Source organism: Salvelinus namaycush, chromosome 19, assembly GCF_016432855.1.
Source record: "Salvelinus namaycush isolate Seneca chromosome 19, SaNama_1.0, whole genome shotgun sequence".
Taxonomy (NCBI): Eukaryota; Metazoa; Chordata; class Actinopteri; order Salmoniformes; family Salmonidae; genus Salvelinus; species Salvelinus namaycush.
In genome coordinates this window covers 25688766-25760854 of record NC_052325.1, presented here as the reverse complement: position 1 = coordinate 25760854, position 72089 = coordinate 25688766, and the positions used below count along the sequence as shown (strand labels likewise).

Below are 72089 nucleotides of genomic sequence, written 5' to 3'. Positions count from 1 at the left end.
TATTTTTGTTTCACCAGACCAGAGGACATTTCTCCAAAAAGTACGATATTTGTCCCCATGTGCAGTTGCAAACCGTAGTCTGGCTTTTTTATGGCCGTTTTGGAGCAGTGGCTTCTTCCTTGCTGAGCGGCCATTCAGGTTATGTCGATATAGGACTCGTTTTACTGTGGATATAGATACTTTTGTACCTGTTTCCTCCAGCATCTTCACAAGGTCCTTTGCTGTTGTTCTGGGATTGATTTGCACTTTTCGCACCAAAGTACGTTCATCTCTAGGATACCGCTCCTTCCTGAGCGGTATGACGGCTGCGTGGTCCCATGGTATTTATACTTGCGTACTATTTGTACAGATGAACGTGGTACCTTCAGGTGTTTGGAAATTGCTCCAAAGGATGAACCTGATTTCTCCCAAGGATGAACCAAAGATGAACCTGAGGTCTTGGCTGATTTCTTTTGATTTTCCCATGATGTCAAGCAAAGAGGCACTGAGTTTGAAGGTAGGCCTTGAAATACATCCACAGGTACACCTCCAATTGACTCAAATTATGTCAATTAGCCTATCAGAAGCTTCTAAAGCCATGACATTTTCTGGAATTTTCCACGCTCTTTAAAGGCACGGTCATCTTAATGTATGTAAACTTCTGACCCTTTGGAATTGTGATATAGTGAATTATAAGTGAAATAATCTGTCTGTAAACAATTGTTGTAAAAATTACTTGTGTCATGCACAAAGTAGATGTCCTATCCGACTTGCCAAAACTATAGTTTGTTCACTAGAAATGTGTGGAGTGGTTGAAAAATGAGTTTTAATGACTCCAACCTAAGTGTATGTAAACTTATGACTTCAACTGTATATAACCTCATTATTCTTATTGTGTTACTTTTTTATTATTACTTTTTATTTTAGTCTACTTGGTAAATATTTTCTGAACTGTTCTTGAACTGCACTGTTGGTTAAGGGCTTGTAAGTAAGCATTTCACGGTAAAGTCTACACTTGTTGTATTCAGCGTATGTGACAAATAACGTTTTGATTTGATGTCAGAGCAAAAACCAAGCCATGGGGTCGAAGGAGTTGTCCGTACAGCTCCGAGACAGGATTGCGTAGAGGCGCAGATCTGGGGAAGAGAAGCAACAAATGTTTGCAGCATTGAAGGTCCACAAGAACACCGTGGCCTCCACCATTTTTAAATGGAAGAACTTTGGAACCACCAAAACTCTTCCTAGAGCTGGCCACCCGGCCAAACTGAGCAATTGGGGAGAAGGGCATTGTTCAGGGAGGTGACCAAGAACCCGATGGTCACTCTAACAGAGTTCCAGAAATCCTCTGTGGATATGGGAGAACCTTCCAGAAGGACAACCATCTCTGCAGCACTCCACCAATCAGGCCTTTGTGGTAGATTGGCCAGACTGAACCCACTCCTCAGTAAAAGGCACATGACAGCCCATTTTGGAGTTTGCCAAAAGGCACCTAAAGGACTCTCAGACCTTGAGAAACAATGTCTCTGGTCGGATGAAATCAAGATTGAACTCTTTGGCCTGAATGCCCAGAGTCACGTCTGGAGGAAACCAATGCTCCGCTCACACCTGGCCAATACCATCCCTATGGTGAAGCATGGTGGTGCATCATGCTGGGGGATGTTTTTCAGCTGCAGGGACTGGGAGACTAGTCAGGATCGAGGGAAAGATGAACGGAGCAAAGTAAAGAGAGAACCTTGATGAAACCCTGCACCAGAGCGTTCAGAACCTCAGGTTGGTGCTAATGTTCACCTTACAACAGTACAATGGCCCTAAGCACACAGCCAAGACAACATAGGAGTGACTTCGGGACAAGTCTCTGAATGTCCTTGAGCGGCCCAGACAGAGCCCGGACTTGAACCCGATCAAACGTCTCTGGAGAGATCTGAAAATAGCTGTGCAACGATGCTCCCCATCCAACCTGACAGAGCATGAGAGGATCTACAGAGAGGAATGGGAGAAACTCCCCAAATACAGGGATACCAACCTTGTAGCATCATACCCAAGAAGATAAGGCTGTAATCGCTGGCAAAGGTGCTTCAACAAAGTACTGAGTAAAGTACTGAGTAAAGGGTCTGAATACTTATGTAAATGTGATATTTCGTTTTTTATTTTCGTTTTTTATTTTGAATAATGTGGCAAACCTGTTTTTGCTTTGTCATTATGTGGTATTGCGTGTAGATTGATGAGGAGAAATAACAAAATTTAGAATAAGGGTGTAACGTGACAAAGTGGAAAAAGTGAAGGGGTCTGAATGCTTTCCGAATGTGTTGTATTGCATTGTAAATGTACTTTTAAATTGTCTGTCTGTATATTTCAAGACATGACATATGAGGGTGGAGTGAGATACCCGATGGGTTGGACAATACTCTTCTTATCAATTATCTTTAAAAAAAAGTATACTCAAACTGGAAATCATCCAATCCTCTGTCATTCACACAATGGGAAGGTCAAATGCTTTATTGTCTAAAAATTGAAAGAGCATAGGCGACAGAGACCAGTTTGAGTCCATGTGGCAGAAAATGATAAGGGCGCTGGAGATACGGGTGGGGGCTAGTGGGTCAGGGCAGGCATGATGTTTGTATGATGTAGTCGTTTGTATGTGTATGTTTGTATTGTTTATAAAATATTAAATAAAATCTTATTAACAAAAATAAATGGGATGACATTTCCAAAAATACTTAGAAATTTGACATTTTGGAGCAACTTAGAAATGTGAAGTTTGGAGGAAGTGGATGAGTGTATAATTCTGAAGTGATACTGTGAGAACTCTCTGCCTTGGGGGGATGTAGGGCTTTAGAATGATGCCTCATAAATGCATTATGGTTATGGATATGGACAGTTGGACAGAGAATGTGAAGAGTTTCAGAATCATATTCAGTGGCTGATGATTGCATTATTTGAATTTAATTAGTATGACAATCCAATTAATTAAAAGTTTTATTTTTTTCTGTTATTTATCAACTTGGACAAACAATAACCGTTTTCTGTGAAAATAGTTAAGATGGTTAAGATAGTTATGAATTTACAAGTTCTTAATTCACTAATTATTAATTAATCATTCATTCATTATCTTGTTTTCTTCATTTACAGCGTCTGCCTCTAACAGTTCGATCGCAGTAGCTCGCAGCACACCTATGAGTAACTTGCCAAACAACTCAGAAAAGACATGCAATTTTCACGTGTTCCACCGCAAACTATCATAAACAAATCTCACAAGTATCACAAGCTCCCAGCTACTATCTAATCAACGCAACATTATCCCACCCATAGTTAGGTTTGGCTTTTTAAGCCAATAGTGGCTAACACAATATCTGCCAATTAATTTCCATCAATATTGCCCGTCTGTCTGTGGGGTGCGCGCGTTTGTCGATCAATCAGTGTGTAGCCAATTTATGTTATAACCATCTTGTGGGTTGACAGAAATACTTTCCACAAAACCTTCTCAATTAAATGTAAACTGCAAAGTAGGCTAACCTGGCAGAAGTATAACATGAGTAAGTATATAATTCCTATCTATTATTTGTTATTTGCAGCAGCAGTACAGAACCATTGTTATACCAGCACATTAGACAGTACAATCCTCACTCGCTAGATACACAATTAAAGGGCCAGATGCGCTCTTCCAGACCTAAAACTAAAAAAAAAAATAATGATGTGATTTAATCATTGACATGGATCCAGAACATCCAATTTCGTTTGTATCTAAAACTAGTAAAAATAAAACTGATATATTTTGGGGGAGAAAATGCAGATTTTAAAGGGCACCCTTTAGAGTAGTATATTAACCATTATTTTACCAGGTTTATTGGCAGAACATAGCACAACTTTGTATTTTACACTAAGGACTGGGGAGGAGATGCAGGGGAGAAGATAAGAATATGCCTATTTGAAAGCTAGAAAATAATTAGGTCATCATGGCATGTTGAATTTTTTAAAAGTAGCACTCATGCTAGAAAAGGTTGGAGACCCCTGATTTACAGAATGTATGCATCCCATGCTACTTATTTGCATATGTGAAGTACACATGGAAAATGGGTGTAAAGGAAAGTGGGAAATACAAAAATAAAATGACAAAAGAAGCCCTAGATAATGTAAATAATAGAAATAGGATTGTACTCCGATAAGGGAGGGATTTGTGGTGGTTCAGAATTATAATAACAAAATTAACAAATTGAGATTATAAAAAATGGTGGAGTTGAGAAAAGGTCCCATCCTTTAAGAGTCTGTAGAGAGCTGCTGTAGTAGGAGGAAATTAAGTGTGACTGTAGCAGGGCAAGCTAACTGGGATCCATGCATCTCCTCTGCTTTATAGAGAGATAACACTTTGTGTGTGTGTGTGTGTGCGTGCGTGCGTGCGTGCGTGCGTGCATGTGTGATCCAGAACACTCTGCCAAGCCATTCTGATCTGTAGATAGTACAGGAACAAGCCTAGATCAGCACAACTGATAGCAAGAATAAGACTTTATACCTCATTAAAACACTAACTGGTTTCAGAGGTTACACAAAGGCCATGGTCTTCATAATGTGCAGAAATATGTATCTACGCCTGGAGTTAAGCAATCGATGAAACAATGTTTACTGTATGAGACAGCAAAGGCACTTATATGAATTATAAATATACCCAGCGTGCATGGCAAGCCAAATCAGGAGTGCATTATGTGAAAAGGGTCAGATGAGAAGTCCTCTACTCTAATGTATATCTGAGACACTCACAGTGTATGTTATCTTACTGTAAAGCTTTCTGATCAGGTGTAACCAGAGTGTACAGTGTGCTAGAGACACTCAAGGCTAGAGCCATATTGAACAATGTCAGACTTTATTACACAAAGAAGAAACAAATCAGTGAAAAATATTTCACCACTTCAAATTTGCACATTTCTGTCTACAGTGTATTGCAATGTGTTGGCAAAGTCAATTTTAGCCGTTGATTTAAATGACGTTCTTTTATGTTGCTGTTTATTTCAGACTACAGTCCCTCCAGGTGGAAACAGTGGAAGAGCACTACAGATCGTGTGTGTGTGTGTGTGTGTGTGTGTGTGTGTTCATACGCCGTGCAGGTTGTGTGTTTCTCCACATATGAAAGGCAGCTAAATCTATGAGGCTGATAATGTGTGTACAGCCGACCCTTTAAACACTGCCAGCATCGTCTCTGACTCAACATAAAGTACTGCATTCACTTTCTACCTTTTTCAAAAACGGCATCTCTCTCGTGTTAAGAATGTTTTGGTTATGACTGTACTGTTGGTTAGAGAAAAACTGAAAGACGACAATTCCATTTTTTGAGGGGCATGTTCACACACATACCCTCCTCTTCTTCTTCAGGTTCACCTTTGATTGCACACACCTAACAGAAACTCACACAACCTTCCCATCTGCGAGACCACCTCCCATTGTTACCTAATGGTCCATAGATCTAACATGCAGCGTTGCGATACAGAGGAGATTGAACAGAACAAATAGACAGCTCATCACCAGGCCTGAGAGGCTGGGTGGCTGGAACCCTGGTAGCTAAACCTTCGCCCAGAGAGGAAGGTAGGGCTAGAGATAGAGGGGTAGAGAGAGAGCAGAGCCATCCGTCGAGCAGATAAGAGACCCTTATTGAGGTGAGGGAATAGAGGGTCATTCAGCCATTAGGATCGTTCCCTCCTTTCTTGGTCTTGTTTTCTCTCTCTTTCCCACCACCCAATAGTTTCAAGCCTCTATTCATTTGAAATCATAAATACCTTCCATACAACCTGAATTTAATAAGTATGTAGTTGTCTTAGATTGAATGCATTATGTAGTTCAAACTTGTGTGATGATTTTGTCTGGTCCTGTAACGTTCTTCGTCGGGCGAAAGAGAGGAGGACCAAGATGCAGCGTGGTGAGTATTCATTTTAACCAGAATACTTAAACAACGAACAAAACAATAAACCGACAAACAAACGAACAACGTAACAGTCCCGTATAGTGAACACAAGCACACAGGAAACAGGAACAATCACCCACAACACACAATGACAAACAGGCTACCTAAATATGGCTCCCAATCAGAGACAACGACTGACACCTGCCTCTGATTGAGAACCATATTAGGCCAAACACATAGAAACAGAATAACATAGAAAAAGGAACATAGACTACCCACCCAACTCACGCCCTGACCATACTAAAACAAAGACATAACAACAAAACTAAGGTCAGAACGTGACATGTCCTATATTCATACAAGAGGAGAGGAAAGCATATGATAAATACCATGCTGTTGTACATGCTGTATGCTATTTTGTTCCTGTTTGGCCATGAAGTGCTTTGGACAAAGAGTCTGGGACAACGTAATAAACCCTTGACTGTAACAATACACACTTGATTACGGAGTCTGTCTGAATCCATGTATCTTTTCAATTAGTGTTACAAAGAATTGTTGAGCAGTGTCTGGGGACGGGTCTTCTCACAAAGCTCTCCAGATCTAATTCTATTGTCTTCTCAAAGAGAAGGGAATCATTTGTTACATCAGCTGAATGGCTTACAGTCAGTGCTTGTTAAACACAGAAATACATGATTCTGTAAATAAAGAAATTGTATGTGTGCAATTAAATAAATTTACTTTTTTTCAAATTAAAATCCACACAAAGTGAAAACCTTGATCATGCTCAGTGATAAACATGTTGAAGAACAGTATGAGGTAAAAAAGTGACAGGTATAAAATAGATTCCTGGCTAAATGTCTGTTTCATTTTGAAGATGGATCCTTTAAGGTAACCCCATCCAATGTGGCTTTCAGCCACTTGACAGCCCCCCACCCAAATTTCCATTAGTAATTGGCTGATTGCTGTATTAAATGGTGTATTAAACGAGCCATTCATCATGGTCCTAAACAGCGTGACATAGAGCTGGAGGGAGCACTGTCCACTGTGCTGCCAGACATGTCTGTTCCACAAACAAGCCATGTTCAGCAGTGGCCTCTATATGGCCATTATGGAAAGGACTTTCCAACCATAAAGGGAAGTAAAGCTCTGGAGGTGTTAATAGAGTAGCTGATCATCATTCAGAAAAATAAATAAGAGTTGGCTTCACTTTAATTTAACTTCATTTAATTTAGCTGTTACCTAAATTCATGTCCACTTGTTATTCAGGGTAATTGCTGAAAAAAATCTATTCCTTTCTGGTAGGTACTTCCTATGTATGTTATTTATCCCACAGTGTCTACAGGGCTGGCTGGTATAGGAGAGCAGGCTGAGATTACACTACCCAGAGGGTCAACACTATTAAATCAATGGCATCAGTGTCAGGGCCACAAACAATGACTGGGCACAATCTGTCAGAGGGTCTGGACGGATGGTGTGTGTGTGTGTGTGTGTGTCAAATCAAATCACGTTTATTCATCACATACACAGTTTACAGCAGGCATAAAAGGTGCAGCAAAATGCTTATGTGCTAGCTCCCTCGACAATGCAGTACATGAATCATTAATCAACAATATCAATGAAAAGAGTCAAGTAAAAAATAATAAGTCAAGTCAGATGTGTGTGTGTGTGTGTGTGTGTAGAGTGAGCCTCGCTAATAGCTGGTGGAGTGCTGCAGCCTGATGAATAATTTATTGAGAAGTGTTTGTGCTGCCTGCTCTCCTCTGCTCCCATCCCCTCTCTCCTCCCCCATCTTCCCCCCTCATCTCCTCCCCTCTCCGCCCCCCTCATCTACTCCCCACCTCTCTGCTCTCCTCACCCATCCTCCCCCCTCATCTCCTCCCCACCCCTCCCCTCTCTGCCCCCATCCTCCCCCCTCATCTACTCCCCACCTCTGCTCTCCTCACCCATCCTCTCCCCCCTACCCCTCTCCTTTCCTTTCCTCCCCTCCACTCCCCTCGTCACTGAAAAGCAGGACACAGGGAGCTAACATTTATGGAAGTGTTATATTGATAAGTGTCTTCATCCCACATGTTCCTTATTATTGCAGAATCAGATATGTACTGGAATTGCATAATGAGAGGGTACACATTGCATAGGCTGAGATAAATCAATATAGAAACCATTAGACCACTTCTCTTAATAGCAACAGAAATGTATTTAGTGGCTCATTATAATGAGCGCTAGTACAACCAGGGCTTACAGCTTTCTCTCCCATATTATAACTGCCAAAGAAAAGTTATTCAAAGTGTGTTTTTAATCTGGATTTGGATACTCAGATTAAGTGTCTCATATAGAGAGGATTAGGATTACATTCATTACATAAATCTGTAGAGAATCATACTTAAGGTTTCCTTTGATCAGAAACCAGAAAACTATTCTACATTTCAGCGAGACATCACCAAGGTTTAAATGCAGCGTCAGACATCAGAATGTTTTAGAAAATGTCAGCTGTTCTAAAGTTGTCTCCGACATGTCTCTTGTCAATCAGATGTTTTCTTTCTGGCCACAGGGTCATAGCTGTTTTACATGCTGCTGTCTTCTGTCACCCTTTAGGGAGAAACAGGGTTTAAGCACAAACAACCTTTAAAGAAGTTCTGCTACGATAGGAAGATACTAGTACACACAGAAGGGGCAACTGTGTCTCCATAGAAAAACACCGGAACTTATTATTAAAGGCCAGTGACATTTTGGTCATAATGACCATCATCAATGTCTCTATGAAGAGTGTGTCATCACCCTATCCATCTTCCCTCTTCTGCCTCCCTCTTAGAACCCTCACACAGTTTAGAGAGATCATGAGGATGATATCTTAGAGGTCAGGTGTTAAATAATAGTTTCACAGCTGACAGATTGTTACCCTCTTCTTTTGAGTTTGTATTCCTCTGTGTAGGCTCTCTGTATCTCTCTTCCTGCTCCCCAACACTCCCTGTATGAACAAACAAGTTTATAAATATTGAAAGCTATTTTCTCCCAAGTTACCATTCTCTCAGCAGACATGATAATTTGTGCTTTTCATCGGACAGAGCAGGGAAAGTAGGGTGTTCAGAGTGCTGATGCTTTGAGACCTCTTCTGTGTCAGCTGTCTCACCTTCTACACACGCACACAAGCACATACACACACATGCACGCGCACATTCGCACACACACAAACACACGTACCTATATACACACACATGCGCACTCACATACCATCCCCTGTGCAATGACAAGAAGCTGCACAGCCTGCTTATTAAAATGTCATGATGAAAAATATCCTGTTGTGTAGTTGTGGTCTGGAACTAGGAAACATGGTTTGGAGTTTATTCTTCAGTTGGGAAAGAACTCACACCCACACAAACTCACTCACTCGTACATTCACTCATGTGTACACATACACACACCCTTTTCAACGCATGCACGCACTGACACACATACCTACAGCTGCAATACATTGAAGCAATTCAACGCACTTTTAAGTCCCAGAATTGATTATACATACATACCTTGGCTGGATAGCCAGTTGGTAAGCCTAAGGCATGTCTCTATAATACGTTTTAATAGAGAAGAGCCATCTGCATGTTTCATGGCCCTGAAGCTAGATAACTGATGAGACAACCTGGACTCAGGGGTAGACATAACATAGTAAATGTAAATCTGTCTCCCTCCATTTAGTGTGATATGTTACATTTCATATGGTATGTATTCATTTGTGGATGTCCATCATCCATTTCAATGATATGTTACAAATTACAATTGGTATGATATGTTACGATTTGCAATTCGTACGATAGACAGGGTTAACTGACAATGACAGACAGGGTTAACTGACAATGGCAGACAGGGTTAACTGACAATGACAGACATGGTTAACTGACAATGACATACAGGGTTACCTGACAATGACAGACATGGTTAACTGACGGTGACAGACATGGTTAACTGACGGTGACAGACAGGGTTAACTGACAATGACATACAGGGTTACCTGACAATGACAGACATGGTTAACTGACGGTGACAGACAGGGTTAGCTGACAATGACAGACAGGGTTAACTGACGGTGACAGACAGGGTTAGCTGGCAATGACAGACATGGTTAACTGACAATGACATACAGGGTTACCTGACAATGACAGACATGGTTAACTGACGGTGACAGACAGGGTTAGCTGACAATGACAGACAGGGTTAACTGACAATGACAGACAGGGTTACCTGACAATGACAGACATGGTTAACTGACGGTGACAGACAGGGTTAGCTGACAATGACAGACAGGGTTAACTGACAATGACAGACAAGGTTACCTGACAATGACAGACATGGTTAACTGACGGTGACAGACAGGGTTAGCTGACAATGACAGACAGGGTTAACTGACGGTGACAGACAGGGTTAGCTGGCAATGACAGACAGGGTTAACTGACAATGACAGACAGGGTTAACTGACAATGACACAAAAACGATGCACACGCTTCAATGGGGCGAGAGGCCGTGTGTTGTTATGGGTCTGGATGGCCAGTTAACTGCCATGTGGTGAACTGTAAGTGGCTGGATTCAGCTCGTTTGTAAGTTTAAATGTAATTGTATTCAACATTTGGGCTTGTAAGGAACATGTACACAATTTTACAGACATAAGTTTCAGGCTGTGTATACCAATTAATTGTGAACTCAGCAGCTTCTTTGCTTATGTAATCAATACAGTTTAAAGGTTATATGCAGCTTTCCAGAAATAATGTGGTATCTGGGGCCTATGGCTTCACTGCAGTAAAGAAACTTTATTTTCTCTGTTTTTTGTTTCCACCTGTGACACACACACACACACACACACGCATGCACGAGCGCACACAAACACACCACACGCACGCATGCAGACACACACATACACACTGACAGGAGCTTGGACAGAGAGCCGAGAGAAGCAATTAACATGCTCATTAAGCAGAGGAAGACATTACGGCACTTTCTGGAGCGTTCCCGCTTTCCCCTGTCCCTCTCTCACTGGGCCAACTCCTACCGCAAGCTCCCTCATCACCAGCAATGTGTGTCTGCTTGTTTTTATGTGTTTGTGTGTTTCTGCATTCGTTCCTGTGTGTATATCCATTCGATGGTGTGTGTGTGTGTGTACATTCTCCTGCAGCGATTGAGACACACACAAACACACACAACCAGTCATTTAGTGAGTGTTGACGGAGCTCTGGCCAATGGTGTCGTCTCCCGCTGGGCCACGCAGACGACCAGCAGGAGAACTATCAGAACCTCTGCTCCATACCTGCTTATGCTGCTCTCTCTCTAGGAACAGACAGGCAGACAGACAGAGCTGTGAATAGACCTATTGGATTGAGAAGACAATCATATGAAGCAGTAGACCAGAGACAAGTGGTTGCAGTGACCTTGACTGGTCTAAAGAAGAGGCAGGCCCAGTGGAACCTACCCAACTACTGTCACAGCAGGAACTGAAGCTTAGCTTTCTTCTGTCTTCGCTGCACTACTGAATGATGTATAGGGACAGATATAATGACTACAATAAATACAATAGACAAACACAAGGAATAATATTGTTCCTGTGTGTGTCCAATGTTTGGAAGTGACTGTGGTAAGGAGAAAAGGATTTTGACTTAACACTGACTCAATGAATCCTTGGCTGCTAGATATATGGATGGCACAGTAATACTTGTAGCTTGGAACTAGGCAGTGTCTGTATGGGTACGGTGAGACTGAGCAGTGTGATTAATTCCACCATCAGAGCTGTGACATGATGATGTCACGCGTCATAATAGCATGACTGTATCCAGACAAGTGCTCAGTAGAGCCATATAAATTGTGTATCATTGCTCACTGTGATTTATCACCAATTAGTTTGATCTTATATATATTTTTGTATCTTTCTACTTCTATTGAGTGAACCAGATCTCAACCCAGATTGTTATATTGACACAACCAGTCTTCAATTATATGGAAGGTAAAATTATCTCAACTCTTATAGGGGTCAGAACTAACAGATTATATCAAGGAAATGATCACAGTTGAAAGCGCATGGGGTATTTCTTTAGTCAGGAGTCTTTAAATACTACTGGGTGTGCAGGCTTTAGTTCCAACCCAGTAGTGCACAACTTATTTCAACTAATCCAGGAAGAAAAGCTTCCCTGACCGGAGCCCTGACCTCAGATATTATGCGTAGTCATGGAATGTTGCAAAGTTTGTGCTCTTCAATGCTTTTGTGTTTCTACAAAAAGGTGATTATCTCTGCAACTCCCAGTCTGTGTTCAGTGTGACTCAGCAGAAAGGGAGAGAAAGGAAGAAAGAGAGAAACAGAGAAAGGAAAAAAGAGAGTGAGAGAGATAGAGACAGAGGGTGAGAGAGAGAGGGAAGCCTCCCTCCTCGGGTTGGGGTAAGGGAGAGCGTGGATTCCGTGACTATCATTCGGAGTCCTGGCTGACTGTAATTCAACAGGACTGTCATTGCTCATGAAAGAATCATGGAGTATAATCAAATCTGAGTAAAAACCCGACGCTCTGCCCCCTGGGAGACTCCTGGCGCCTGAATATTTAATGTAATGGAGGCTCTCGCCACCATGGAAACTCTCAACAGCTCAGGATTGCGTGCAAATATTGACTGTAGCGCTGAGGGCTGAGGGCTGAGGGCAGGGCCGGGTGGGCCGGGGGGGTATGTGTATGTGTGTGTGTGTGTGTGTGTCATCCATGGAGCCTGAGTGAGTTTTATAAATAATGGTAATGAGATGTGACACAGCACACAGCAGGGGGGCTAGCAGCCACTCATAACCTGATACTAGAGAGATGTTACAGCCAGCACTAAAGCAGGCAGAGAGAACACGAGAAGATAGGGACAGAGAGAAGGAAGGGAGGAGAGGAAGGAAAAGAAGTGCCTTGATGCATATGAATCGACAAATGTGTGTTGTGCCTTCCATGAATGGAGCTCAATTGCAGGTCTGAGGAAACATCAAAACACAATCCAGGACTGACAAGCAGCGGGAGAGGAGAGGAGGAGGGGAGAGAGGAGGAGGAGGGGAGGGAGAGGCGGTAGAGGCTGGGGCTGGAGGCTGGCTCAGAGCTCTGCAGTGCGGCTACGCTACAGGCCCTGCTAACCCTCCTGGACGTGAGAACCTGGAGCTACACTGAACATACAGTTGAAGTCGGAAGTTTACATACACCTTAGCCAAATACATTTAAACTCCGTTTTTCAATTCCTGACATTTAATCCTAGTAAAAACTCCTTGTCTTAGGTCAGTTATGATCACCACTTTATTTTAAGTATGTGAAATGTCAGAATAATAGCAGAGAGAATTATTTATTTCAGCTTTTATTTCTTTATTCACATTACCAGTTGGTCAGAAGTTTACATACACTAAATTAGTATTTGGTAGCATTGCCTTTAAATTGTTTAACTTGGGTCAAACGTTTCGGGTAGCCTTCCACAAGCTTCACACAATAAGTTGGGTGAATTTTGGCCCATTCCTCCTGACAGAGCTAGTGTAACTGAGTCAGGTTAATAGGCCTCCTTGCTCGCACACGCTTTTTCAGTTCTGCCCACAAATGTTCCATAGGACTGAGGTCAGGGCTTTGTGATGGCCACTCCAATACCTTGACTTTGTTGTCCTTAAGCCATTTTGCCCCAACTTTGGAAGTATGCTTGGGGTCATTGTCCATTTGGAAGACCCATTTGCAACCAAGCTTTAACTTCCTGACTGATGTCTTGAGATGTTGCTTCAATATATGCACATCATTTTCCGGCCTCATGATGCCATCTATTTTGTGAAGTGCACCAGTCCCTCCTGCAGCAAAGCACCCCCACAACATGATGCTGCCACCCCCGTGCTTCACGGTTGGGATGGTGTTCTTCGGTTTGCAAGCCTCCCCCTTTTTGCTCCAAACATAACAATGGTCATTATGGCCAAACAGTTCTATTTTTGTTTCATCAGACCAGAGGACATTTCGCCAAAAAGTACGATCTTTGTCCTTGCTGAGCGGCCTTTCAGGTTATGTTGATATAGGACTCGTTTTACTGTGGATATAGATACTTTTGTACCTGTTTCCTCCAGCATCTTCACAAGGTCCTTTGCTGTTGTTCTGAGATTGATTTGCACTTTTCGCACCAAAGTACGTTCATCTCTAGGAGACAGAACGCGTCTCCTTCCTGAGCGGTATGCCGGCTGCATGGTCCCATGGTGTTTATACTTGCGTACTATTGTTTGTACAGATGAACGTGGTACCTTCAGGCGTTTGGAAATTGCTCCCAAGGTTGAACCAGACTTGTGGAGGTCTACCATTTTTTTCTGAGGTTTTGGCTGATTTCTTTTGATTTTTCATGTCGTCAAGCAAAGAGGCACTGAGTTTGAAGGTAGGCCTTGAAATACATCCACAGGTACACTCCCAATTGACTCAAAATATGTCAGTTAGCCTATCAGAAACTTCTAAAGCCATGACATCATTTTCTGGAATATTCCAAGCCTTTTAAAGGCACAGTCAACTTAATGTATGTAAACTTCTGACCCTTTTGGAATTGTGATATAGTGAATTATAAGTTAAATAATCTGTCTGTAAACAAGTGTTGAAAAAATTACTTGTGTCATGCACAAAGTAGATGTTCTAACCGACTTGCCAAAACTATAGTTTGTTAACAAGAAATTTGTGGAGTGGTTGAAAAATGAGTTTTAATGACTCCAACCTAAGTGTATGTAAACTTCTGACTTCAAATGTATAGAGCTCAACCACTAATACACTGGCTTCATGTGAACTATCATCACTAGAGACCACCACTTATTAACATGAATACATTAGTAATGCACAAGGAAAATAGGTAGTTAGGAAAGTTTACTTGAAGTAAGGGCTGTACTCAACAAATTGGGTTAGCTAAGTGTATTCTGAACAATAGGGTGTCTTCGGTAATAGGAATGAAAGAAAGAGCAATTATTATTTACTGTAACACATCAGTCATTTGAGCACTGTAGACAGACAGTGAGAATCTAACTCTATCTGTGTGTATCTGTCTGTGTGTAATGTGTTTGACTGGAGCTGTTTGCATTTGATCAGCCCTCTCAGACAGGGTAATTGAGGTTCAGACTGCTTTTGAGTCTGTCTGAGAGGAACATAACTGCATCTCCTCACTAATGTAGAAATCTGATCTGTCTACAGATCTACTGACTGACTGTGTGTGTGTGTGTGTGTGTGTGTGTGTGTGTGTGTGCGTGCGTGCGTGCGTGCGTGTGTGCGTGCGTGCGTGTGTGTGAGAGAGAGAGAGTTTGTGTGTCATCACACTGAGTTGTTTTATTGTTTATAATAGTTGATTTACGCTAATCAATGCATTACCTGACTGTCTTCTCACTCCAACCAAGAGCAACACAGTAAAGTTTAATGACAGGGGCTGCTAGCAGGTAATTAGACTGCTGCCCCAGGGTGGAACCAACTCACTGTTTATTGCGCCGGCCTGCCTGCCTGTAGCCCCATCTCATTCATAGAAGATAGCCTTGGTGCCTCTCTGCCTCCCTGCAGGAGTGTATGTCAGAGGGGTCCCAGGAACAGACGGGTCAGAGTTCATAACAGAGCTGATAGAGAGAGACACCTCACTGTGTAGATAGCAAATATCACATCACTGTGACTGCAGTAAGTTCAGAGGGTACAGTAGATGTCCATTGGTGGTATAGAGTTCATAACCCTTTGCTCTACAGCCATACTAACCACAGTCCTCTCAGGTGCTTTTCTTTTCTAACCTCTTTCTGTTGGATTCTCTAAGTATTATTATTATATGTTGTTTTGTGCCGCATGTCATGTCTGACCTCTTTCTGTTGGGCTCTTTAAGTAGAGCCAAGCACACAACACAGTGCCATTGGGTAGACTTTGCCTATTGTAGCATTTATAATACATGCATTAATGCACATACAGGAAGGCCATCCAGTCTAATGTCAGATTTACTTTTATGTTATATGTTCTCAAGAAGCAGTGCCAACAAATACATATTAGAAAGGTTCTACATCCTTCCCTTTTTTGTTTTTCAAAAGTGGCTGTGTGTGTGTGTGTGTGTGTGTGTGTGTGTGTGTGTGTGTGTGTGTGTGTGTGTGTGTGTGTGTGTGTGTGTGTGTGTGTGTGTGTGTGTGTGTGTGTGTGTGTGTGTGTGTGTGTGTGTGTGTGTGTGTGTGCACTGCGTTCGTGTATTCTTTGTTTACCATAGCTATTTACCTTGCCCAACCCTCTGAGGGAATGTTTGAGCTGGGCCTGTTCTCTGGTGGGGAGCGATGTTGTTTAGACATACAGATGTCGTATCTTAATTTGAGCCAGATTGCTACAGATATAGGATCTTAATTTGAGCCAGTTTGCTAGAGCAGGAGAATAATCCTGCAGCAACAGGAAATGCTAATTATTATGTGGATTATAATTAATGGCCATTTTTATAGGGGTTGATACATTTTTCGTGAGGGAAAATTAAGTCTGAAATTTCAAAGTGAAAATTACAAACTTTAGAAAACTTTTTATCAACTCAAATAAACTAAACGTTTGCATTTCCATCTGTGCATGAAAATTCTCAGCAACAAAGGAGTGATCAAATTAAGATCCTACATTTGTACAGCAGGAAAATAATCCTGCAGCAACAGGAAGTGTAAATTATTATGTGTATTATGATTAATGGACATTTTTGTAAGGGTTGATACATTATTCGTTAGGGCAAATCAAGTCTGGCATTTTAAAGTGGAAATCACAAACTCTAGAAGCCTTTTTAAACCCCGAATACACTACAAGTTTACAATTCCTGCTGTGCAAACAATTTTCAGCAACAAAATAGTGATCAAATTAAGATCCTACATCTGTAGCTGTGGAAACACACAAACCGCTACCGAGCCGTACACAGCTACACAGCTCAGTGCAGGCTGCAGACATCATCCAGGATGTAATTACTTTCAGAGGTTGCAAAAATAACAGATGGAAAGGTGACCTTTTACAATATTTATTTATGCTTGAAATTGAATCTCTCCCTGTCTGCCCTTTGTGAAATGAATGAGACAAAACTGATGGTGAAGAATCAAAGCTGTGCAATGGTGAGAGAGGTACATTTGATGAAACCTGCTGCAAGAGAAACCCTGCGTCAATCTGATAACTGTTTTCGTGTTATCATAGTTTGTGAACACATTTAGAGTTCTGTCCAAACAATTGAACAACATGTAACATTTTTTTATTTTTTTATTTTATTAGGATTCCCATTAACTGTTGCCAAAGTAGAAGCTACTCTTCCTGGGGTCCACACAAAACATGGCATATTACAGAACATGAATAGACAAGAACAGCTCAAGGACAGAACTACATACATTTAAAAATGGCACACATAGCTGACATCAATATATACACACAAAATATCTAGGTCAAATACATAGATTTGATAATCTATCAAAAACATTCCAATTAAACCTGAAAACAATTCTCCTGACAAAGTGGTTGCTCATCTCAGAACAGCAAAGCTAGGACGTCACATTTTGACTGCTGTCACAAAAAATATCCTATTTGTCACTAAAACGTCCAAATCCCTCAAATGTTGTTCCCCACTGGGCATGTGCTGTGTAATTCTAACAGCCCTCCTCCCCATGTCTCCTCTCATCTCCTCCTCCACTAACACAAAGCTAATTTGCTACTCTCACCAGCGAGGGTTTGATGTCTCATCGTGGTGCGAGCTAACAGAATTATGTGAGAGAACAGAGAGAGAAAATGTGTGATTTGAGAAGGAGGATGATTAATCTTGATTACGGTTCTCTCCCTAACAGGCTGAATCCATCATAGCCCTCAACGTATGGCTCTGACTGACTGACAACTCACAGAATTACCTTTCCCTCAGCTGCCTGTACAATTACCATCAATAAAGCTGTAGAATCATTGAAAAGAAAACCTGGAATCAAAACTTTCACATCAGAAGTTATGTCATTGATCAAAGATGTAGGCCTATAGAGACAAAAACTGAAGTAAAAAAAACATTGACCGAAGTAAATGTGTGTGCTTGCTAGTCTTTAAGTATTTATGGCTGTGAAATAGTAGTAGTAGCGGTAGAGATGTCAGATCTCAATTTGATCACTCTTTTGTTACTGAAAATTTTCCTGAACAGCAGGAAATGCGAACGTGTATTTGAATTTTAAAAAGGCTTCTAAAGTTTGTAGTTTCCTCTTTGAAATGTCAGACTTGATTTGCCCTAACAAAAAATGTATCAATTACTACAAAAATGACCATTAATTATTATCCACATTATAATTAAAATGTCCTGTTGCTGCAGAATTATTTTCCTGATGTAGCAAACTGTCTCAAATTAAGATCCTACATCTGTAGTGGTAGTGACGGCAATTGGCTAGTAATGGTGGTAAAAGGATTTTCATAGGCTATAGGTTAGTTATAGTATCATATTTCGGGGTATTTTGTAGGTGTGCGTTATTATAGTGGGCTAGTATAGTAGGCTAGAGTGAGTACTATATCATCATAAGGCATATCATGTGTTATTGACATCTCAAAATGCTTTAGTTTGAACATTGTGAAAGTTTTGTGATTACCGTTTGGAATGTTGAAGCCAATGAGATGAACCACAAGCTCTCGTTGTCTCACATTGGAATTAGACATTCATCCATGTTTCTCAAACGTAAAACTTCAAAGTTGTTCCAAACATCAAATTTCAAAGTGTTTAAGGTTAAGTTTAGGAATAAAATGTCGAATTTTTAAGGTGAGGGTTAAGTTAAGCATTAAAGTGGAACTGACAGCGTTTTAACTACTTTGCAGATATCAAACAAACAGACAATCATAATATCAGTCAAAAATATAAAATTCCCTGCTTATGCTTTATAAGAGGTTTTTAAATAGGTTCTATTTGACAAAAAATCCAATGACATAAAGTAAGGCATTATTGGTAGATTATATGGATGCAGTTCAATGCATGATTAATGTAATTCACCAATACATTTGTTGGTAGTCCAAAACATATTGCTATCAGGTTGTAAATCACAGCTGTCCTGGTACATTGTTTGCTGCCTCCATTCATTTGGGATGCACTGTTTTAGTTTCAATGACTCAATATTTTACGTTTACAGTGCGCAGCGGAGGAAAGGTGTACAGACACATGACACAGTCCTAGCTAGGCTACTAAAATGTTGCAGTCTGGCTTTGGTTTTTAAAGCTTGACAGTGAATAACCAAAAAACTAAACTTGCAAACAAAACACCATGCAAAGGCCTATTACAGTAACATTTGAGCAGTATCCTAGGTGGCTGCCCAACTACAACACATGTTGAGTGCACCATACAGCAATGTTGCATTCAACCACACCGGTGATCCATGCAGTGCAAAACAATGAAAAACGTGTTTTAAGTTTAAATGTTACAACAACCTATAGCTAGGTTTTTGTTATTTGGAGTTATTACAGTTTTTTTTGATTGCTTAAGCACGATTTTCAAAACAGGGCCCGTGTTTTCAAAACACTACACACAATTAGCACAACCACACACCCAATTAGCAAAACACTACAGATCCTTTGCAAAATTAAACACTCTTGTAAAAACTATACACTTCTTTTTAAAAACCACACTTTGTTACCATATGAAACACACACGTTTCACATTACTATACTCTGTTTGCACGAGATACACTCTGCTGTGATAAACCTAAAACACTTTTAGCACTTCTACTTCCCTATGATTAGAGTAGGCTACTATCAACAAAGTACAAATATAATGTAAATTCACCAAACACTACACAAGACCAATGTTGCAGACTGAAGAAACTAATTTATTTCTCAACACGCCCAAAATGTTGACATGGAGATTCATAATACTGTAACCAAACATCACTTTACGTATTGTAAGTTCAAAAAAAATAAAAAATAAATAACTAGACATTGTCTCTTCGCCTAGCTGGATCTGGCCAGAGAATTTCATCAACATCGCAGGCAATGTTGTCATTAGCAAGACACCTTGGAAAGAAACGTCTTGAATGACGAATCCATCTTTGCATTGCTGCTACCTCCATCTGGTCACAGGCCTCCTCCATGGCTTGGATGAGGGGTACCTCAGCCTGGAGACGGAGATCATATACCTTCCACCGCCATGCCGAGAAAAACTCTTCTATAGGGTTGAGGAATGGAGAGTATGGTGGAAGATATAGGACGGTGAAATGTGGATGTTGCTGAAACCAGTTCTGAACCAGAGCAGAGCGGTGGAAAGACACATTGTCCCAGACAACAATGTATTGCATATGATCGATTTGATTTGCTGCTGTTATGTTGTGCAATTGGTCCAAGAATGTAAGTATGAGTGCTGTGTTGTAAGGGCCCATATGGGCATGGCGGTGGAGGACCCCATTCTGTGTAATGGCTGCACAGAGTGTTATATTACCCCCACGTTGCCCTGGGACATTGACTATAGCCCTGTGGCCAATTATGTTTCTTCCCCTCCTTCGTGTTCTCGTCAGGTTGAACCCAGCCTCATCTACGTAAATGAACTCATGCTGGATCTCCTCTCCATTCATTCGTAAAACTCTGAAAAACAGTGTCAGGCAAAATTGTGTAGTTCAGTGTAGATCTAGTATACATATTACAGTACAGTAAAAGATTATGAGACAGTATGCAAGATCACACTGCTAAAGTGAATACATACCTCTGCATAATCATGCCGCAGTCGTTTCACCCTTTCGGAATTGCGCTCGAAAGGCACTCGATAAATTTGCTTCATTTGAATATGTGCGTACGTGCATGCGTACGTGCATACTGGAGTGTGCGTGTACTGATGTCAACAGTATGGTGTGTGTGAACAGAACAGTAGAAGAGACTTAAGTACACTGTTTGTAGTTCTAATCAATATTGGTTAAAGTGCAATATTTAACCCCCTGTCAATTATTAGGTGTGTTTGCTTTCCACACCACAGCCATATTTGTATAAATCCCAATGCATAAACAAAAGTTTGGACTGTAAGTTGTTTTCAACCGTTTAAGCTACAAACACCAAACCAATTTTAAAATGTGCAGAATTACTCACAATCGATTGCTTGAATACAGCTTTTTGATGCTATTTGTACCTTTTTAACTATAACCGTTTAAAACATGCATAAAGGCTTAATAGACTTCAAGGCAAAAAAGTATTCGCCATCATTCACTTTGAACTGGACTGTGTGTTTACAGGCGGTAGGGCCTGTCATCATTCACTTTGAACTGGACTGTGTGTTTACAGGCGGTAGGGCCTGTCATCATTCACTTTGAACTGGACTGTGTGTTTACAGGCGGTAGGGCCTGTCATCATTCACTTTGAACTGGACTGTGTGTTTACAGGCGGTAGGGCCTGTCATCATTCACTTTGAACTGGACTGTGTGTTTACAGGCGGTAGGGCCTGTCATCATTCACTTTGAACTGGACTGTGTGTTTACAGGCGGTAGGGCCTGTCATCATTCACTTTGAACTGGACTGTGTGTTTACAGGCGGTAGAAGCTACTCTTCCTGGGGTCCACACAAAACATGGCATATTACAGAACATGAATAGACAAGAACAGCTCAAGGACAGAACTACATACATTTAAAAATGGCACACATAGCTGACATCAATATATACACACAAAATATCTAGGTCAAATACATAGATTTGATAATCTATCAAAAACATTCCAATTAAACCTGAAAACAATTCTCCTGACAAAGTGGTTGCTCATCTCAGAACAGCAAAGCTAGGACGTCACATTTTGACTGCTGTCACAAAAAATATCCTATTTGTCACTAAAACGTCCAAATCCCTCAAATGTTGTTCCCCACTGGGCATGTGCTGTGTAATTCTAACAGCCCTCCTCCCCATGTCTCCTCTCATCTCCTCCTCCACTAACACAAAGCTAATTTGCTACTCTCACCAGCGAGGGTTTGATGTCTCATCGTGGTGCGAGCTAACAGAATTATGTGAGAGAACAGAGAGAGAAAATGTGTGATTTGAGAAGGAGGATGATTAATCTTGATTACGGTTCTCTCCCTAACAGGCTGAATCCATCATAGCCCTCAACGTATGGCTCTGACTGACTGACAACTCACAGAATTACCTTTCCCTCAGCTGCCTGTACAATTACCATCAATAAAGCTGTAGAATCATTGAAAAGAAAACCTGGAATCAAAACTTTCACATCAGAAGTTATGTCATTGATCAAAGATGTAGGCCTATAGAGACAAAAACTGAAGTAAAAAAAACATTGACCGAAGTAAATGTGTGTGCTTGCTAGTCTTTAAGTATTTATGGCTGTGAAATAGTAGTAGTAGCGGTAGAGATGTCAGATCTCAATTTGATCACTCTTTTGTTACTGAAAATTTTCCTGAACAGCAGGAAATGCGAACGTGTATTTGAATTTTAAAAAGGCTTCTAAAGTTTGTAGTTTCCTCTTTGAAATGTCAGACTTGATTTGCCCTAACAAAAAATGTATCAATTACTACAAAAATGACCATTAATTATTATCCACATTATAATTAAAATGTCCTGTTGCTGCAGAATTATTTTCCTGATGTAGCAAACTGTCTCAAATTAAGATCCTACATCTGTAGTGGTAGTGACGGCAATTGGCTAGTAATGGTGGTAAAAGGATTTTCATAGGCTATAGGTTAGTTATAGTATCATATTTCGGGGTGTTTTTTAGGTGTCGAGTTATTATAGTGGGCTAGTATAGTAGGCTAGAGTGAGTACTATATCATCATAAGGCATATCATGTGTTATTGACATCTCAAAATGCTTTAGTTTGAACATTGTGAAAGTTTTGTGATTACCGTTTGGAATGTTGAAGCCAATGAGATGAACCACAAGCTCTCGTTGTCTCACATTGGAATTAGACATTCATCCATGTTTCTCAAACGTAAAACTTCAAAGTTGTTCCAAACATCAAATTTCAAAGTGTTTAAGGTTAAGTTTAGGAATAAAATGTCGAATTTTTAAGGTGAGGGTTAAGTTAAGCATTAAAGTGGAACTGACAGCGTTTTAACTACTTTGCAGATATCAAACAAACAGACAATCATAATATCAGTCAAAAATATAAAATTCCCTGCTTATGCTTTATAAGAGGTTTTTAAATAGGTTCTATTTGACAAAAAATCCAATGACATAAAGTAAGGCATTATTGGTAGATTATATGGATGCAGTTCAATGCATGATTAATGTAATTCACCAATACATTTGTTGGTAGTCCAAAACATATTGCTATCAGGTTGTAAATCACAGCTGTCCTGGTACATTGTTTGCTGCCTCCATTCATTTGGGATGCACTGTTTTAGTTTCAATGACTCAATATTTTACGTTTACAGTGCGCAGCGGAGGAAAGGTGTACAGACACATGACACAGTCCTAGCTAGGCTACTAAAATGTTGCAGTCTGGCTTTGGTTTTTAAAGCTTGACAGTGAATAACCAAAAAACTAAACTTGCAAACAAAACACCATGCAAAGGCCTATTACAGTAACATTTGAGCAGTATCCTAGGTGGCTGCCCAACTACAACACATGTTGAGTGCACCATACAGCAATGTTGCATTCAACCACACCGGTGATCCATGCAGTGCAAAACAATGAAAAACGTGTTTTAAGTTTAAATGTTACAACAACCTATAGCTAGGTTTTTGTTATTTGGAGTTATTACAGTTTTTTTTGATTGCTTAAGCACGATTTTCAAAACAGGGCCCGTGTTTTCAAAACACTACACACAATTAGCACAACCACACACCCAATTAGCAAAACACTACAGATCCTTTGCAAAATTAAACACTCTTGTAAAAACTATACACTTCTTTTTAAAAACCACACTTTGTTACCATATGAAACACACACGTTTCACATTACTATACTCTGTTTGCACGAGATACACTCTGCTGTGATAAACCTAAAACACTTTTAGCACTTCTACTTCCCTATGATTAGAGTAGGCTACTATCAACAAAGTACAAATATAATGTAAATTCACCAAACACTACACAAGACCAATGTTGCAGACTGAAGAAACTAATTTATTTCTCAACACGCCCAAAATGTTGACATGGAGATTCATAATACTGTAACCAAACATCACTTTACGTATTGTAAGTTCAAAAAAAATAAAAAATAAATAACTAGACATTGTCTCTTCGCCTAGCTGGATCTGGCCAGAGAATTTCATCAACATCGCAGGCAATGTTGTCATTAGCAAGACACCTTGGAAAGAAACGTCTTGAATGACGAATCCATCTTTGCATTGCTGCTACCTCCATCTGGTCACAGGCCTCCTCCATGGCTTGGATGAGGGGTACCTCAGCCTGGAGACGGAGATCATATACCTTCCACCGCCATGCCGAGAAAAACTCTTCTATAGGGTTGAGGAATGGAGAGTATGGTGGAAGATATAGGACGGTGAAATGTGGATGTTGCTGAAACCAGTTCTGAACCAGAGCAGAGCGGTGGAAAGACACATTGTCCCAGACAACAATGTATTGCATATGATCGATTTGATTTGCTGCTGTTATGTTGTGCAATTGGTCCAAGAATGTAAGTATGAGTGCTGTGTTGTAAGGGCCCATATGGGCATGGCGGTGGAGGACCCCATTCTGTGTAATGGCTGCACAGAGTGTTATATTACCCCCACGTTGCCCTGGGACATTGACTATAGCCCTGTGGCCAATTATGTTTCTTCCCCTCCTTCGTGTTCTCGTCAGGTTGAACCCAGCCTCATCTACGTAAATGAACTCATGCTGGATCTCCTCTCCATTCATTCGTAAAACTCTGAAAAACAGTGTCAGGCAAAATTGTGTAGTTCAGTGTAGATCTAGTATACATATTACAGTACAGTAAAAGATTATGAGACAGTATGCAAGATCACACTGCTAAAGTGAATACATACCTCTGCATAATCATGCCGCAGTCGTTTCACCCTTTCGGAATTGCGCTCGAAAGGCACTCGATAAATTTGCTTCATTTGAATATGTTTTTTTTTTTAGGATGCGTGCCAGTGTTGATGTTGAGACCTGATGGATATCGTTGAAAATGGCGTGGTTATTGACAATGTTAGCTTGGAGCTGCTTGAGTGTTATAGCATTGTTGGCCAAAACCATGTTTACTATCTCCCTCTCTTGCTGTTCTGTGAACATAGGAGGCCTTCCCCCTTGTCGTCCCTGACCCTCAATCCTATGTAGAAAAAAAAACAGTATACAATAGTACAGTAATTTCACAGGAAAAGGTAACAGAAGTGCTGATAGTGCATAGAATACAGTACTGTAAGCAGTTACTGAAACCGTGCAGATGTTTTTGATATGATGATATTTTTACAATACCTATTTTCCAGTCTAAATGTTCTCATCACACTTGCCACTGTATATCGGCTTAGATTTGGCTGTACTCGCAGTCCAGCCTCCCTCAGCATCAGGCCGTGGTTGACAACGTGGTCAACCAGTGTTGCGCGGATCTCATTTGTCAGATTCGGTCCTCTTTGAGCACCTTCTTGTCTTCCTCTTCCTCTTCCTCCCCTTCCTCCTCCTCCTCGTCCTCCTCCTCGTCCTCCTCGTTCTCCTCCTCGTTCTCCTCGTCTTACTCTTTCTCTGACTCTTTCCATTGTGCTTGAAGACCGATGAACTCACCTGCTGCTTTTTATAGTGCTTATACACCTGATTGGTGTGTCTACAATTAAGCAAACGAGTGTTTGCACACCTGATGACTGTGTTGAACCAATTGGTTGGACGGTGTGGTAATTTGACAGTCAGTGCTTTGGTATTGCAAGGACGTGACTTCATGATAGATTTTTGTGTGTAATGTATGTTAAGTGTGTTTAGTGTTTTGCAAATCACTGTGTGTAGAGTTTTGCAACAAGTGTGAGGTTGACAATGTGCTTATAGTTGTGCAAATATGGGCTGATGTTTTGCTTCTTGAGTGTAAGGTTTTGCTAATAGTGTACTACTTTTAATTTTAGTGTGTAAGCAATCCAAAAAAACTGTAAATACTTTTTGATTAGGGTCGCAGCATATTATGCACATCTGCAAGCATAGCAGCAAAGGCTGGACAAATATTATGTATCTGTTCTTTTATTTTAATATGTTAAAATGTTATATGAAGCATCCCCTAGCAGCGGTCTAAGGTACTGCATCCCCTGGTTCGATTCCAGGCTGAATTACAACCGGCCATGATTGGGAGTCCCATAGGGCGGCGCACAATTGGCCCAGCGCCGTCCGGGTTTGGCCGGGGTAGGCCGTCATTGTAAATAAGGATTTGTTCTTAACTGACTTGCCTAGTTAAATAAAGGTTAAATTAAAATAAATATATATATATATACACATAAGTGGACATTATAAAGGGCCTTCTTTTTTCAAATAAAACAATGGCCACCTTAGGTTGCGGTTGCACAGTTTTTTTATACAAACAAATCGGCTATGTCTGGCCCGCAAATTCATTGTGTTTTTTCAATATGGCTTGTGCTTTGATTGAGTTTGACACCCCTGGTCTACCGTATGTATTTATGTAGCTAGTCATTTTTTTAGGAAGCTAATAAAACTAAAAAAAAGCTAAAAAAAAGCTTTTTAGGAGCTTAATGTTAGCTAGCTAGCTAGCTGCTGGGATGATGTCATGTCATTGGAGTGGGCGAGTAACTGACCTTTTCCCCTCATTGTTTTTTGGTTGCTACAGCTAGAGATGCAGGTGTCATTTGGTTAGCTAGCAATAAATGTGAATCGCTTTGCTAGCTAGCTATTCTGAACTTGAACGACTGTTATCCACAGTTAGCATATCTCTTAGTTGTCAATCAAATGTATTTGGTATCGATCAAATGGGCAGGAAGGCAGTTCCCATTCAGTTGTTAAAACGTTGGTTGGGACCAGCATGCATTGGCAGGCATATGACACCTTTTTTTTTTTACATTTTCCGACAAGCCAGCACTTAGATATGGTCATTTTCACATTTTCATGAATTCATAGAATGTTTGGGAAGGATGAAGAGTAATGCATTTGTTAAATTTCTATAGCAATATAGAGTGTGTTTGGACAATTAGTAGACACTGCAGTAATTAAAACCCAGGACCGGAGAATACGCAGACCGGTGTGCCATAGCCAATCGGAGCTACTGTAAATTAGGCCTATATGCAAATAAGCCATTTGCCACACGGGCCTGTCATCATTCACTTTGAACTGGACTGTGTGTTTACAGGCAGTAGGGCCTGTCATCATTCACTTTGAACTGGACTGTGTGTTTACAGGCGGTAGGGCCTGTCATCATTCACTTTGAACTGGACTGTGTGTTTACAGGCAGTAGGGCCTGTCATCATTCACTTTGAACTAGACTGTGTGTTTACAGGCAGTAGGGCCTGTCATCATTCACTTTGAACTAGACTGTGTGTTTACAGGCAGTAGGGCCTGTCATCATTCACTTTGAACTAGACTGTGTGTTTACAGGCAGTAGGGCCTGTCATCATTCACTTTGAACTGGACTGTGTGTTTACAGGCAGTAGGGCCTGTCATCATTCACTTTGAACTGGACTGTGTGTTTACAGGCGGTAGGGCCTGTCATCATTCACTTTGAACTAGACTGTGTGTTTACAGGCAGGAGCAACAGCTGACTTTAGACCATTAGAACACATTCACCAAAAGCTCCAAAATACACATGAATGGATTTCTGCAAATATGTAAGTATCACAAGAGTCCGCTTACATTTGGGAACTTCGACTGATGACAGGCCCTACCGCCTGTAAACACACAGTCCAGTTCAAAGTGAATGATGACAGGCCCTACCGCCTGTAAACACACAGTCTAGTTCAAAGTGAATGATGACAGGCCCTACCGCCTGTAAACACACAGTCCAGTTCAAAGTGAATGATGACAGGCCCTACCGCCTGTAAACACACAGTCCAGTTCAAAGTGAATGATGACAGGCCCTACCGCCTGTAAACACACAGTCTAGTTCAAAGTGAATGATGACAGGCCCTACCGCCTGTAAACACACAGTCCAGTTCAAAGTGAATGATGACAGGCCCTACCGCCTGTAAACACACAGTCCAGTTCAAAGTGAATGATGACAGGCCCTACCGCCTGTAAACACACAGTCTAGTTCAAAGTGAATGATGACAGGCCCTACCGCCTGTAAACACACAGTCCAGTTCAAAGTGAATGATGACAGGCCCTACCGCCTGTAAACACACAGTCCAGTTCAAAGTGAATGATGACAGGCCCTACCGCCTGTAAACACACAGTCCAGTTCAAAGTGAATGATGACAGGCCCTACCGCCTGTAAACACACAGTCTAGTTCAAAGTGAATGATGGCGAATACTTTTTTGCCTTGAAGTCTATTAAGCCTTTATGCATGTTTTAAACGGTTATAGTTAAAAAGGTACAAATAGCATCAAAAAGCTGTATTCAAGCAATCGATTGTGAGTAATTCTGCACATTTTAAAATTGGTTTGGTGTTTGTAGCTTAAACGGTTGAAAACAACTTACAGTCCAAACTTTTGTTTATGCATTGGGATTTATACAAATATGGCTGTGGTGTGGAAAGCAAACACACCTAATAATTGACAGGGGGTTAAATATTGCACTTTAACCAATATTGATTAGAACTACAAACAGTGTACTTAAGTCTCTTCTACTGTTCTGTTCACACACACCATACTGTTGACATCAGTACACGCACACTCCAGCATGCACGTACGCACGTTCTGTATGTACGCACGCACGCACGCACGCACGCACGCACGCACGCACGCACGCACGCACGCACGCACGCACGCACGCACGCACCCACACACACACACACACACACACACACAGTTTAGGCTAAAATATGTGTTATAGAGATGGGTAATTGCACGTACTCCAGTCCTACTTTAACACTGCGCCTGATGAGTCATTTGAATACGTTTTGAATAGGGATGATTATATGTGAATGAGTATTTAAATCCACAGGCCGTCGACAGAGAGAACAAGATTGTGAGTTGATTGCTGTTTAAACAGACGTCATGCCGCTCTATCTAGAGAGAAACCATCTACCGTTTTCAGTCTCTTTCTCTGAGATCAATCCCTGCTGCTCCTATGACAAGAAATAAAGCACCATTCATAGTTGTTAGTTAGCCATGTTTCAAGCTTACAATCGCTATGTTTTGATACTGAAGTGTTTAAGATGGATAGAACAGTTGTGTTTGGAATGAAACCTTGGTGTTCCGTAGACTGTATGAAAAGACTCAGTAGGATAACAGATGTATCACAGTTTAACACCATGATGATGAAAGAGAGTTGATGCCCCTCCCTCTGAGTCTGTTTATGTTGATGTTGTGGAGAGTTGTGCACTGTCAGGACGTTACCGTTGTTGTACAGACCTACTCCTCTAACGACGCAAGAGGAAAAGTTTTGCAGAGTGTGTTGTTGTGGATGGGCAGTTGTCAAGCCTGAGGGGAAGTATCTATGATTAGAACCGTCACAGTTGGGAACCACAATCTGGGTCTATTTTAGAGATCTCAGATGAGTACACCATCAGGGAACGAGAGACGGGTCCTCATCTCCACCCACCAGATAGACAACACACACACACACACACATAGACACACCCGTTGTGGTAAAAAGGAGGACACCTCAATGACAGAGCTATCACAACTACTCAGAGAATTCCACAGTCCATTTAAAGCATCAACAAACTACTGCATCAGCACCCGAACATAAACAAGTAAACAAGATAGACTGCAAGGCATTTTACTTGGCCAATAAATGTAGTTATATGATAATTTATAAGAAGCCTAGCTTGAGGCCTTGTGTTGTGAAGTTAACTGCCTTCCCTCTCTTTGTTTATCTTCTGCAGGGAAAAAAGAGCTGCATGATGTTGTTTCATACCTCTCGTTTAAAACACCTCTCCATCCCTCCTGGGATTCCATCCATCCTTTCCTGTCCTCCACGCAGTCTGTAAATCCTTCCTTCATTCTGTTGGGGCCAGACAGGTTGTGGGATTCATCAGGAGGATTAGAGTGTTCGCGCTTGTACGTTGTGATGAAAGACAAACAGACAATGGTGAGTATATACAATCCCTGTCTGTCTGTCTGTCTGTCTGTCTGTCTGTCTGTCTGTCTGTCTGTCTGTCTGTCTGTCTGTCTGTCTGTCTGTCTGTCTGTCTGTCTGTCTGTCTGTCTGTCTGTCTGTCTGTCTGTCTGTCTGTCTGTCTGTCTGTCTGTCTGTCTGTCTGTCTGTCTGTCTGTCTGTCTGTCTGTCTGTCTGTCTGTCTGTCTGTCTGTCTGTCTGTCCAGGGTTCTATAGGCCCCCAAGCCCCCAGGGTCCAAACTGACTGACACCCTAAAGAGAGGCAAAGGCACATGATTTTGTTACATACACATTTGCAATTACTTTGAATTTATAGAATTTCATAGAGTTGTTTTGGTTGGCTGCTTAGTGTCAGGATGAGCATAAGTTTAAAGTTGTGATATGTTCTGGGTGTGCTGTCAGATGACTAGTAGAGATCCATATTATCTCTCAACATAGTTTTGTTTTTCAGAAACGCTATACAATTCCTCTGGCGTAGTTTAGTTTGCTGTCATGATGCTCTGGCTACTCTCAAACACCACACTGTTTTTATTTAATTTCTCTCTGTGATATGTGTGAAGGTTGTAAGTGTGACTCGGGGCTGCTTTGTTCTGCTCTAACAAGGCAATGTGCTTTTCCTCTGTGTGTATGATGTGTTGTGGTGTCAATCACGCATCAGTCAGATCACTTGGTTTCCATGCCAACCCATTACTCAAGGCCCCTGGGGTCCTGTGTGTTGTGCACTCAGAGCCCACCTGCTGACTTGGCATCTGTTTGCATAACAGACCCCCTAATAACAGTAAAAGACCCTCCTGCTGTGGCACATGAACTAGGCGGGGTGCGGTGTGTGTGTGTGTGTGTGTGTGTGTGTGTGTGTGTGTGTGTGTGTGTGTGTGTGTGTGTGTGTGTGTGTGTGTGTGTGTGTGTGTGTGTGTGTGTGTGTGTGTGTGTGTGTGTGTGTTTATTATCACCAGGGAGTAACCCAGGTATAACCAGTTTCTAATTAGATGAAGAGTTTGTTTATCAGAACCCAAATTAACTCCATGGACTCAATGTCTTAGAGAAAGGTCGACTTGACCGAAATACAGACGGAAAGACCCTACAAGTGTGTGCAGGAGCCTTTCTTTTATCCAGGAGAATAATTGGTAATGGCCATTTCCAAGAAATGGGGACCACATTTGTTATATTCCTTTATAAATTCTTGAGAATATTCTGACACTTTCCTTCTACAATAGGAAGAAAACCCAGCGAGAGATTGTCTGTATCCGAGAAGAGGTCCCCTAGAGATTGTCTGTATCCCAGAAGAGGTCCCCTAGAGATTGTCTGTATCCCAGAAGAGGTCCCCTAGAGATTGTCTGTATCCCAGAAGAGGTCCCCTAGGGATTGTCTGTATCCCAGAAGAGGTCCCCTAGGAGATGACAGGTGTGGACAGATGAGGCAGGGAGAGGGGGTAGGGCAGTGTGTGTATGTGTGTGCGCGTGCATGCGTGTGTGTGTGTGTCGGGGTGAGATGTATGGCCTCAGTACAAGATGTAGAGGAGCAGGGCATTAGCTTATACAGACAGTAATTGCATCATCAATTATAATGGCTAAATGCTTTTCAACTCACAGCTGATACTGGCACTATTAACCTCTGGCCACCTGATCAAGGTTAGCACTAAATCTCCAAATATGACACCCACACCCTCTCTCTCTCTCTCTCACACACACACACACACACACACACACACACACACACACACACACACACACACACACACACACACACACACACTCTCTCTCTCTCTCTCTCTCTCTCTCTCTCTCTCTCTCTCTCTCTCTCTCTCCCTCTCTGAAAAAACTCACACAGAGCAGGGAGAGGATCATTTCCAGCTTCTCCCATCTTCCAAACAACAGCACATCAATAATACTCAGCTCAGACTTTTCCCTCCCCTGTTATGGACTAAACAGCTAGCTAGTAGATACACATCTTCAGAATCAAATTATGTTTCTTACTATACCACTCCATTGATGGACATTTTATTTCAATTTTTTTTTTTTTATATATTGTTGTCCTTCTAAAGCGGTGTTGGAGCTGGCTATGTGTGTTCTGGTGGCAGACGCAGTGTTTTGATGCCCTCTAGTCTGTGTGTTTGTGTCTCTCTGTGTTTGTGTCTCTGTGTGTTTGTGTCTCTGTGTGTTCGTGTCTCTGTGTGTTTGTGTATCTGGGAAATAAAAACTGTCTCCAGCCTGGGGAATGTCAACATGTGTCATTGTGTGTGTGTGTATGTGTGTGTGTGTGTGTGTATGTATTTGTTTGTGTGTGTGTGTGTGTGTGTGAGTGCATGCTCACGTGTGTGTATGCATGTGCACGTGTGTGTGTGTGAATAAGTGCCTGAGTGTGTGTGTGTGCTTTTTTTCCCGAGTGTGTATGCTTGTGTATTTATGTGTTCGTGCATGTTTGAGTGTGTGTGTGAGTGTTTGTTTGGAGCCCTAGCAGCCCCAATTTTATTGACCAGGGCTGCTGTGATCCATACAGGCAATGGGAGATGATTCAGATGATGTTGGGATCAATGTATCCAGGCCTTCTACAGCACCCAGTCATCACCGAGTCATCACCCAGTCAGCACCCAGTCAGCACCCAGTCAGCACCCAGTCATCACCCAGTCAGCACCCAGTCATCACCCAGTCAGCACCCAGTCAGCACACAGTCATCACCCAGTCAGCATCCAGTCAGCACACAGTCATCACCCAGTCATCACCCAGTCATCACCCAGTCATCACCCTGTCAGCCCCCAGTCATCACCCAGTCATCACCCAGTCATCACCCAGTCATCACCCAGTCAGCACCCAGTCAGCACCCAGTCATCACCCAGTCATCACCCAGTCAGCACCCAGTCATCAAATCAAATCAAATCAAGTTTATTTTATTTAGCCCTTCGTACATCAGCTAATATCTCGAAGTGCTGTACAGAAACCCAGCCTAAAACCCCAAACAGCAAGCAATGCAGGTGTAGAAGCACAGTGGCTAGGAAAAACTCCCTAGAAAGGCCAAAACCTAGGAAGAAACCTAGAGAGGAACCAGGCTATGAGGGGTGGCCAGTCCTCTTCTGGCTGTGCCGGGTGGAGATTATAACAGAACATGGCCAAGATGTTCAAAATGTTCATAAGTGACAAGCATGGTCAAATAATAATCAGGAATAAATGTCAGTTGGCTTTTCATAGCCGATCATTAAGAGTTGAAAACAGCAGGTCTGGGACAGGTAGGGGTTCCATAACCGCAGGCAGAACAGTTGAAACTGGAATAGCAGCAAGGCCAGGTGGACTGGGGACAGCAAGGAGTCATCCTGCCCGGTAGTCCTGACGTATGGTCCTAGGGCTCAGGTCCTCCGAGAGAGAGAAAGAAAGAGAGAAGGAGAGAATTAGAGAGAGCCAAGATTTTCAAAATGTTCATAAATGACAAGCATGGTCAAATAATAATCAGGAATAAATGTCAGTTGGCTTTTCATAGCCGATCATTAAGAGTTGAAAGCAGCAGGTCTGGGACAGGTAGGGGTTCCATAACCGCAGGCAGAACAGTTGAAACTGGGACAGCAGCAAGGCCAGGTGGACTGGGGACAGCAAGGAGTCATCATGCCCGGTAGTCCTGACGTATGGTCCTAGGGCTCAGGTTCTCCGAGAGAGAGAAAGAAAGAGAGAAGGAGAGAATTAGAGAGAGCATACTTAAATTCACATAGGACACTGGATAAGACAGGAGAAGTACTCCAGATATAACCAACTGACCCTAGCCCCCCGACACATAAACTACTGCAGCATAAATACTGGAGGCTGAGACAGGAGGGGTCAGGAGACACTGTGGCCCCATCCGATGATACCCCCGGACAGGGCCAAACAGGAAGGATATAACCCCACCCACTTTGCCAAAGCACAGCCCCCGCACCACTTCAACCACCAACTTACAATCCTGAGACAAGGCCGAGTATAGCCCACAAAGATCTCCACCACAGCACAAACCAAGGGGGGGCGCCAACCCAGACAGGAAGATCGCGTCAGTAACTCAACCCACTCAAGTGACGCACCCCTCCTAGGGACGGCATGAAAGAGCACCAGTAAGCCAGTGACTCAGCCCCTGTAATAGGGTTAGAGGCAGAGAATCCCAGTGGAGAGAGGGGAACCGGCCAGGCAGAGACAGCAAGGGCGGTTCGTTGCTCCAGAGCCTTTCCGTTCACCTTCACACTCCTGGGCCAGACTACACTCAATCATATGACCTACTGAAGAGATAAGTCTTCAGTAAACACTTAAAGGTTGAGACCGAGTCTGCGTCTCTCACATGGGTAGGCAGACCCATATAGGAGAAAGCCCTGCCTCCAGCTGTTTGCTTAGAAATTCCAGGGACAATTAGGAGGCCTGCGTCTTGTGACCGTAGCGTACGTGTAGGTATGTACGGCAGGACCAACTCGGAAAGATAGGTAGGAGCAAGCCCATGTAACGCTTTATAGGTTAACAGTAAAACCTTGAAATCAGCCCTTGCCTTAACAGGAAGCCAGTGTAGGGAAGCTAGCACTGGAGTAATATGATCAAATTTCTTGGTTCTATTCAGGATTCTAGCAGCCGTATTTAGCACTAACTGAAGTTTATTTAGTGCTTTATCCGGGTAGCCCGAAAGTAGAATATTGCAGTAGTCTAACCTAGAAGTAACAAATGCATGGATACATTTTTCTGCATCATTTTTGGACAGAAAATTTCAGATTTTTGCAATGTTACGTAGATGGAAAAAAGCTGTCCTTGAAACAGTCTTGATATGTTCGTCAAAAGAGAGATCAGGGTCAAGAGTAACACCGAGGTCCTTCACAGTTTTATTTGAGACGACTTTACAACCATCAAGATTAATTGTCAGATTTAACAGAAGATCTCTTTGTTTCTTGGGACCTAGAACAAGCATCTCTGTTTTGTCCGAGTTTAAAAGTAGAAAGTTTTCAGCCATCCACTTCCTTATGTCTGAAACACAGGCTTCTAGCGAGGGCAATTTTGGGGCTTCACCATGTTTCATTGAAATGTACAGCTGTGTGTCATCCGCATAGCAGTGAAAGTTAACATTATGTTTTCGAATAACATCCCCAAGAGGTAAAATATATAGTGAAAACAATAGTGGTCCTAAAACGGAACCTTGAGGAACACCGAAATGTACAGTTGATTTGTCAGAGGACAAACCATTCACAGAGACAAACTGATATCTTCCCGACAGATAAGATCTAAACCAGGCCAGAACTTGTCCGTGTAGACCAATTTGGGTTTCCAGTCTCTCCAAAAGAATGTGGTGATCGATGGTGTCAAAGGCAGCACTAAGGTCTAGGAGCACGAGGACAGATGCAGAGCCTCGGTCTGACGCCATTAAAAGGTCATTTACCACCTTCACAAGTGCAGTCTCAGTGCTATGATGGGGTCTAAAACCAGACTGAAGCATTTCGTATACATTGTTTGTCTTCAGGAAGGCAGTGAGTTGCTGCGCAACAGCTTTTTCTAAAATTTTTGAGAGGAATGGAAGATTCGATATAGGCCGATAGTTTTTTATATTTTCCGGGTCAAGGTTTGGCTTTTTCAAGAGAGGCTTTATTACTGCCACTTTTAGTGAGTTTGGTACACATCCGGTGGATAGAGAGCCGTTTATTATGTTCAACATAGGAGGGCCAAGCACATGAAGCAGCTCTTTCAGTAGTTTAGTTGGAATAGGATCCAGTATGCAGCTTGAAGGTTTAGAGGCCATGATTATTTTCATCATTGTGTCAAGAGATATAGTACTAAAACACTTAAGTGTCTCTCCCGATCCCAGGCCCTGGCAGAGCTGTGCAGATCCAGGACAGCTAAGCCCTGGAGGAATACGCAGATTTAAAGAGGAGTCCGTAATTTGCTTTCTAATGATCATGATCTTTTCCTCAAAGAAGTTCATGAATTTATTACTGCTGAAGTGAAAGCCATCCTCTCTTGGGGAATGCTGCTTTTTAGTTAGCTTTGCAACAGTATCAATTTTTTTTTTGGATTGTTCTTATTTTCCTCAATTAAGTTGGAAAAGTAGGATGATCGAGCAGCAGTGAGGGCTCTTCGATACTGCACGGTACTGTCTTTCCAAGCTAGTCGGAAGACTTCCAGTTTGGTGTGGCGCCATTTCCGTTCCAATTTTCTGGAAGCTTGCTTCAGAGCTCGGGTATTTTCTGTATACCAGGGAGCTAGTTTCTTATGACAAATGTTTTTCGTTTTTAGGGGTGCAACTGCATCTAGGGTATTGCGCAAGGTTAAATTGAGTTCCTCAGTTAGGTGGTTAACTGATTTATTTCCTCTGACGTCCTTGGGTAGGCAGAAGGAGTCTGGAAGGGCATCAAGGAATTTTTGTGTTGTCTGAGAATTTATAGCACGACTTTTGATGCTCCTTGGTTGGGGTCTGAGCAGATTATTTGTTGCGATTGCAAACGTAATAAAATGGTGGTCCGATAGTCCAGGATTATGAGGAAAAACATTAAGATCTACAACATTTATTCCATGGGACAAAACTAGGTCCAGAGTATGACTGTGGCAGTGAGTAGGTCCTGAGACATGTTGGACAAAACCCACTGAGTCGATGATGGCTCCGAAAGCCTTTTGGAGTGGGTCTGTGGACTTCTCCTTATGAATATTAAAATCACCAAAAATTAGAATATGATCTGCTATGACTACAAGGTCCGATAGGAATTCAGGGAACTCAGAGAGGAACGCTGTATATGGCCCAGGAGGCCTGTAAACAGTAGCTATAAAAAGTGATTGAGTAGGCTGCATAGATTTCATGACTAGAAGCTCAAAAGACGAAAACGTCATTTTTTTTTTGTAAATTGAAATTTGCTATCGTAAATGTTAGCAACACCTCCGCCTTTGCGGGATGAACGGGGGATATGGTCACTAGTGTAACCAGGAGGTGAGGCCTCATTTAACACAGTAAATTCATCAGGCTTAAGCCATGTTTCAGTCAGGCCAATCACATCAAGATTATGATCAGTGATTAGTTCATTGACTATAACTGCCTTTGAAGTGAGGGATCTAACATTAAGTAACCCTATTTTGAGATGTGAGGTATCACGATCTCTTTCAATAATGGCAGGAATGGAGGAGGTCTTTATCCTAATGAGATTGCTAAAGCGAACACCGCCATGTTTAGTTTTGCCCAACCTAGGTCGAGGCACAGACACAGTCTCAATGGGGATGGCTAAGCTGACTACACTGACTATGCTAGTGGCAGACTCCACTAAGCTGGCAGGTTGGCTAACAGCCTGCTGCCTGGCCTGCACCCTATTTCATTGTGGAGCTAGAGGAGTTAGAGCCCTGTCTATGTTGGTAGATAAGATGAGAGCACCCCTCCAGCTAGGATGGAGTCCGTCACTCCTCAGCAGGTCAGGCTTGGTCCTGTTTGTGGGTGAGTCCCAGAAAGAGGGACAATTATCTACAAATTCTATCTTTTGGGAGGGGCAGAAAACAGTTTTCAACCAGCGATTGAGTTGTGAGACTCTGCTGTAGAGCTCGTCACTCCCCCTAACTGGGGGGGGGGGGCAGAGACAATTACTCGATGCCGACACATCTTTCTAGCTGATTTACACGCTGAAGCTATGTTGCGCTTGGTGACCTCTGACTGTTTCATTCTAACATCGTTGGTGCCGACGTGGATAACAATATCTCTATACTCTCTACACTCGCCAGTTTTAGCTTTAGCCAGCACCATCTTCAGATTAGCCTTAACATCGGTAGCCCTGCCCCCTGGTAAACAGTGTATGATCACCCAGTCATCACCCAGTCATCACGCAGTCATCACCCAGTCATCACCCAGTCATCACCCAGTCATCACCCAGTCAGCACCCAGTCAGCACCCAGTCATCTTCCAGTCATTTTCTAGTCAGCATCAAGTCAGCATCCAGTCATCACCTAGTCAACTCCCATTCAATACCCAGTCATCACTCAGTCAACACCCATTCAACACCCATTCATCACCCAGTACATTCCCAGTCATCACTCTGCCTTTGCTGTCTGCTCTGCTTTGGAAGACCACAGATACTGTATAGCCGGGCTGGTCAACTATGCTCATAACAATTAACCCCATGCTACTTAAGATCCTTCAGTTCTCTTGTTCTGACTGTATCATGACCTTGACTGGGAGACCGATGCTGACTTTCAGAGTTTGTTAGTGACCAATATAGATCACGTTTATGAAACTCTCTTTCATAACCCGTCGTGCCATCAACCAGCCGCCAGCTAGTGAGTTGAGTGTGAACTTGCCGGAGGCTGTGTGTGTGTGTGTGTGTGTGTGTGTGTGTGTGTGTGTGTGTGTGTGTGTGTGTGTGTGTGTGTGTGTGTGTGTGTGTGTGTGTGTGTGTGTGTGTGTGTGTGTGTGTGTGTGTGTGTGTGTGTGAATGTTTGTGTGAAGCTGTGACCCCTGTTACCTTCTCACCTCTGTACCTAGGGGAACACAGTCACGCTACACTCAACAGGTTACACGCTACATACTACACACACAACCCTATAGGGTCTAGTCCTGGAGGACATACCTAAACACAGGAAAGGACAGCATGGTGGGCTACAGACAGTCATAGGGCTTTCTGTCATAGTGATATGACTTGATGTACGCACAAGCAGCCAATAAACTGAATGTTGTATAACCTCAATGGTATGTTTAATAGATAGTAAACTGATATAATCAAAAACAACTGGAGTATTGTCTTATGATGTCATACATATTTATTAGACAATTTTTGCCCGGGATCTGACAGAAAATTAAACTGTATGCCAGCTATTCTGATTTAATAATGTAACATGTTTTGATGAACAACTTGAATCCAATAGAAATTAATTAGGCTACATACAGTTTGCAAAAACGAGAGCCATTCCACTTTAGTGATCTACCAGAAAAATTAGGGAGAGGGGGAGGGAGAGAGGGAGAGGGAGAGAGGGAGGGAGGGAGGGGGAGAGAGAGAGAGAGAGAGAGAGGGAGGGAGGGAGGGGTGGAGGGAGGGAGATGCCTCCAGGCCCTACTGTTAAACCAAGAATCAATGTTACTCCACTTAGAAGTAAATTGAAACAATTTTTCTTTGGAGTCCCCGCCATGTTAATTTTATCCGCAGGGTTGTGGAGAGGACACTTTAGTGATGATGAAAGACAGTTTCCCATTTTCTGAGTTTGGTCACACTGACACGCCATTATCCCATTTGAGTTAATACTGCTGCTCCCCCAGTCTCACTCCTTCACTCCCTTTATCTCCACTTCTTTTTATACCCACCTTCCTCCTCCCTCCTCAACCATCCTCCCTCTTTCTCTCCCCAACAAACAGACAAGGGGACATTAAGAAACATATCCTGGGTTCCAGCTTCTTTATTTTAATCTTAATTTGATCACTCTTTTGTTGTCTGAGTTTTCCTGCATAGCAGGAAATGCAACATTGTTTTGTATTTGAGTTTTAAAAAGGCTTCTAAAGTTTGTCTTTGCCACTTTGAAATTTCAGACTTGGTTTGCCCTAACGAAAAATGTATCAGCCCTTACAAAAATGTCCATTAATTATAATCCACATAATAATTCACATTTACTGTTGCTGCAGGATTATTTTTCTGCTGTAGCAAACTGGCTCAAATTAAGATCCTACATCTGTATCTCATGCATTCTTATCTACCAGACTATGGTCTCTTTAATAAACACCTTTGAGTCTCTATCATGAGAACGGGCTTTGAGTCTCTATCATGAGAAAGGGCTTTGCGTCTCCATCACGATGCCACAGTGTCAGAGTCTGTATCCTTGTGCTGTAACTCCCATTGATTGTGAATTAGTTGAAGTCCAAACGCTTCAAGCTGCAAACAAATAACCCTGCTCTGCATTCTTAATTTTGCTACAGGCGAGGCTGTTCTAACTGCAAATACTTGTTCACTGTGGACACACACACACACACACACACACACACACACACACACACACACACACACACACACACACACACACACACACACACACACACACACACACACACACACACACACACACACACACACACACACACACACACACACACACACACACACACTAGCAGGTTAGGAGCTGAGCTATACTAAGAGCTGGTTATAAAGAGCAGTGAAAGGGCATAGTGTGAGACTCATCTTCGGTCTGGTGTTTCATGGCAGCGTCAAAATTATGTGTGACTGTGCGTTTGTGTGTCTTTTTTCAAGGTATATCTCTGTGTGGGAGTCGTCTGCTGTAATGATCTAATATTGTGTAACCCAGCTGCTCTATTAAGTTCTGGGTCCATACGTGTTAAGGGAATGGATCCAGAAATGCTAGAACGAGGAGCGGACCCAGAACGAGGAGCTCCACACTCTCTCTTTGCAAGTTACGGGCCGATTGCCCCTTCCCCTTCAGAAATTCGAAAGATGCTAATACTTTCAAAATCGTGATTTGTCCAAATAACCAGTGATGAAAACCAAACACCGGAACTACTGCTGCTTGTTATCCCAATCAGAATCTGTCCCAGCATTAACATACCTGATTCAGCACCCATACAAGCATACCTGAACACACAACATATGGCTCTCTATGAGCAGGAATGAGGAACAGCAACTGAAAAACAGCTGCAGAGCTCAGGTAGTGCTCAGTGATAGCTCAGTGATAGCTCAGGTAGCAGTTTTTCTACATGGTGCCAAAGATTATAGATGTACTGACAAGATACAGTACATATCTCTCCGCCCTAACAATGGGAGTCGTTGTCCACAAAGCGGCACGGCGGGATGTCTATGCTTTCTTTGGATTGGTAAATACATCTCATTATTGTGATCCATTATTATAATCCTTACAAAAACTCTTTGCTTGCGAGATGTAACAATGAAAAAACGCCACCTGCTGGAAGGAGACAGATTTTCTGCCGAGTTGAGCCTCTCTTCCTTACTGTTTGTGGCCAAATGCTTTCTTAGCTGTCTCTCTGGCACAATCGGCAAGTGCGTTAGATTATTAGTCTGAAGGTTGGTGGTTCGAACCTACCCAGGAAAAGAAAGCTTTTCTAGTCATGAAAAATCCTCATTAGAATTAAGTTATTCAGCGGGTTGATATGTGCAGGGTTTTGTTCTATCGCAGTACTAACACACCTGATATACAATAGCTCTCCAGGACTAGGAGTGTTGACCCACAAAAAAAACTGCAGAGCTCAGGCTGTGTATAAAGTGAGAACCCAGCAGAGAATGATTTCAGCAGCATGCACAGTAGTTTGTTCTATCGCGTCTTGTCTCAGTTGTCTCTGTGGCGCAATCGGCTAGCGCGTTAGACTGTTAATCTAAAGGTTGGTGGTTCGAGCCCACCCAGGGACGGAAAGTTTTTCTTATTGCACAACCGTAGGTTTACAGACTATTTGCGGATTGTAATGAATGGAGTCATGCTTTCAGAACCACGTGACTGTGCGTCCACTGCATGAGGTAGATACTGATAAACACTTTCACTTCGGAGGAGATGGAACCTGCCAGTGACCATTTTACAGTAATGAATAAAAATAAACTATGTAAGAACATAGGAATACAAAATTAATAACATAGCAATAACCTAATAGCAATAGCATTTTTGTATCTATTTTTTTCTGTGCTTCCGATTCATGGTGTTGTACATCGAAAGCAGCTTCCACATGTTTAACATAAAGGTTATCAAAAAGCCTCTGGAAACCAAACAACTCAACTCATTAGAATTAAGTTATTCAACCGCTTGAGAAGAACATCGCCAGGAGATCTAATGGCGGGAAGACGCTATCATTAACAAATAGCGGTGAAGTAAAAAAATATGCTGGTGCAATGAAAATGGAAAACATATTCATGTTATTTGTATTTGTGTTTATTATGGATCCAAATTAGCTGCTTCCTACTCTTCCTGAAAAATTAAGCCAGTAATCTCCCATGGTGTCATGCCAATAAGGACTATTAGATTAGGAGGAGCATGGCAGTGCTATTTCCCACGTGAGAATATAGTGGGACACATGTGTTACTGTCTATATGACTATATTTGCTGTAATATGTGTGTCATTGAAGCTCATCAACCTAAGCAAAACCCGCGTCCTCCATAAAAAACAACCCTACAGGCGTTAGGGCACCCAGCCCATTTCAGCACTTCTTTTTTTATGGGAGAAGGGGAGCGTGGGCGGGGTGGGAGGGGTGAGCGCTGTGTGCACGGAGTGTAATTAAGAACTATGTTAAATCTGTATCGATGAAGCGTTACAGATTGTGCGATAGAAATGTAAGGGTAATTTCCGATTGGGCTGGGCAGGATTTACGGTGAATGCAGTCTCCGCGAGCGTGGAAACATTGCCTTTAGATTTCAACCACGCTGTAATGCTGAACTTCAGCACTACAGATTGAATAGTAGAACCCTAAATTAAGCTTTACTATTTTTACATATTTTATTTATTTATTTATTTAACCTTTATTTAACCAGGTAGGCAAGTTGAGAACAAGTTCTCATTTACAATTGCGACCTGGCCAAGATAAAGCAAAGCAGTTCGACACATACAACAACACAGAGTTACACATGGAGTAAAACAAACATACAGTCAATAATACAGTAGAAAAATAAGTCTATCTCCAATGTGAGCAAATGAGGGGAGGTAAGGGAGGTAAAAGCAAAAAAAGGCCATGGTGGCGAAGTAAATACAATATAGCAAGTAAAACACTGGAAAGGTAGATTTGCAGTGGAAGAAATTGCAAAGTAGAAATATAAATAATGGGGTGCAAAGGAGCAAAATAAATAAATGAATACAGTAGGGGAAGGGGTAGTTGTTTGGGCTAAATTATAGATGGGCTATGTACAGGTGCAGTAATCTGTGAGCTAATCTGACAGCTGGTGCTTAAAGCTAGTGAGGGAGATAAGTGTTTCCAGTTTCAGAGATTTTTGTAGTTCGTTCCAGTCATTGGCAGCAGAGAACTGGAAGGAGAGGCAGCCAAAGGAGGAATTGTCTTTGGGGGTGACCAGAGAGATATACCTGCTGGAGCGCGTGCTACAGGTGGGTGCTGATATGGTGACCAGCGAGCTGAGATAAGGGGGGACTTTATCTAGCAGGGTCTTGTAGATGACCTGGAGCCAGTGGGTTTGGCGACGAGTATGAAGCGAGGGCCAGCCAACGAGAGCATACAGGTCGCAGTGGTGGGTAGTATATGGGGCTTTGGTGACAAAACGGGTGGCACTGTGATAGACTGCATCCAATTTATTGATTAGGGCTATTTTGGCTATTTTGTAAATGACATCGCCGAAGTCGAGAATCGGTAGGATGGTCAGTTTTACGAGGGTATGTTTGGCAGCATGAGTGAAGGATGCTTTGTTGCGAAATAGGAAGCCAATTCTAGATTTAACTTTGGATTGGAGATGTTTGATGTGAGTCTGCAAGGAGAGTTTACAGTCTAACCAGACACCTAGGTATTTGTAGTTGTCCAATAGCCAGCTCCACAAGCTTTAATGGCTGCTGCTCTGTAATTCACAGCTGTGAATCTTGGTGATGATCCTGGAGGGTTCTGTGATGACTGTTAATATTTTGTTCCTCTATGGCTGATGGTGAAGTGCTGTATAGTGTGGATGTGTACTTGACCAGATAAAGGAAAGCTGTGAGGGTTACATGCTGACCAGACTGCTCGCATGCGTGCGTCAGCGTGCACATGTTGATTTTGTCCACCCACACCAGACGCGATCAGGACATGCAGGTTGAAATATCTGAACCTCCTCAGACGAGGAGGAGTAGTAAGGATCGGAGGACCAATGCGCAGCGTGGTACATGTTCATGCTCTTTAATAAAACAATCGAACACAGAAACAAAACAATAAACGACACGTGAAATAACAAACCGAAACAGTTCCGTGTGGAACACACAGACACAGAAAATAAACACCCACGAAACACAGGTGGAAAAGGCTACCTAAGTATGATTCTCAATCAGAGACAACGATAGACAGCTGCCTCTGATTGAGAATCATACCAGGCCAAACGCAAAAACCAACATAGAAAAACGAACATAGATAACCCACCCAACTCACGCCCTGACCATATTAAAACAAAAGAAATAATAAAATAACTAAGGTCAGAACGTGACAGAACCAACTATATTAATTTGTGGACAGGTCGAAAAGCATTGAACATTTATGGTAATTTAGCTAGCTAGCTTGCTGTTGCCAGCTAATTTGTATTGGGATATAAACATTGGGTTGTTATTAGCTACTCTGACAATTAATCCACAGATAAAAAGGTAAACCGAGTTTGTTTCTAATAATTTCTCCTCCTTCAGTCTTCTTCTTCTTCTTTGGACTTTATATGGAGGTTGGCAACCAACTTTAAGGTACATTAACACTACCAGCTGGACTGGAGTATGGACCTCAGTTCATCTTTCAATCACCAACGTGGGTATATGTTCCTAAACCAATGAGGAGATGGGAGAGGCGGGACTTGCAGCACGTCAAGCATCAGAAATAGAACCAAGTTCTATTTTAGCGCCTGGCTACATAGACGCGCGCGAGCAGTGTGAGTGCAATGATTGAATAACATGTATGTGTACATTTATTTTGCAACGATCGCGCACGTGACACGAGCGGTGTGGCATGTTAGGGTTAGAGTTAGGGTTGCGGTTGGCAGTACAGCTGTAGGGATCAGTGGAGGATCCTCAGAGGAGGAAGGGGAGGACCATTGTACTCAGTGAAATTCATAACAAATTTAAATAGGGAAACATTAAAAAAGTTGTCCTTTTTTTAGATAAAACTATACAAAATATATTCATGTCACCAAATAACTGATTAAACACACTGTTTTGCAATGAAGGTCTACAGTACCCTCAACAGCATCCATTCAACATCCTCCAAGCTCTTGCAGGATGAACTGATATGAATCTAGCACTGAAAGCATAAGCTACAGCTAGCTACCACTGCAATGCATAAAGTGTGGTGAGTAATTGACTCAAAGAGAGATAAAGACAATAGTTGAACAGTTAAGGACATCCAGCAGATCCAACACTGCAACTGTTCCATGTCAAGGTACTGTACGTTTTCGGTTTTATACATTTATTGGCACCGGGGCCCACCGGTAAAACTGTTAAACTGCTTGCTGTATACCGTACTGCCTGATTGTACATAAAGATTTACTAACGTGTTAGTTCTAGTTTGTTGACTATGATGTTAAGCTAATGGTGACAACGATGTAGGCTGTGTAGCGGTTAGTGGTTATGGTATGAAGGTTTGGCTTGGAGGAGTTTTTGTCCACAAGCGAAGGGAAAGGGTGAGAGGAGGAGAGCGTGTAGATGCGAGAAGGAATTATACAACGAGCAAAGTGATGATTCTGTATGTGGCTGCTATGAAAGTGAACTGTGTGTGCGGGTGATCAGGGGTGTATTCATTCCGCATACTCTGTTACAAAACATTTCTTAAATGGAAGCAAGAGGAACGAAACAGGGATGGACCTGCCTGAATTTTTCGAATAGAAACTCTTGTTTGCAACTGTTTGGACTAATGATTACACCCTAGATCAGGATTTCCCCAAAAAGTTTTAGTTTTTTGCCCTAGTACTACACAGCTGATTAAAATAATGGTTATTTGAATCAGTTGTGTAGTGCTAGGGCAAAAAACTAAATGTGCACCCAGGGGGGCCCCCAGGACTGAACTAGGGAAACCCTGCCCTAGATTTGCTAGATTCAGGCAAGATTGTGCAAGGCAGTATTGCATGTGTCACTGTCTGTCACTTTGATTACTCCAATTTGTCTCTCGACCTGTGTCTCTCGACTGTTATACATTTTCATGTGTAGACTAGGTTGTAGCAACCTCATGATGGTTATAGGGAAATTTGAGTATCATATAGTAGCTGCTGTGTGGTTTGTTGCTAATTTTTCTTTTCTACCTGCCAACTTTATGGTATTTACTTTTTAATTACTGTTTTATATTTGTATTTTTCCCTTGCTCAACTTTTTTCGTTAAACTTTTTCACCCTGGATGCTTTATCTGGACTGGTTCTACACGACCTCCACCAGCCGAAGCTAAGTAGTAACATTAACATTATGCCTTTTAATTGCAGTCGCTGTACTCATAATATACAGGATAACCATGAGGATAACTGTGCCGCAAGCCCAGCTTCAGATGGCAAAGGCAAGGATAATTTAAGTGTAGGAAAGGATGAAACAGCGTCTGTGCCACAAGTAACTACAGATAGTAGTATAAATCCCCCCACACAGTCCCCGCAGCCGGACAACTTTCTCATGGCTTCTGGAGGGAAATGCTGTAGGAATGCTCAACCGGTGTCGCTCATTCAGCTGACAGAAGCTTTCAACCGGTTTTCCCAATTAAGCAACGAGTCGGAGTCAGAGGCCGAGTCTTCTCTGGTCTCTCCTTCACCCGTTACGGGGTCTGAGACGCCGAAGCCTCCCACCATTAGCTCTGACAAATCGAACACCCTAGTCATTGGCGACTCCATTACCCGTAATTACCCATTTTGTTTATCTGTCAGCCCCAGCCTCGAACTCAGGTCCTGTGTGTAGCTAACTGACCCTCTGCCCGTTCATCGCCATTTACCCGTTGTTGTGTCTTAGCTGTTTACCTGTTGTTGTCTTAACCTGTTTGGCGTGCAAGCCTGACGTCGGTACACTTATGACAACAGCCAGCTCAAAGTGCAGGGCGCGAAATTCAAAAGATATTTTTTAAAAATATTTAACTTTCACACATTAACAAGTCCAATACAGCATATGAAAGGTACACATCTTGTGAATCAAGCCAACATGTCCGATTTTTTAAATGTTTTACAGGGAAGACACAATATGTAAATCTATTAGCTAACCACGTTAGCAAAAGACACCACTTTTCTTACTCCATCAGTTTTTTACTCCATCAGTAGCTATGACAAATTCGACCAAATAAAGATATAAATAGCCACTAACCAAGAAACAACTTCATCAGATGACAGTCTGATAACATATTTATTGTATAGCATATGTTTTGTTCGAAAAATGTGCATATTTCAGGTATAAATCATAGTTTACATTTCAGCTACAATCAGAAATTGCACCGAAAGCAGCCATAATATTTACAGACACCAACGTCAAATACCTAATTACTCATCATAAAACATTTCTGAAAAATACATAGTGTACAGCAATTGAAAGACAGGCATCTTGTGATTCCAGACAATATTTCCGATTTATTAAATGTTTTACAGCGAAAACAAAATGTAGCGTTATATTAGCGTAGCCACAATAGCCAGAAACACTTGGGCGCCGACGACCAGTTTCCCCAGGCACGACAGATATTAGAAATAGCATCATAAAATGTTTCTTACTTTTGGTGATCTTCCGTCAGAATGTTGGACAAGGTGTCCTTTGTCCAGAACAGTCGTTGTTTGGATCTGGAACGGCAAATTTCCCTCATCATTTAGCATGGGCACTTGCCAAGTGGCACGGATCTCTCCAACGTCAACAAAGTCAGAGAACGGAACACGGCAAATCTCCCGAAAAAATTTAAATAATCTGATTAAACTATATTGAAAAAACATACTTTACGATGATATGGTCACATGTATCAAATAAAATCTAAACCGGAGATGTTAGTCGTCCATAACGACAGCTAAACAGAAGGCAAATCCATGTCCCCTTTCGCGCGCTCCAGAAACAGGAAATGGACGGTCACGTCATACAAAGAGCTTTAATTCCACCTCAAACCAAGATAAACACGAAATTTCTTCTCTCACCGCCTCTTGACAACCAGGGGAAGGTGTATGAAGTGTACGTAGACTCTTACGTATCATGCCCATGTATAGGCAGGAAGTTGAACAGAGCATCGATTTCTGACATTCCACTTCCTGGTCAGGAAATGTGCTGCAGAATGAGTTCTGTTTCACTCAGAGAAATAATTCAAACGGTTTTAGAAACTAGAGAGTGTTTTCTATCCAATAGTAATAATAATATGCATATTGTACGAGCAAGAATTGAGTACGAGGCCGTTTAACTGGCTACTCAATACTGCCCCTTGCAGCCATCACAGGTCAACACCTGTGATTGCTTTATGCCTCTCTCTAATGTCAATGTGCCTTGTATACTGTTGTTTAGGGTAGCTCATTGTTTTATTTTACTGTGGAGCCCCTATTCCCGCTCAACGTGCCTCAGATAGCTCTTTGCCGCACCTCCCACACATGCGGAGACCGCACCTAGCTTAACTGGCGCCTCCAGAGATGCAACCTCTCTCATCGTCACTCAATGCCTAGGTTTATCTCCACTGTACTCGCACCCTATCATATCCGTGTCTGCACATTATACCCTGAATCTATCCTACCACGCCCAGAAATCTGCTCCTTTTATTCTCTGTTACCAACGCACTAGACGACCAGTTCTTATAGCCTTTAGCCGTACCCTCATCCTACTCTTCCTCTGTTCCTCTTGTGATGTATAGGTTAAGCCCTGTGTGTCCCCAGGCGCTCTCATTTGTTGACTTCTGTAACTGTAAAAGCCTTGGGTTCATGCGTGTTAACATCAGAAGCCTCCTCCCTAAGTTTGCTTTATTTACTGCTTTAGCACACTCCGCCAACCCTGATGTCCTAGCCGTGTCTGAATCCTGGCTTAGGAAGGCCACCAAAAGTTCTGAAATTTCCATCCCCAATTACAACATTTTCCGTCAAGATAGAACTGCTAAAGGGGGCAGAGTTGCAATCTACTGTAGAGATAGCCTGCAGAGTTCTGTCATACTATCCAGGTCTATGCCCAAACAGTTTGAGCTTCTACTTTTAAAAATTAATTTCTCCAGAAATAAGTACCTCACTGTGGCCGCTTGTTATAGACCCCCCTCAGCTCCCAGCTGTGCCCTGGACACTGTATGTGAATTGATTGCCCCCCATCTATCGTCAGAGTTCATACTGTTAGGTGACCTAAACTGGGATATGCTTAACACCCCGGCCGTCCTACAATCTAAGCTAGATGCCCTCAATCTCACACAAATTATCAAGGAACCTCCCAGGTACAACCCCAAATCCGTAAACATGGGCACCCTCATAGATATCATCCTGACCAACTAGCCCTCTAAATACACCTCTGCTGTTTTCAAGCAGGATCTCAGTGATCACTGCCTCATTGCCTGCGTCCGTTATGGGTCTGCTGTCAAACGACCACACCTCATCACTGTCAAACGCTCCCTAAAACACTTCTGCGAGCAGGCCTTTCTAATCGACTTGGCCCGGGTATCCTGGAAGGATATTTACCTCATCCCGTCAGTAGAGGATGCCTGGTTATTCTTTAAAAGTGCTTTCCTCACCATCTTAAATAAGCATGCCCCGTTCAAAAAATGTAGAACTAAGAACAGATATAGTCCTTGGTTCACCCCAGACTTGACTGCTCTTGACCAGCACAAAAACATCCTGTGGCGTACTGCACTAGCTTTGAATAGTCCCCGCGATGTGCAACTCTTCAGGAAGTCAGGAACCAATATACACAGTCAGTTAGGAAAGCAAAGGCTAGCTTTTTCAAACAGAAATTTGCATCCTACAGCACTAATTCCAAAAAAGTTTTGGGACACTGTAAAGTCCATGGAGAATAAGAGCACCTCCTCCCAGCTGCCCACTGCACTGAGGCTGGGAAACACTGTCACCACCGAAAAATCCACAATAATCGAGAATTTCAATAAGCATTTCTCTACGGCTGGCCATGCTTTCCACCTAGCTACCCCAACCCCAGGCCAATAGCTCTGCACCTCCCGCAGCAACTGGCCCAAGCCCCCCCCCCCCCCCCGCTTCTCCACCCAAATCCAGACAGCTGATGTTCTGATAGAGCTGAAAAATCTGGATCCTACCAATCAGCTGGGATAAACAATCTGGACCCTCTCTTCCTAAAATTATAATCCTATTACTAGTCTGTTCAACCTCTCTTTCGTATCGTCTGAGATTCCTAAAGATTGGAATGCGGCCGTGGTCATCCCCCTCTTCAAAGGGCGAGACACTCTAGACCCAAACTGTTACAGACCTATATCCATCCTGCCCTGCCTTTCTAAAGTCTTCGAAAGCCAAGTGAACAAACAGATCACCGACCATTTCGAATCCCACCGTACCTTCTCCGCTATGCAATTCGGTTTCCGAGCTGGTCATGGGTGCACCTCAGCCTCGCTCAGGGTCCTAAACCGCCATCGATAAAAGACAATACTGTGCAGCCATCTTCATCGACCTGGCCAAGGCTTTCAACACTGTCAATCACCGTATTCTTATCGGCAGACTCAACAGCCTTGGTTTCTCGAATGACTGCCTCGCCTGGTTCACTAACTACTTCTCAGATAGAGTTCAGTGTGTCAAATCGGAGGGCCTGTTGTCCGGACCTCTGACAGTCTCTATGGGGGTGACACAGGGTTCAATTCTCTGGCTGACTCTTTTCTCTGTATATATCAATGATGTTGCTCTTGCTGCGGGTGACTCTTTGATCCACCTCTACGCAGACGACACCATTCTGTATACATCTGGCCCTTCTTTGGACACTGTGTTAACAAACCTCCAGACGAGCTTCAATGCCATACAACACTCCTTTCGTGGCCTCCAACTGCTCTTAAATGCAAGTAAAACCAAATGCATGCTCTTCAACCATCGCTGCCCGCACCCGCCCGCCCGACTAGCATCACTACTCTGGATGGTTCTGAATTAGAATATGTGGACAACTATAAATACCTAGGTGTCTGGCTAGACTGTAAACTCTCTTTCCAGACTCATATTAAGCATCTCCAATCCAAAATTAATTCTAGAATCGGCTTCCTATTTCGCAACAAAGCCTCCTTCACTCATGCTGCCAAACATACCCTCGTAAAACTGACTATCCTACCGATCCTTGACTTCGGCGATGTCGTTTACAAAATAGCCTCCAACACTCTACTCAGCAAACTGGATGCAGTCTATCACAGTGCCATCCATTTAGTCACCAAAGCCCCATATACTACCCACCACTGCAACCTGAATGCTCTCATTGGCTGGTCCTTGCTACATATTTGTTGTCAAACCCCCTGGCTCCAGGTCATCTATAATTCTTTGCAAGGTAAAGCTCCACCTTATCTCAGCTCACTGGTCACCATAGCAACACCCACCCGTAGCACACGCTCCAGCAGGTATATTTCACTGGACATCCCCAAAGCCAACACCTCTTTGGCCGCCTTTCCTTCCAGTTCTCTGCTGCCATTGACTGGAACAAATTGCAAAAATCACTGAAGTTAGAGACTTATATCTCCCTCACTAACAGAACCATCTGTCAGAGCAACATACCGATCGCTGCAGCTGTACACAGCCCAGCTTTAAATAGCCCAACCAACCAACTACCTACCTCATCCCCATATTTCTTTTGTTTTTCTGTTCTTTTACACACCGATTTTTTTTCTAGTAGCACATCCTCATCTGCCCATCTTTCACTCCAGTGTTAATACCTCAATTGTAATTACTTCACCTTTATGGCCTATTTATTGCCTTACCTCCGTTATCCTACCTCATTTGCACACACTGTATATAGACTTTTTCTATTGTATTATTGACTGTATGTTTGTTTATTCCATGTGTAACACTGTATTAGGGCTGGGCGATAAATCAATATCAATATTTATTGATGTAATTTCTTCCCTCAATAAAGATATAAAAAAGTTTAGATTCATTTTTGATAATGTCGATATAGAGTAATTAGGTACAGCAGTCCATATCACTTCTGATGCAGCAGGAATGTGCGGAGAAGTGACAATATGCACGTGGAGAGGTATACGCCCACTAAAAACCACTTAGCATCTGGAGTGACGGAGTCGCCACTATTAACCACGAAAAATGAGTGATGTAGGCGAAAACAGTGGCAGTGATAGCCATGGAGAAGGAGCAGCTTCCAACGAAGAAATTATTGATAAAAAGAGTTAAAACTTCTTGTCAAAAGGGGGGCGCTGTTTTCCCTTTGGAAAAAATCGTGCCCAATTTAAACGGCCTCGTACTCTATTCTAGATCATACAATATGCATATTATTATTACTATTGGATAGAAAACACTCTCAAGTTTCTAAAACTGTTTGAATTATATCTGTGAGTAAAACAGAACTCATTTGGCAGCAAACTTCCATACAGGAAGTGAAAAATCTGAAAACGAGGCTTTGTTTCAGGGCCTGCCTATTCAACTGGCTCTATTTATCAATATACATGCACTTCATACGCCTTCCACTAGATGTCAACAGGCAGTGGAAGGTGGAATGGGGTGTCTAGCTTGATCTGAGGTCGAACAAGAGCTTTTGGAGTGACAGGTCTGCCATTTTGTCAGTTTTCCAAGGCGCACGAAGGAGCTCCACATTGTCTTCTGAAAAGCGTTCGGTTTACACGGCGAATATCTCCGGCTCTGATTTTATTTGATACATATTAGAAAAACATCATAAAGTAGGTTTTTTCAACCGAGTTTTATCAGTTTATTCAACGTTTATTGGGACTTTTGGAGTTTTCCGTTCTTTGCCCCAAGAGAGGATGGGAATGTTAGCAACCTTGGCTAGCATTGTGGCGCGAAATCGACAGAAGAAATGGACTTTCTAAAACCAAACAACGATTTATTCTGGAGCAAGGACTCCTTGCACAACATTCTGATGGAAGCTCAGCAAAAGTAAGAAACAATTTATGATGTTATTTCGTATTTCTGTGGAATATGTAGAATCCAACAGGGCGGAGAATATGTGAGCGCTGTCTCACAATAATGTATTTTGTATGTTGTAGTAAAGTTATTTAAAAAAATCTAACACAGCGGTTGCATTAAGAACCAGTGTATCTTTCATTTGCCATACAACAAGTATTTTTATGTAAAGTTTATGATGAGTTCTTTGGTCAGATTAGGTGAGTGTCCAAAATATCTCCGGACATTCTGGGAAAATGTTGCTACGTATTCACAATGTATAACCACGATTTGCAGCTCTAAATATGCAAATTTTCGAACAAAACATAAATGTATTGTATAACTTGATGTTATAAGACTGTCATCTGATGAAGTTGCCCAAAGGTTAGTGATTAATTTTATATTTATTGCTGGTTTTTGCGAAAGCTACCTTTGCGGTGAATAAATGCGGTTGTGTGTTTGGCTATTGTGGTAAGCTAATATAATTCTATATTGTGTTTTCGCTGTAAAACACTTAAAAAATCGGAAATATTGGCTGGATTCACAAGATGTTTATCTTTCATTTGCTGTACACCATGTATTTTTCATAAATGTTTTATGATGAGTATTTATTTATTTCACGTTGCTCTCTGTAATTATTCTGGCTGCTTTGATGCTATTTTTGATGGTGGCTGCAATGTAAAACTATGATTTATACCTCAAATATGCACATTTTCGAACAAAACATAAATGTATTGTATAACATGTTATAAGACTGTCATCTGATAAAGTTGTTTCTTGGTTAGTGACTAATTATATCTCTATTTTGTCGGTTTTGTGAAAGCTACCTATGCGGTGGAAACATGGTGAAAATATGCGGTTGTGTGTTTGGCTATTGTGGTTAGCTAATATAAATACATATTGTGTTTTCGCTGTAAAACATTTTAAAAATCGGAAATGATGGCTGGATTCACAAGATGTTTATCTTTCATTTGCTGTATTGGACTTGTGATTTCATGAAAATTATATTATATGATATCCCTGTCCTGTTAGGCTAGGCTATGCTAGTCAGCTTTTTTGATGAGGAGGATCCCGGATCCGGGATGGGTATCACTGAAAGGTTATTAAACTGTTTCAGTAATTTGGAAGTGGTTTGGCTTTTTGAAGTCCGACAAAGAGCAGAGCAATGTTCGGTGCAAATTGTGCCATAGACAGGTGACTACGAAGTCCGGTAATACGACAAACCTTTTTCAACATCTGAAGCAAAATCACTCTTTGGAACATGCAGGAAGTTTGAGTTTGCACCACAGTATTGATAAACGCCCCTCAAGCACCAGCCAATCTAGGGATGTTTGACCGAAGCAGTCAACACTGACAGCGTTTATGCCCTACAGCTAACATCGAAAAGACAAAGACATCACAAATGCTATTATGCATTGCATTGCTAAGGACATGCTAACAATTAGCACAGTCGAAAAGGAAGGTTTCAAGAAGCTTATCAATTTAATTGACCCCAGGTACGTGCTCCATGGCCGCAAACATGAAACAGTTTTCCTTAAAGTATAATTTTATGTGTAGCTCACATAATAAAAAAAAATTTGTAACCTTTACTTATCTAGGCAAGCTAAGGGTTAGGGTTGAACCGGGATGTAGACATGATGCTAGGGTTAGGGTTGTGGTTAGGATTACAGTTGTTGGGATATTGAAATAACATTTTAGAGTTAGGATGCCATTTCAGACGCACCCACATAGCACCTACCCTAACTCTAACCCTAGCTTCATGTCCACATCCCGGTTAAACCCTTACCCTAGACACAACCACAAACAACCCTAACCCTAGCTTCATGTCCACATCCAGGTTAAACCCTTACCCTAGACACAACCACAAACAACCCTAACCCTAGCTTCATGTCCACATCCTGGTTAAACCCTTACCCTAGACACAACCACAAACAACCCTAACCCTAGCTTCATGTCCACATCCAGGTTAAACCCTAACCCTAGCCACAACCCTAACCCTAACTAATCTAATAACTGATTGAGGAACAGTGTACTGAGCCTAATAAAGTGGTGAATAGTTTGCTTTTATCTGCAATGAATTGAGTTGGGCCTTGGCTTTAGTACTGATATAGAGAACCAGACTGTCCATCTGCCAGAGTTCAACTTCTTTAAAAGCTAAAAGCAGTGAGCAACTCCAGCCCAGCTTTGACACACACACACACACACACACACACACACACACACACACACACACACACACACACACACACACACACACACACACACACACACACACACACACACACACACACACACACACACACACACACACACACACACACACACACACACACACACACACTCCAACTCTCAGCTAGGCCCAGTGCCATCCAGACAGACTGAGTGAGATTCCAGAGGGACAGAGAGACAGTCACAACTCATGAAGTGGTAATCAATGACAAAACAATTACAGGTCAGAGCCCAGAACCTGCCATCCTACATCAAGACTGATCCTGGAGAGTCACCAGGCCTCCCCAGGCCTCCCAATGGCATCAGGCATTCACAACTCTCACATTCACACACATAACAATGTTGTCCATGTAAATACTCTCCTTCTACTGTGGGCCAACATCAATGGTCTGTTCAAGTAAAATCTCCACTGTTTTCAGGTCACTGTGTACTGTCCTTTGACTGTAGTTCAACAGTCAATACCCATTGACAGTGATGGTTGTTTATTTAGCTTACGGAGCTGATAAAGTGTATTGAACCAGACTGAGAGGTAAAGACCTTGTTTCTTTAATAATAAATCATTATGGGATGTTCTCTAGGAGCTGTTATTATCAACAACAGCTATCACTGTCCATGTATATTGGCATTCTAATGAGTTGAATGGTCTCATGGAGCGTTAAATATGTTGAATTATGGTCAAAGGTTGTGGGCAGACAGTTGTGGCATTTCAGAGCTTTTGATGACAAGTACTATATCAAGGTGCATTACAGAATGAATATGATTATATTTGTTCCTCAGAAAGAAAGAAAAAATAACTTGGAGTTTTTTTTATTTCAAAATTTGTATTCAATGGCTTGTCTCATTTACATCATTGTAAAGAGCAGCATCTAGTACCAGGACTCGTTGATACGCCTCATGCTCTGGAACCTCATGCCACCCATGCCGCCCATGCCACCCATGCTTCCCATACCCATGCTGAAGTGCCTGTACTCTCCAGGCCTCATGAACATCATCCTGCCTCTGAAGTGGGGCATCTCATACATGAGCCAGTGGCCGTCCTGGATGTTGCAGGACATACAGCTGGACATGCGGTAACGATCCATGATGTTGTCACAGTCCTCCATGATCTCGTGGCTCTGACCGCCGAAGCTCTCTCTCTCGTAGATCTTCATCCTGTAAGATCCCCTGTGCATTGGGATCATGCGGCAGGATCTCATACCATTGGCCATTCCCATCATGTGGTAGTCAGCGTACTCTCCCCTCCTCATGAAGTACTGGTTTCCCATGTAGTTGGGGCGGTCATACAGCATGAAGCAGCCACCCTCAACCTTGCAGGAGTGGCAGCGGCTCAGGAAGGAGTACATGTCAGGGCAGTCGGTGCTGCACTCATGGGAGCGGCCCATGAAGTTCCTGTCCTCGTAGAAGACTATCCTGCTGTTCATGTTGGGCATTTTGGCTTGCTTCGTGGGGGGGTCCTGCTGTTGCTGCTGCTGCTGCTCTGGAACTGATATCCTACTGGTTTAAAACCTTTCTTTTTATACCTGTGGCCCCATTGTACAAACCGCTGACTTAGCAACATGGCATAGAGGCCCATAATGCACTGAGGTTTGTCCACATTCCATGGACTGGGTCTCTCAAAAGACCTTAAAAAGGCTGTTTCTCTCAGAACAAAATAACACAAAGCCTTTGTGAAAGGGTTAACAATGTAGAGTTACAGCCTTGGAATTGTAAAGTGTGCATATTGTTCATTGCACAATACCTTCCTAAGTTTGAGGTTTTTGTCCATATTCAGTATTATGAAAGGATTATTTGCGGTCACGCAGAACGGGTGTGTTGTGACCCTTGTAAAATGCACTTTAAATACATTTGACTTGACAATATGTATTGTGTTTGGAAAGATCATTCCTTTAATACATTAATTCATTTTGTGTGAATTGATCTTATAAACATGTTAATGTATGTATCGAAAAACATTAATGTGGTCTTTAAAAATTATCATAATGATCTTTATTCAAGGCTAATTGTTCCCGTACACACCAAATGACATTTCTCCCTCTTAGACATAATTACACCTGACTATATACACCAGCCACACACGCTAAATACGTTTCTATCCCAATTGATATTAGAGTACTTCAATTAAAGTCATTCACACCCTACTTGAATTCCATTAAGCTAACATTATATATAACTGTAAATGTTTATAAGGTGCCGTATCAGACTCTAAAAAACACTATTGGAGTATGTGAAGATGTCAATTAACCTGTTTCATGTGTCGGTGTAGCCAACCACTCTACAGAGTTGAAGTGTGGTGCTGCTGAGTAGATAAAAGCTTCTATTAACAGAGTGTGTAATCTCTGGGTCTCTGGCTGGTGCGTGGGTGAGTGGTGGGCACAGACATACAGCCAGGCAGCACATGGCAAAGTATTTTAGAATCTTTGTGTGTGCTTAGGAAACGTATGAACCACTGTGTACACTAAGAACATTTCAAGTTTGCTTAAGAAACTTCTGAAACGTTTAACTGTTCCAGTACGTCAATGTCTCCTTCATCTCCCTACACTCCCCGGGTTCTAGAAGTCGATTAGTTCTGGTCCTGTTGCCACCTGAGTCAGCACCTCTCCTCCTGGTACAAAGGTACGTCGCTCCATTAACTCTCTGGGTTCATTAATGAGCCTTCATAATAATACTACAGCTATAAAACTGATGTTTATTACAGCACAGACTAATTGGAAAACATTCAGTAAACACTCACTAAACTGGATTTATCTGGGGTCAAAGGGAGAACCATACTCAGGCAGAGTTGTCTTTGTGTTACAAAATAATAGTTCAGACAATCAACACTATGATTCCAAAAACTGCCATTCAGTTACCAGCAACACAAAGTTTAAATATGGTGAATGACAAAAAAATTGGTTTAGCCTAAGTGCAGCCACAGGGCTGAGAATATAGCTAAAACTGCGGTGGAAGAAAATACAGTGGTGTGTCTGCGGTCAGATAATAATGTATCTGCAGCCCTGGGGATAATGAGCTATAGGAAGCAGATTCATATTATTGATTTAACACTGGCCAATTATGACCAGCTAATTCATCTGAAGGAAAGCAATCTCAACGGATACACCTGTCTAATTATTCCACAGTGTGTGTATGTAGTATTGTAGTACTCAAGTCCAGGACTCGGACTCAATTTCAGTCCCGATTTTGACTAGTGACTCGACTTGGACTTGACAATTAGTGACTTAGACTCACCTCATCGTGACTTGTATTTGCACTTGGACTGGATAGACTACTATGATAAGCAGAATATTAGCAGAGCTGGGTGCACAGAGCAGCGAGGGTTCTGTTCTGTAGCAGTGGGAAGGACCCGGCACACTACATCTACATGTTGCCGGGCAGCAAGCGATGATTGTGGGCAGACGGGCAGGCAGGCTCCGCTCTGGCTCCGCCTCCGATCATAGTTGACACAACACGCAAGTGACTCTCTTCCTTCCCTGTAACCACCAGTCATCAGCTTACTATTTAGCTTTGCTTGGTTAAGAAACAAATTGCTTCACGAAAACAATACTAGTATTGAGTTTAATAGTAAAACAACAGTCTTGCTATTTGTCTGTCTCTCCCTTTGAGTATAGAAAAGTAGGCTGTCTTTTAACTTGTCATCTCTCTACCCTCCTCCTACTTTCCCCCTTGCATCCCATAGCCAGGTTCTGAACAGTCGCCCTTTAGTTTTCACTCTGCAATAAAAAACCTACACAAATATCAGTGGGCGATTACAAAAAAGGAGCTGAGAGCCTGACTTACCATTAATTTATGTAGTAAATAAGTAGTGAAACACAGGTATTGAGTAGAACTTGTGAGGTAGTGATGAATAGTAAATTAGTTGGGGTTTTTCATTAGGGAGATGTGATATACTGACATCTGGTGGTGACTAGAAACCATTGCACATTAAGACCTAATAAATGAATGGACTAGTGACTCGACTCGTGACTCAGACTTGGACTTGACTCGGACTTCAGCACAGGGTACTTGACAAAACATTAGGAACACCTATAACATAAAATGACCAGGTGAATCCAGGTGAAAGCTATGATCCCTTATTGATGTCACCTGTTAAATCCACTTCAATCAGTGTAGATCAAGGGGATAGACAGGTTAAAGAAGGATTTTTAAGCCTTGAGACAAATGAGACATGGATTGTGTTTGTGTGCAATTCGAGGGGGGATGGAAAGGGGGATACCTAGTCAGTTGTACAACTGGAACAGTGGGTTAACTGCCTTGCTCACCGGCAGAACGACAGATGTTTACCTTGTCAGCTCGGGGATTCGATCCAGCAACCTTTCTGTTACTGGCCCAACGCTCTAACCACTAGAATGGGCAAGACAAAATATTTAATTGCCTTTGACCGGGGTATGGTAGTAGGTGCCAGGCTCACCGATTTGAGTGTGTCAAGAACTGCAACGCTGCTGGGTTTTTCACACTCAACAGTTTCTCGTGTGTATCAAGAATGGTCCACCACCCAAAGGACATCCAGCCAACTTGACACAACTGTGGGAAGCAGTGGAGTCAACATTGGCCAGCATCCTTGTGGAACGCTTTCGAGACCTTGTAGAGTCCATGCCCAGACGAATTGAGGCTGTTCTGATGGCAAAAGGAGGTGTAACTCAATATTAGGAAGGCGTTCCTAATGTTTTATTAACTCAGTGTGTGTGTGTGTGTGTGTGTGTGTGTGTGTGTGTGTGTGTGTGTGTGTGTGTGTGTGTGTGTGTGTGTGTGTGTGCGCGTGTGCGTGTGCGTGTGTGAGGATTGAAAGGATATGAAAGTTGAGTGTTTAAAATGAATGGCCGGAATCTCCTACCTGATGAACTGACAGTTAATTACATTTCTACCACGGCATTGTTGAATACTCATACTGAGGTCATTAATGAATAATGAACGGTTGAGTGAGGCTGCAGTTCTGAGAGTTTAGGCTGCTGGTTAGGCCCCAGGGTTCAAAGTTACATAAAGTTTTTCATGAAATTAAAACCTCCTGAAAGTGTGTAGGGCACCTACTCTAAAAAAATGTTTCAGTGAAATTATATTTCTCCCTGTTAAAATGTTTTTCATCATTATATTTTCCAATTATTGTCCTCAACATGCTTTCAGACTCTGTTATGAAAAGGTTGTCTCTCTCATCATGTCTCCAATGCCACATTCGTTTTGTTTAATAAAGTAATAAGGCACAAGAGGCCCTCCGAAATCATGATTATAATCACAGCTAACGTGTGTTGTCAGGTACGAGGCTACGGGATGTCATATCACATTCAACTACGAGACCTTCATTGGGCTTCTAAATGAATCCCTAGACATCATCTATTGATCCCAAATCATTATGTCTCAAGGCACTACACGGTACAGTACACTACCATGGTTGAGAATGTCTCCTTCTATTAACCAGCCAACTCCACGGTAGTGTGATGTTTCTGCCCAGAACGTGTCTTTGTGAAGTCAGCCCTGAAATAGAGTAGCGTTTGTTAGACAGCGGACCTCCTGGCAGCGTCTCACAGCGAAGGCATAAATAGCCCAGTTAGTCTGTCATCAGGGGTCCTAGGGGACCTAATGCTTCATTGGGGCCTCCTGCCAGCATGTTTAGGCATGCTCAGAGGAGCCTGCCTGCCTGGGGCAGCTGAGGGAGGCAGGTTGGCACTTATTGTCATTAATCTTGCCCTGGAGGCAGCTCAGCTCTTTAAACCTAACCCTAACCTTAACCCCAACCTTACCCACATGCCTAATCCTAATGCCTAGCCCTAACCTTAAATGTTCATGAATTTGGACTTTGCAGCTGGCCCAGCTAGCAGAAATCGCTCAGTTCTGTCTCCACGACAAGATTCATGACAATAAACATCAACCTGCGATGGAGAGACAGTTCTGTTTTAAACCTGATGATTGAAATAAACCTGGAATCATCCCCCTCTTCTCTTCTCCGCCTTTCATTTCCCTCGCCATTCCCTTCTCCTCCCCCGTTCCTCTTCTTCGCAGGGCAGATATCATCCTCCTCTCATTCACCTTTCCTCAAAAAGTATCCCCCTCTTCTCTCTCCTCCTCTGCTCATCCCCCTCTCTTCAGCAGGCAGGGCAGGCGCCAGATGGTGCTGCCATTTATACCTCCTTTTATTTTGTTTTCCTGGCGCAGAGACAACTGGTCTTCATTAGGAGAGACAGAGAGAGACAGAGAGAGAGAGAGAGCGAGAGCGAGAGCGAGAGCGAGAGCGAGAGCGAGAGAGAGAGAGAGAGAGAGCGAGAGAGCGAGAGCGAGAGCGAGAGAGAGAGAGAGAGAGAGAGAGAGAGAGAGAGAGAGAGAGAGAGAGAGAGAGAGAAAAAGAGAGAGAGAGTTTCCCATGCCAATAAAATCCTTGGAATTGAATAGACAGAGACAGAGAGAGAGAGTGGAAGAGAGAGAGAGAGAGAGAGAGAGAGAGACAAAGAGACAGAAAGAGGAAGAGAGACAGAGAGAGACCGAGAGAGATATATATAATGAGAGAGAAAGAGAGAGAGAGAGAGAGAGAGAGAGAGAGAGAGAAAGAGAGAGAGAGAGAGAGAGTGAAAGGGAGAAAAAGAGAGAGAGAGAGAGAGAGAGTTTCCCATGCCAATAAAGTCCTTGGAATTGAACAGACAGAGACAGAGAGAGAGAGTGGAAGAGAGAGAGAGAGAGACAAAGAGACAGAAAGAGGAAGAGAGACAGAGAGAGACCGAGAGAGATATATATACTGTATAATGAGAGAGATAGAGAGGAAGAGAGAGAGAGAGACAGAGAGAGAGAGAAAGAGAGTGAAAGGGAGAGTGAAAGGGAGAAAAAGAGAGATCGAGAGAGAGAGTTTCCCATGCAAATAAAGTCTTTGGAATTGAATAGACAGAGACAGAGAGAGAGAGTGGAAGAGAGAGAGAGAGAGAGAGAGAGACAAAGAGACAGAAAGAGGAAGAGAGACAGAGAGACCGAGAGAGATATATATATAATGAGAGAGATAGAGAGGAAGAGAGCGAGACAGACAGACAGACAGAGCCGTGGCTCTACTAGACACGCAAACATACTGGGCCTAAGACACAGACATTAAAACTTGTCAACGAGTTTAAATATGAATTCAATCAGTACCTGAACTCAGTTTTCATTTTCCATTTGTTTTGTCTTAGTCTTACACACCTAGTTTCTCTCACCCAATTACCTGTTTATTATTTAACCCTCTGTTCCCCATGTTTGTTTGTGAGTGATTGTTCTTTGTAATTCGGTCTGTTATTGTGGGCTCGTATATTTGCCTTGTATTTTTGTATTTTGAGTAAAGTACGTTAATTACTAATTTCTGCTGTCCTGCATCTGACTCTCTACACCAGCTACACACAGGACCCCATTACAATTTGCACACAAAAAATACTGAGCATTTCTCCTTTGCCAAGATAATCCATCCACCTGACAAGTGTGGCATATCAAGAAGCTGATTAAACGGCATGATCATTACACAGGTGAACCTTGTGCTGGGGACAATAAATGGCCACTCTAAAATGTGCAGTTTTGTCACACAACACAATGCCACAGATGTCTCAAGTTTTGAGGGAGTGTGCAATTGGCATGATGACTGCAGGAATGTCCACCAGAGCTGTTGCCAGATAATTGAATGTTTATTTCTCTACCATAAGCCGCCTCCAACATCCTTTTAATAAATGTGTCTGTACGTCCAACCGGTGTCACAACCGCAGACCATGTATATGGCGTCGTGTGAGCGAGCGGTTTGCTGTCAAAGTTGTGAACAGAGTGCCCAATGGTGGCGGTGGGGTTGAGCAAGCACAAGCTACGGACAACAAACACAATTGCATTGATAGTGATGAGATCCTGAGGCTCATTGTCATGCCATTCATCCGCCGCCATCATCTCATGTTTCAGAATAATAATGCAAGGCCCAATGTTGCAAGGATTTGTACACAATACCTGGAAGCTGAAAATGTCCCAGTTCTTCCATGGCCTGCATAATCACCAGACAATTCACCCATTGAGCATGTTTGGGATGCTCTGGATCAATGTGTACGACAGCGTGCTCCAGTTCCCGCCAATATCCAGCAACTTTGCACAGCCATTGAAGAGGAGTGGGACAATATTCCACAGGCCACAATCAACAGCCTGATCAACTCTATGTGAAGGAGGTTTTTCGCACTGCATGAAGCAAATGGTGGTCACACCAGATACTGACTGGTTTTCTGTTCCATGCCCCTAGCTTTTAAAAAAAGATATCTGTGACCAACAGATGCATGTCTGTATTCCCAGTCATGTGAAATCCATAGATTAGGGCTGTAACGGCAGTCAACGTCGTCCTCCTCCTCAGACGAGGAGAGGCGAGAAGGATCAGAGGACCAATGTGCAGCGTGGTAATTAGACATAATGATATTTATTAAAGTAAAGACGAAACACGAAAACACTTCAACAAACTACAAAACAAATAAACGATGTAGACAGACCTGGACTTGAGAACTTACAATTTACAAAGAACGCACGAACAGGAACAGACTACATACACGAACGACAACGAAACAGTCCCGTGTGGTGCGACATACACAGACACGGAAGACAATCACCCACAAACAAACAGTGTGAACAGCCTACCTTTATATGGTTCTCAATCAGAGGAAACGTCAAACACCTGTCCCTGATTGAGAACCATACAAGGCTAATACCAATGAACCTAAACATAGAAACACATAACATAGAATGCCCACCCCAACTCACGCCCTGACCAACTAAACACATACAAAAACAACAGAAAACAGGTCAGGAACGTGACAAGGGCCTAATGAATTCATTTAATTTGACTGATTTCCTTACATGAACTGTAACTCAGTAAAATATTACAAATTGTTGCATTTTGCGTTTATATTTTTGTTCAGTTTAAAATTAATCTAGCTTTTAATAAATGTGATATTTCAAGTTTGAACAATGCCACACCTTTCTTTCTGTCATTATTATGTATGTCTATCACATGTCTTTATGGTTAAGCTGTTAATAAAAATTATCTTAATGTAAAATATGTATTATTATTGTTATTTAGTCCACTAAAAGTCACAACGCTTGTGTCCAACTACAGGCAGGCAGAGTAGTAGCACTGAGCTAATGGACACTGGAAAAGCACATACTGTGTGTTTGTGGTTCAGTGTGTATCAGTGTGCATTCGACTGTGTATGTTTAGACTATATGTAAGTGTGTGTGCATGCAGTGCAGTGTTTGTTTGGCGTTGTTGTGACTGTAGTGTGTGTCTGTTGGGGCTAGGTTGTGAGTGTGCCCAGTGCAGGGCTGATCGCGTGCCAAGTGCTCCCGGAGGACCAGCTGTGGCTCCACTCTGCTCAGCCACCGTGAACAAAGAACAGACAGAGTGCTGCAGAGAAAAAAACACTCTCTCTCTTTACCTCTCTTGCTTCATCTCTCTCTCACTTGGTCCCTCTAGCTCTCTCTTTCTCGTTCGCTCCCTCTTTCTCTTTGGCTCGCACCCTCTCTCTTTCTCTTTCTCTTGCTTCTCTCTCTCTTTCTCTTTCTCTTTCTCTCTCTCTCATTCTCTCTCTCTCTCTCTCTCGGTCTCACATGTTCTTACCATACGTTTCCTCTCTCCTCTCTTTCCCAGATAATTTTGGTCTGGATCAAATGCTTTGAAGAAATAGGCCCAAGGCTGTTTTTCCTTTAAGATTCAGTGCCATTTTAATAGTTTTGTTATAGTGTCAGTTTATTTCTTCCTATGTGATTGTAGTTGTATGATGCAGAGTCAGTGTATTGGTTCCTCTACTCAATCTTGGAGCTTGCTGTGATATCCATAGTTCACTATCCCTCCCACCCAGGGCCGGCCTGCTCATTAGGCAGGATTAGGCTGATGCCTAGGGTGGCAGATTGACGAGGGCTGCATTTCCCGAGCTAAACTCACCAAGACGCACCTCCAACAACACATATATCTTACATATACCTGATGCCGCCCCGTGATAAGCAGTACCCACTTTGTCAAAGGCAGGGGCAAAATATTGTCCATGCCCAGCGCGCTTCTCCAGGGTGCTGTTGGAGAGAAGCACTGCTGTGGCACTCTACCAATGTTCTGTCAAAAAATTATCCAACATAAATCATGTAGCCTATAGCCAATGGTAGAAAGATTGACAATTTCTGTAGCCTACAGGCTGGAGATCAACTGTATGACGATGTCATGAGACGGACACTTTTTACATCATGCACGTTTCTCCGATCAAATAGCCTAACCTAAAAGGCGCCCAATCAAATAAAAAATGTACTTTGATGTGAATATGACAAACAATATATCCTAAACCAGGACAGGTGAAAATAAATGGACAATATCTGGAATGTAAAATCAGGCTACTCACAACTGCTGTCCGGGAGTTTCACCCTGTGGGCTAAATTGTCATGATAATCAGTGATTTAAAGTTTGTATTCATATATTTTTGTCAAGCTGCAACCAAGTGAAAAAGAAAATACTTGTGCATTTCTCACTGTGTAAACACATGGATTCTGACTGCAAATACTGTAGGCTCAGGATAACTCTTGATAAAGTTGGGTAGCTGATATTCAGAGCTTAACTAGCTGAAATGATTAGTCACAGGTGGGGATTCCATTGCGGGCCAACACTGTAGGCTACACGATTCTAGTTTTGCTGGGGAGGACGGTGGCAAAAAGGCCAGGAATGGGCCTGAGAGTCCCACCTGTCTATGGGTTGATGATGACTTCCCATTCCAATGAGTTCAGCTAGAAACAACTAGCCAACAACACACACACACATGCAGAGACACATGCACGCATGCATGCATGCACGCACGAACACAAATACACACATGCACGCACGTACGAACACGCGCGCACGCACGCACGCACGCACGCACGCACGCACGCACGCACGCACGCACGCACGCACGCACGCACGCACGCACGCACGCACGCACGCACGCACGCACGCACGCACGCACGCACGCACGCACGCACGCACGCACGCACGCACGCACGCACGCACGCACGCACGCACGCACGCACACACACACACACACACACACACACACACACACACACACACACACACACACACTGAGCCTTAATACTTACTGTTAATTAACATTTAGTTCTAATTACTAGGCTCATTAAAGCATTGAATTAGCAGTAGATTCCTCTGCCTCCTCAATGCATTACATCGTTAACCAAATGAAGCGTCTCAGGTTCTAGGTGATTACTATTGAGATGTTAGCAGCGCCGTCCGTGAAATGTCACTTCATAGCTTTTAAAAGAAAACTGAAGCAGTTTACCTCAGCTTGTCCCTGTAAAAGAGAATGTTTAGTGTTGTGTGAGGTCAGAACTCCAAACCGCATGCATTGTCCTATATTCTCAGATCGTAGAGAACTTTCTAGAAGTTCAATAGCATTAACATCCAGAAAAGGGTTGGTTTTGAGTTCTGGTTTAGAGGTAACCTAGGCACGCATACACACCCACACTTAGACACAGCAGGTTCATTCTCAGGAGGTCAAGATCAAACAGCTCTTTCATTGGTTGATCCCCCGTGTCGTGAGTTTGAATAGGTAATGCAGGATTGCATGATTGGCTGATTCTTCAGAGGGGGTAAACACAGGGAATTAGCCCTAGATTGACAGTGCTGACACACCCACACACACAGAACACACACCACACACACAGAACACACACACACAATCTCATCTCTACATCACTGCTATCAGATCAATATATAGGCCTGACTGAACTTGTTAAGAAAATGTTTTATAACGAATGAACCAAATAAAAACACTTTCTAACAGTAACAAGTGCATATGATAACCATGTCCACATTTTGATTCAGTGAAAGAGACAGGCTTGACACTGCCAGTGTTGAGGCAGATTAGCCAATGCTATGGCTCATTACATGGCATAATAGCTCTTACTTTGGCATAATTGCTACAACATGAGATCTTTAGGAATGAAATTGGCAAGCAGTGGTCGTCCACAGATGTTGCTTAACAGAGGGTTCTAACCCTCTGATCTACCAGTCTGTTGATGTAGTAGTTTACCAAGCACACATAGATGATATGCTCTTGGAATGACTTTATACAGTATGATGTCGATGGCACTCAACTACTGTAAATTACATAATATTACAATAATTATGATAATGTATCCTACACATTGATGAATTTCTACCAATAATACCGGTACTCAAATCAAATCAAATTTGGGTATTGTAACACTTCAAAAAGTATTTGTGCCCAAAGTGAGAAAGGGGGGCAGGGGGAATGGGTGAGACACAGGGTTAGAGGGGTTTGTCTAATATTTGGCCACAGTAGGAGACAGAGCTGATGTGGTGTATCCCCCTCCAACAGACCTGCTCCTATTACGGACCACTTGTCCACCATCACCACACACACACACACACACACACACACACACACACACACACACACACACACACACACACACACACACACACACACACACACACACACACACACACACACACACACACAATTGCTTGACAAGACAATGGGTAACAGCCCTGATATAGCCTGGGCCGGGTCGGTAAATGAGTGCTGCTCAGGTTAGATCCTCTCTCTCTAATTATCACCACTGAAACCAATGTTCCGCTTTAATTGCTCTGATGAATGAAATATTACAAAGAGGAGTCTGGCTGCTGCCGAGCAGAATAACAGTTTTTAGCTATAAAACACAGAGGAGGAGTGAAAGAAGGGAGAGGAGAGGAGGAGTGAAGAGAGGGAGAGGAGAGGAGGAGTGAAGAGAGGGAGAGGAGAGGAGGAGTGAAGACAGGGAGAGGAGGAGGAGTGAAGAGAGGGAGAGGAGAGGCTTAGTGAAGAGAGGGAGAGGAGAGGAGGAGTGAAGAGAGGGAGAGGAGAGGGGGAGTGAAGACAGGGAGAGGAGAGGGGAGTGAAGAGAGGGAGAGGAGAGGGGGAGTGAAGACAGGGAGAGGAGAGGGGAGTGAAGAGAGGGAGAGGAGAGGGGGAGTGAAGGTGACTCAGAAGAGATGCTGGGAGAGAAAGAGAGGGAGGGATGGAGAAAGATGCGAGAGACACAAGAAGGAAATGGGGGAAATGGGGAGGGAGTGAAATCAGGAAAGGAGAAGAAAAGAGCATAGAGAAATGGGTACAGAGACAGTGAGGAAGTGAGACATTTTTTTATGACGAGAGGGAGCGTTCTGAGAACAGGAAGCCAGTGGGTGTGGAAAGAGAGACAGAGAGTGAGGTTAAATCCAGTGTAATAGTTGAAAGATAACCCCCCAGGAGGTGTCTGTTCAGTAATAACGATACATCAACTGTCTTTCCTCTTGCGCCTGGAGACTGGCTGGCTCTCTATGAAGACAGAACTATGTTACAGTCCTACACTCTTAGAAAAAAAGGTGGTATCTAAAACCTTAAAGGGAAATTACACCACTGCTCTATTTTACTATATATGCCCATTAATATGTTATTAACATATCATATGTGTTATACAAATTTAGAATTTCCTCACATCACGCATATACAAGCTTTTATGCATCTCACCAGTAGAAACGGGCCAGCTACATTTCCTGGTTGTAAGCAAACCACACTATCCAGAATTCATAGCGATTTCAGGACATAGTAAAGCCACGCGGAGGTCTATGCAGTTGATGTTTGTAGCCAGCACTTTAAGCCAGAGGATTTCAAAACGGAGTTGAAGTCTCAACTGAGCTAACTAAGTATTGTTGAGTCTAACGTGACTATTTGTTATATTTGGAGTCCGATCCCATCAACATCAAGCTCATCACTAGGAAGTAGTGTAAACCACCACAATCGCACGAAAATCTACTAAATCTTTACATGACACCATGATGAGCAAATAAGTATACTGGAGCTAGGTATAAACATGGTCTGTGTCTTGTTGTCATAGTTGGTGTGTTTACAAGTAGGCTACAAATTCTACTGTGGAGGCTTAGTTGATTTTTCATGCAAGGCTTGAAGTCTAAACTGGATAAAAGGGCGTATTAGTAAGGAGGGGATGGTGTGGGTGTCTGACTGGTGTCTGTTGGGGGTGGGTATTGTGTGTGAAGGTTAGTATGCATGATCTATTGACATGATGGGGCTGGGTGGATACAGTACCTTGTTGGAGTGTGTATTGATGGGGACAAAGTAGTAAAATGTTGGCTCATTCTCAATCACTGACTACTGTGTGTCCTACAGACTAATCCTGCTGCTGCTGCTGCTGATGAGAACCTTGACACCAGCTTTAGTAGTACAGAGCCTGTAAACCCATTGGATGAAAGCGTTCAGCCTGGAATAAGCTGAAGCTCAACATCATCTGACTTTGAAACAAGCCAGGACAGCCAAAGGTATTTATTTAAGCACAATTCCCTGTTTCATCGTCCAGCTCTTCTTGGAAAGAGGAATCATCAGAAGCAGCCATTGTAGCTAATTATTTAGCCATCTCAGATAGACAGTGCACGGTAACATAGCTCCTGTGAACCTGTAAACTAGTACCGCTGTCACGTATACTCCCTCTCTGGCCTCTAGGTCATCAGGCTGCTGATTATCCCGCACACCTGTCACCATCGTCTCGCACACCTGCGCCTCATGACTCTCACCTGGACTCCATCACCTCCTTGATTATCTTCCCTATATCTGTCACTCCCCTTGGTTCTTTCCTCAGGTGTTACTGACTCTGTTTTCATGTCGGTGCGTTGTTTGTGTTACGTGTTTATTGTTTCATTCATTTATTTCAAACACTCACTCCCTGAACTTGCTTCCCCAACTCTCAGCGCACTCGTTACAACCGCCCCCGTTTTGAAAAGCCTGCCTTCGAGGGTGGGAACAAGGAAGCAGGGCTCCCGTCACGCTGTAGTATTTACAAAAAATGAGTCAACCTAAATATCCTGCAATGTCCTGGCAGATCGGGAAAATCGTTGAGACAAGTCCAATGGCTCTATTGAACAAGGACAACCATATCTACTTGCTGCTGGAGTGATTGGGCAATCAGAAAAACACAAAGGCCACAATAGTTGGTACAAAACATGACTCCATTCATCTGTAGATCAGACAGCAGGCTCAATCAACCAAAGACGCCATTGGTTGAACTCTCCCATCGCAAAAATAAAATACAACTATAGTGCATAATTACGTCTGAAACAGATTCTCATCATTCATAATTATGTAGGGAGACTGTAATTTCAAACCGTCATTATACTTTGTAAACCAGTCAGTTGGCATACTTCAATCTCTTGATGGAGGAGGTCAGTGTCCTCAATAATGGAGTGTTTCTGAAATCTCAGAGGTGCAACATCATTATTTAAATCAGTTCCTCAACCCTGGTGACCCCCCGTCCCCCCACCCCTCCACACAAAGTGACAGGCTTGAAGCACCATAAATCACCACACGCACGCATGCACTGTACATTACCACACACACTCCGCAAGGGGAGTTTAATAGCTACTGGATATGCATAAACCTGCTGAACACGAGGCATGAACACACACTCAAGGTGCTGGCATATTTTACCAACAAATCCGGTCCCAGGGCATTACACACAGGACGGACGCAGCCACTAGGGGAGACTGGTTCAAGGCTTTCTCCAACCCTGTTTTGCCTAGCCTGTTAGTATGTGTGTGTGTGTGTGTGTGTGTGTGTGTGTGTGTGTGTGTGTGTGTGTGTGTGTGTGTGTGTGTGTGTGTGTGTGTGTGTGTGTGCGCGTGCGCGCGTGCGTGCGTGCGTGCGTGCGTGCGTGCGTGCGCGTGTGCGCGTGTGTAAGAGAGAAGCAGATGTGATGAATAGCAGGAGAACAGGAGAAATGCCTCCTTTATATTAATCTGCTTATTAACTATGGTTGGGCTCATGGTGCGAGACTGAAGGTCACTGACTGATGCTCCAACAGAGAGGAGGTCCTGGGTAAATAAAGGGGTGTTGTGTATGGAGGTCATCAACTTCCACAAAGAGCTATATTTACTGTAGTAGATTATATGACTTTGATATCGATACTGAGTAAAGGTGTGTTGCATTACAAACATAGTATAAACATACTCAATACAAACATAGTAGAAACATACTCAATACAAACATATTAGAAACATACTCAATACAAACATCGGAGAAACATACTCATTACAAACATAGTAGAAACGTACTCAATACATGGTAGAAACATACTCAATACATGGTAGAAACATACTCAATACAAACATAGGAGAAACATACTCAATACATAGTAGAAACATACTCAATACATAGTAGAAACATACTCATTACAAACATGGTAGAAACATACTCATTACAAACATAGTAGAAATATACTCATTACATAGTAGAAACACACTCAATACAAACATAGTAGAAACATCCTCAATACAAACATGAGAGAAACATACTCAAAACAAACATATTACAAACATACTCATTACAAACATAGTAGAAACATACTCATTAGAAACATAGTAGAAACATACTCAATACAAACATATTATAAACATACTCAATACATAGTAGAAACATACTCAATACATAGTAGAAACATACTAAATACAAACATAGTAGAAACATACTCATTAAAAACATAGGAGAAACATACTCAATACAATCGTAGGAGAAACATACTCAATACAAACATAGTGGAAACATACTCAATACAAACATAGTATAAACATACTCAATACAAACACGGTGGAAACATACTCAATACAAACATAGTATAAACATACTCAATACAAACATATTAGAAACATACTCAATACAAACATAGTAGAAACATACTCAATACAAACATAGGAGAAACATACTCAATACAAACATAGTAGAAAAATACTCAATACATACATATTAGAAACATACTCATTACAAACATAGTAGAACTATACTCAATACATAGTAGGAACATACTCCATACAAACACAGTAGAAACATACTCATTACAAACATAGTAGAACTATACTCATTATATAGTATAAACATACTCAATACAAACATAGTAGAAACATACTCAATACAAACATATTAGAAACATACTCAATACAAACATCGGAGAAACATACTCATTACAAACATAGTAGAACCGTACTCAATACAAAGATAATAGAAACATACTCAATACATGATAGAAACATACTCAATACAAACATAGTAGAAACATACGCAATACAAACATAGTAGAAACATACTCAATACAAACATAGTAGAAACATACTCCATACAAACATAGTAGAAACATACTCAATACAAACATAGTAGAAACACACTCAATACAAACATAGTAGAAACATACTCAATACAAACATAGTAGAAACATACTCAATACAAACATAGTAGAAATATACTCATTAAATAGTAGAAACATACTCATTACAAACATGGTAGAAACATACTCATTACAAACATAGTAGAAATATACTCATTACATAGTAGAAACACACTCAATACAAACATAGTAGAAACATCCTCAATACA

The 72089-nt window shown here is 42.3% G+C and overlaps 1 protein-coding gene, 2 long non-coding RNA genes and 1 other non-coding gene across 4 annotated transcripts; 1 reads left to right on the top strand and 3 right to left on the bottom strand.

Moving 5' to 3' along the window:
- Window positions 1-19627: 19627 nt before the first annotated feature.
- On the bottom strand, window positions 19628-20601 carry LOC120063771. The gene is made up of 2 exons (XR_005478545.1): window positions 20510-20601; window positions 19628-20391 (listed from the first exon to the last, which is right to left on the bottom strand). It is a non-coding gene; the product is annotated as an uncharacterized LOC120063771 (long non-coding RNA).
- A 3245-nt stretch (window positions 20602-23846) lies between these two features.
- Window positions 23847-24813, bottom strand: LOC120063770. The gene is made up of 2 exons (XR_005478544.1): window positions 24729-24813; window positions 23847-24610 (listed from the first exon to the last, which is right to left on the bottom strand). It is a non-coding gene; the product is annotated as an uncharacterized LOC120063770 (long non-coding RNA).
- A 16305-nt stretch (window positions 24814-41118) lies between these two features.
- Window positions 41119-41192, top strand: trnan-guu. The gene has a single exon. It is a non-coding gene; the product is annotated as a tRNA-Asn (tRNA).
- A 14355-nt stretch (window positions 41193-55547) lies between these two features.
- Window positions 55548-56134, bottom strand: LOC120063769 (gamma-crystallin M2-like). Its single transcript, XM_039014063.1, has one exon. It carries the CDS (start codon window positions 56109-56111, stop codon window positions 55548-55550), a length of 564 nt encoding a protein of 187 aa, XP_038869991.1. The 5' UTR covers window positions 56112-56134.
- Between the last annotated feature and the right edge of the window lie 15955 nt (window positions 56135-72089).

Bases quoted from the DNA above. Each gene is read 5' to 3' on its own strand.
- LOC120063769 (XM_039014063.1), bottom strand. From the start codon at position 56,111: ATGCCCAACATGAACAGCAGGATAGTCTTCTACGAGGACAGGAACTTC.